This window comes from Aotus nancymaae, unplaced genomic scaffold (assembly GCF_030222135.1).
Source record: "Aotus nancymaae isolate 86718 unplaced genomic scaffold, 86718_ANA_hifiasm-v0.15.2.pri h1tg000095l, whole genome shotgun sequence".
Lineage (NCBI taxonomy): Eukaryota > Metazoa > Chordata > Mammalia > Primates > Aotidae > Aotus > Aotus nancymaae.
Window position 1 is genome coordinate 4204076 of NW_026988510.1, and position 60948 is coordinate 4265023.

Consider the following 60948-nt stretch of genomic DNA (forward strand, 5'->3'; position numbering starts at 1 on the left):
CAAGGAGCTTGCAGGGCTCTGCTCCAGCTGTCTGGCCCTCAATTTGAAGGCTGGGGTCCCATCCCAAATGGACACAGTGCTGGTCAAAATGGCAATGAAGGAGGGAGCCAGTCTGCAAAGGAGCCGGTCCACCTTCGCACATGGGCCTGCGCCTCTGCTGCCCAGGGACCCCGCCATGGGCCTTCAAGCCTCTCCCGTCCTACCCTCTCCTGCCCACATTCTGTTCTCTCAGGAGTCCACCCTTTGCAGCCACAGCTTGTTGAGGCCAATCGCTGCTGACTCCCGGGGGTGCGACGGGCCAGGCCGGTCCGTCCCGAGAAGTGTCCCTGGCAGGGAGGGGCCCTCAGCACCCACCCAGCTGCAGCAGGCCCTGTGGAAGGCGCTTCCTGCCCCTTCGCCTCCCGCTGAGGCGTCCATGGGCTTGTGGTTGCCTCGGCCCAATCTGGACTCCGAGTTGCTCAACCAGCCATGCTTTTCCTGTTCCCCTTTTCCCAGGCGGGTGCAGCTCCTGCCGGTGTGGTCCTGGCCTCTGCGGGCTCACCGCAGGGAAGCACGGCCCCATGCATGGCGGCCCCCAGGGCTGTTTCCACGTCTCTGATTGCTTTTTCCCTCCTGGGTTGCTAAACAGTTGATGAAGAAACCCCTTTCATTTGCTTTTTTATTTTGAGGAAGGAGCCCAGGCTGTCTGTCTGGGAAAACGCTATAATGGTCCTAAGGACAAGCCCCCAGCAGACCCAAGAGCCGCTGGAAGCACCTCTCCTGCCTGTCCCTGGGTGATGCTGCCCAAGTGGGGGTGTGCAGTCATAACCGCTGGTGTTTAAGGCGACTTCCTGTTGACCCGAGGAGTGAGTGCTAGCCCATCCCACCCTCCCAGAAGTCCTCCAAAGGGGTGTCGCTGTGACCCTGGGTGTGCTGACAAGGTAACTGTGCTGGACTCAGGGAGGTGGATGGCACCCCTTCCCCACGCAGGACCACCAAGCACCGTGCCAGGTGTCCACAGGTGTCCACGTACCTCCCAGGCCACACAGTCGTGGGGGAATCCTTTGGTGAGTGGAGACTCACTCCTGAATTCACCCTTTTCAGAAGGAAATGTCAAGGGTCAGAGAAAAACACCTACAACAAAAAACACCTGGACCAGGAGACTCCCTTCCGGGGGGAGGGCAGGGCAAGATCAAGACGGGGTCCTGGGCACCCAGGAGACTCCCTTCCGGGGGAGGGCAGGGCAAGATTAAGACGGGGTCCTGGGCACCCAGGAGACTCCCTTCCGGGGGGAGGGCAGGGCAAGATCAAGACGGGGTCCTGGGTAGTGTGGTCCACAGGGGTTCACTGTGTCACTCTTGATACAATTCTGAGTGTTTGAAATCTTTTATAACAATTTAAGCAAAGAACTTTACCATTATATAATAATCATGTAATTTTAAAGCAAAAAATGGTCCAGTTTTCCCCCCTGGCACTGAGGAAATGCAAGGAGGAATGTTAGCTGTGTGGCTGGTGTTCTATGTGTGGAAGACACTGGGCTCCACCATTTATCCCAGAACACACGTTCAGGACTCCAGCACCCAACACGCAGCGTGAAGGCGAGGCGAGGCCCACCCTAACGCGTCACGTGGAATTGGAATCGTGGGTTGACGGAGAGACCCACCACAGCCCTTCCAGCCTCCGAAGGCCGTCTGACCCCACCCCCAGCCACAGCCTGTGCAGGTCACTCCTGAGGACCGTCCCTCCCCTCCACCAGCCGTGTAAAAGCAGCAGCCCTGACTCGAGGAACGAGAAAGAAAACCGGGCGCTGCTCAGACACCTGAAACAAACACTGACTTGGCTTTTGCTACCCTGAGTTCCACAAGGATCTTTATTACGTGAACATCTGAAAGATCCGTTCTCTGGAAATGGACAAAATACATGATTCACTCACAGCACAAACAGCCCAGCATCCCACTGCTGCAGTCTGCAACTGTCTATCACTATTTTTATTTCAAAAACTTCACGGAGGGTTTCATGGCCAGTGACCAACGGTCACCTCCACGAGCAGATGGGACGGCGGCAGCAGCTCTGCAGGGAGAGAGTGTGGGAGAGCCTGGACTTGGCATGATAACTTGAGGTCCCTGGAGGTCCCCATGCCCTTGCCTACCCCCAGCCCTCTTCTGTGCATCTGGTGTGGGGTGGGGGCTGGATTCTGAATTTTAAAATACTGAGATTGCTTCAAGTTGAAAACACTTTTACAGGACAGGGAACTATGCTTTACAACTTACTTTTTTTGAGACAGAGTCTCAATCTGTTGCCCAGGCTGGAGTGCGTTGGCACTATCTGGGCTTGTTGCAACCACCTCCCAGGTTCAACAGATTCTCTTGCCTCAGTCACCCAAGGAGCTGGGATTGCAGGCATGCACCACCACACCTGGCTAATTTTTTTATTTTTAGAGATAGGCATTCACTACATTGTCCAGGCTGGTTTTGAACTTCTGGGCTCAAGTGATCCACCCTCCTCGGCCTCCGGAAGTGCTGGGATGACAGGCATGAGCCACCGTGCCCAGCCTGCTATACATCTTTACAGGTCACCTCTGTGAGCCTGAGGTCTTTCTGTCCATGACACGGGTGGGTGGACTGGATCAGTGCAGAAAAGGTCACCTCACAGATCCAAGGTGTCCACGGGTCTTTGGTCCCAAGTAACAGAAACCTGCCCAGGCTGATGAAGCAAGGAAAAGAGAGATGCATGGACCCACAGAACCAGGAAGCCCCAAAGCGGATCCACTGCGAAGGGTGCAGAGACTCAGCAGTGTGTGTACACATGTGTGCCCGTGTGTGCATGTGTGTGCATGTGTGTGGTGTGCATGTGTGTGTGCTTTTCATGGGCATGCATGCATGTGTACATGTGTGTATGCGTGTATGCATGTTTGTGCATGTGTGTGCTTTGTTAATGTGTGTGCATCGTTAATGTGTGTGCATCCATGTGTGTGTGCATGTTTGTGCACATGTGTGTGTGCTTTGTTCATGGGTGTGCGTGTGCGTGCGTGTATGTGTGTATGTATGCATGTTTGTGCACGTGTGTGCTTTGTTCATGTGTGCATGCATGTGCGTGTGTGTGCTTTTTCATGGGTGTGCATGCATGTGTGTGCTTTGTTTATTTGTGTGCATGTGTGTGTGTTCGTGTATGCATGTTTGTGCACATACTGTATGTGTGCTCTGTTCATGTGTGTGCATGCATGTTTATGCACGTGTGCATGCTTTGTGCATGAGCGTGTGAAGCCCATGACCCAGTGAGGCCTCTGGACACAGGCCTCCTAGGGAGTTAGTTGTGCTGCCTGGAGCAAACCCCTGCAGGAGAAGTTTTCTGTGTTTGCTTCAGAGAACGAAAACATCTCAGATAAAGTGAGGCCCCTTCATTCTCACGATCCTCCTCCCCACCCTCCTTTCCCAAGGTTGGTAGGGATCCCACAGGCCTGTATTTCCTCTGCTACAGCGGAAGGTGCTGTAGGAACCGTCTGTTGCCACCTTCTGTCTATCATTTGTCCAGAGAGGCTTCGTATGGCGCAGACCCTCAGCAGCCTCTCTCCTCACGCCCTGCATGTTTCCAAGATCCTCCTGGCTGACGGAGGTACATCTGCTGCTCCCAGATCCACTGCGGGATGCCACTCTCAGGTGTAGCCCTGTCGCAGCTGGTTTCTTCTTTCCCCCCTCGATAAATGCTCGGGCAGGGACCTCCACCCACAGCCGCGCCTGGCATGGCCAGACAGCCTCCGCAGCATGGTCACACCCGTTCTCTCTCCTCCTACCTGCATTTGAGACTGGGGGACATATTTCTACTCAAAACAGGGTGGGCAGGGGACCTGCAGTGACGAATGATGGAGAAGAGGAAGGATCCCACACCGGAGCAGGAGCTGCGGGCACGGACCCCCCATACTTGCACTGGCGTGGGGATGCCTGGGAGGAAAAGCCAGGCCAGCAACAGCCCGTCCCATCCGGTCTCCCAGCCCGGGAAGGCTCAATTCTTCCAGTGCAGGCTTCCAAGGACTTTTTAAACATTTTTAAAAGTAAAATTTAGCCTGAGATTCCTGGCACCTTGAAGGCCCATGAAAGAGATCCATGTGCCTGACAGCCTGGGTGCAGGGGATTCTGTGATCTTGCCCGTGCTTCTGGGAGACGGTTGTCAGCTCTTGTTGGGTTTGCAGGAGCTGGGAACTCTGAAAGTCAGGATCCGTGTATTAGGTCAGGGCTCTTTCTATTATGAATGACAAAAAATAATAATAAAATAAAATAATAAAAATAAATAAATCCAACCTAAACTGGCTTGAGTGAGAAAGGAGAACAAATAGAAACGATTGGCTCACATAAGCAAAAGGTCCAGGAGTACCAGGGCTTGCCAACCACACCAGAAAACAGGGTCTCAAAGGCTTCATTGCCAGGCGAGCGTCCTCCACCTGGGGTCCTCCAAGCAGCTCCGCACACCACGCAGCAGAAACTGCTGTCCCTCAGTCCCTCCAGCAGAAGCCCTGGAGTCCAGTAAACCCATGTGGGTCATGTACCCGTTCATGAACAATCGCTCTCACAGAAAACTGGGATGAGCAGGTGGGCTCCGGCTGGGTGCCACGCCCACCCCTGGCCTGGGGGATGCTGAGTCACCTGCCCCCACGTGGCTGGGCATAGGAAATGCGAGTCCCCACCAGAAACGCACACGATTCTCTGTAGGAGAGGGTACGGAGCAGGACGGGGCATTGGACATCCCTTGTATTCTGGAACCGGCACACTCTGAGCCTCAGGCTAAACTCCTGGGTTGTTTGCTGTGGCCGGTCCGGACGAGGCCTGGTGACCCTGGTGCCCTGTCTGCAGGCATATGCTGGGGGGGTGGCAGTGCCATCTGTCGTGGGCTGGATTGGGTCCCCCCACCCCAGAAGTATGTTAAAGTTCTGGAAGTCCTAACCTTATGGATACGCCCTTACTGGGAAATAGGGTGTTTGCAGATGTCATCAAGTTAAGATGAAGTCATGCTGGACTGGGGGATCCTAAATCCAATGACAGCTGTCCTTAGAAGAAACAGCAGAGACGGATTTGCAGGCACCAGGGAGACGTCCTGGAGACAACACAGGCAGAGACGGGGGTGATGTGGCTGAAACAAAGCAGCGCCAGGAAGCACCAGAAGCTGGAAGAGGCCAGGCAGCCCCCCGGAGCCCACAGAGAGCATGCCCTGACAATGCCTTGAAAAGGGGCCCCCAGGACCATGGGGAACACATCTCTGTTTTTCTAGCCCCCTAGTGTGGGGCTGTTTGTCACAACAGCCGCAGGACACTGTCACACCCACTGTCCAGTCGTGCCGTTGGCTCTGACACCCCAATGCAGGTGCACGGTCACCCTGGCTCATACCCCTCAGCCCCAGACCACCGGCTCCTCCACACCCATGACGATCCCAACCTGGGGTTTTCCAAAAAGGCCACGAGGAGGTTTGAGGAAGTCGTGGCCCCAATGGCTGGGAAAGTCCTCTGGGCAGCCTCATGACTCTGCTTCCCAGGTGACCCCAGAGAGTCTAAAGACGTGTCCTCCCCCAAATCCCCAGGAGGCTCCTGATCAAAGGGAAAACCCCAGGGACCCCCCTCCAGCCCAGCACACCCACTGCTTGTGTGGGATGCCTGGGCAGAACCAGAAGCCTACACAGCCATCAGCCAGGAAGCCCAGACATAGAATGACTGCCTGGGTCCCCTGCTGGCGAAAGCCTCTGACCACACATGGTCACCTGCAGTTGGCACTCTCTGGTATCTGGACATGCCTTGTCTCAGCACCCAATGGAGAAGCCAAGCCACAGCCATTTCTGGCCAAGTTGGCCTCAAGGGCTCGCACCCCCTGAGCTCAACTCTTATCTGAAGTCTGTGCTATCAGCCAGGCTACGATGGCTCAAGGCTGAATGCCCAGGCTCTGGAAGTAGACAGACCTGAGTCTGAATCCTGGTTCTATCAGGATTGACTGTTTTCCAAAGGCATACAGTCCTTGGAAGTTGTTCAGCCTTTCTTGGTGTCTCCATCTGGAACAGAAAACCATACTTCCTATCTCTTAGGATTGTAGGAAGAGCTGAGATGATGTACAGCATAGGTGTTAGCATGATCGTATGAGTACAAGGCATTCATTCAGTAAGTGTTGACTGATTGCCTAATATGTGCCAGACAATATCCTAGGAGCTACGGTTACCAGAGAAACAGACACCATTGTCTTTAAGCTCATGAAGATGGCAGAGATGATGGTGACGGTGGCGATGCTGATGGTGATGATAATGCTGATGGCAGTGATGAGACGATGGTCATGATGGTGACTATGGAGATGGTGATGACGATGGTGACTATGGCGACGGTAATGATGGCGATGGTGACTATGGCGATGGTGATGATGGTGGTATTGATGGTGATGATGAAGATGAAGCTAAGACTACTCTCTAGACCACAGGATCCTCCTGAACAGGAACTGTATCTCACATTTTCTGTCCCCCTCAGCCTGTAGCACAGTGCCTTGCACATAGTAGGTGCTCAAGAAACGTGTGTTGATGGACTTATCCTTCTTGAAGTTGCTTTCAGGAAAGGAGAACCCTGTGCCCAGAGTAGCTCCAGCTGGCCTGCATGCAAAGTTCTTTGAATTTGTGTATTTTAAGATTGACTCGGGCTTTTTATTTCATTCCACTGTATATCCATGTTTGTTTTACTTATAAACAACAAGAACTTTTTTCCAAAACTTTGAGTGAAAATGATGCCCCACGAAAACATGGCTTGTTTATATCTGTGGCTTTTGAGACACTAACCACCCCCACACACTCACTGACCCTCCCACCCCTAACCCCCGCAGGCCGCCACCGCGTGTGTCTGGAGGTTCATGGAGCCCGGGGCCAGATGCACAAACCCAGGCTGCTAAGCTGCTCTGGAAAAAACACTTCTCTCTCCCAGTGGTGCTGGGGTGCAGCGAGCCTTTGAAAGCAGTGGTCTCTTCCGCCAGCTCAAGTGTCTCTCTGCAATCTGAAGAGACAAGGCCTGGATTCTTAGAGCCAAAAGCATGTCCAAGTAAGAAGGCCCTGAAAAGGTCTCTGGAAACTTGGCTTGCCCTTTAAAACCGGGTGTTTCCAGCATAGGGGCCACATAACGGGGATGAACAGCCGCTGGGTGGCTTGGATGCCGCAGTGTGGGTTCTGGTATCACCTCCGCCAGACGGTCGGCAAGGAGCCAGCACCTCAGTGAGCCAGCACTATGTGCAGCCAGCACCCTGGGGTCTGCTCTGGAATCCTCGCAATTCCCAGGTGCCAGAAGTTCTCTGATTAGGCCCCTTCCCAATGGTAGAAGCGAGCAGGAAGTGGGGCAGCCCAGAGCTCCGTGCAGAGCTGGGCCAACTGCAGCCCCTCACTGCCTGCCCGGCAGCGCCCAGCCTCTCTGCCAATGCCCTGAGTTTCTCTTTCCCGACTGCCAAAGTGAGGCCTTTCTTTACTCGACTGCTGAGATGCGTTCCGCTCTGTTACACACACTCATCTTCAGAAGAGTGGGAGTGGAAAGCGTGGCACGGATCATTAGATAACAACACGTGCTCAGAAGTAAATTGAAATTTACTGCGCAGGTGAGAATGCTCTGGCTGGGCCCAGAGGATGGACGCCCCGTCCTTCCCCTGGCAGAAGCATGGCAGAGACGAGGAGACAGGTGCGGGGAAAGCCCACCCATCTCATTTTCTCCTTCTTAAGTCGGGAGGGAGCCCTACAGCCCGACCACGTGGATTGTGCCTCTCACACCAAGGAAGCTTGGTCTGCCTCCGAGGGTGCACGGTGCCAAGAAGCCTGTAAGGCCGGTGCGTCTTTGGGAGATGTGACTTGTGGAATTTATGGAAATACTTTTATTTCTGTGTTAAACACAGCAGTGTCGTGGAGCAAAATGGGAAATTTCCATGAATTTTCGAGATCAAGCACAAGACTTTTAAACGAATTTGACCTGCGTGGTAGGACAATCGGGTCACTGCCCGGTATCCAGAGGGCGCAGACTCCCCCTCCTGCTTCTCAGCAGGTGCTTTCAGAAGAGCGGTTAATGAGGGGAAGCGGAGCAGCCGCCGGGGCTCCAGGACAAGCGCTGGGCCCTGGCGCCACCTGGTGCTCACGCGGGATATGACCGTCAGCTCAGCGCCGCGGGCCGGGAAGGTGGCCCAGATCCCAATGCGGACAGGTGGGTAGAGTCCTGGGGGAGGGGCTGCTGTGTGGAGGGCAGCCTTGCCTTACGGACCTTCCGCTCTGCGACCCCTGCCAGCCTTTTTCAGAAGATGGGCCCCACCCCTTTCTGAACGGGTTCCTTTGGCCTCAAGGTGCTCACCTGTGGGCCTGTTAAGCTCAGATCCCTTCCGCTGGAGATTCTGATTCGGTAGCTCTGGGTTGGGGCCAAGAGATTTGTGTTTTCAACCAGTTTCCCAAGTGACTTTCTTGATCAGGCAACGTGGGATACGGGGTTGAACCTGCATTAGAATCACCTGAAGAAACTGGAAACTCTAGATGCATCTGGCGTGAGCGCCTTGAAACAGTTGCCCAGGTGATTCGAATGTGCAGCCTGCACTGACAAACACTGGCGTGAAGGCCTTGGGCCAAGAGGCTGCTTTGTTTTGTGACAAAGTCTTGCTCTGTCACCCAGGCAGCAGTGCAGCAGCGCAATCTCGGCTCACTGCAACCTCGCCTCCGGGGTTCAACGGTTCTCCTGCCTCAGCCTCCTGAGTAGCTGGGATTACAGGCACCCACCACCACGCCCTGCTAATTTTTGTGTTTTTAGAAGAGATGGGTTTTTGCCATGTTGGCCAGGCTGGTCTCAAACTCCTGACCTCAAGAGTTCCTCCCACCTCGGCCTCCCAAAGTGCTGGGATTATAGATGTGAGCCACCGCACCAGCCTGGGAGTGGGATTCCTAGAATGCATCCCAAAATGAGGTGCTGGCCACAGCACAGGTCTAGGAGTGGCTCACCAGGTGATCGGACAGTTGGAGACTAGTGGACGTCTGAGTTTGCTCTTTCGTGTTGACCTTTGGTTGGGGTTGGAGTGGTGGCAAAGGGGCAAAAGCTGAGGAAGCTGTTTGAAAAGACCCTTAGAGGCTGCCGCAGGCCTGCGGTTTGCACGTGCTTGTTGATTCAGTAAATACCATGTGCTCGGTGCTCTCAAGGTACCCCACCGGATTGGACTGAATGAATTCTGGTGTAGGCTGATGAAATTCATATCCCAGCTCTACCTTTATTGGCTCTCTGGCCTTGTGGAAGTCACTTAACCTTTCTGTGCTTCTGACCCTTAACTTGTAAAATGGGGATAATAACCCCAGGGGCTCTGGTGAGGAGATGATGCGTGCAAGGCAGCGTGTCGGGGCTCACACCAGGTCCGGCGAGTCAGCGACCCTGTACTTAACCCTGTGCCAGGTGACTTCAACAATAAAGTCCTGGCTGGGTGCGGTGGCTCCGGTCTGTCATCCGATCACTTTGGGAGACTGAGGCAGGCAGATCACCTGAGGTTACAAGTTCCAGACCAGCCTGACCAACTTGGAGAAACCCCATCTCTACTAAAAATACAAAATTAGTCGGGCCTAGTGGCAGACTGAGGCAGGAGAATTGCTTGAACCTGGGAGGTGGAGTTGCACTCCAGCCTGGGCAACAAGAGTGAAACTCTGTCTCAAAAAAAAAAGAAAGAAAGAAAGAAATGAAGTCCTGGTGCACTGTGAGTTAGGGCCAAGCAATGCCAGATGCTACATGCAACTGAAGCTGGGGAAAGACACATTTTTCCAGCATTGTAAGCCTGCAGCAGACCCTTATAAACAGTGTGCTTGCTTTCAGGGGCTGTGCCAAGTCAGCGTCTGTGCAAAGAATTCTTGGTGGTGAAATTATGCTTCCAGCCTGTAGAGCTGTCACCTGCTGTAAGACATTCCTGCTGGCAACGACCCTGCAGAAGACAGAGCCTGCAGCTAGAAGAGAAGGAATCACAGCAGCCGCCCGGTGAGTAATGCCATGCTGCAAGTCCCCTGCCTGTAGGCAAAGTGCTGCTGCAAGAAGAGATGCAGCTGGGCATGGTGGCTCATGCCTGTAATCCCAGCACCTCGGGAGGCCGAGGCGGGCTGATCTCTTGAGGTGGGGAGTTTGAGACCAGCCTGGCCAACATGGTAAAACCCTGTCTCTACTAAAAATACAAAAATTAGCCAGGCATGGTGGCGCATACCTGTAATTGTAGCTACTGAGGAGGCTGAGGCAGGAGAATCGCTTGAACCTGGGAGGTGGAGGTTGCAGTGAGCCGAGATCATGCCACTGCACTCCAGCCTGGGCAACAGAATGAGACTGTCTCAAAAAGAGAGAGGGCAGGGGAGAGAGATGCGTGTCTCAGAAAAAAAAAAGAGAGAGAGAGAAAGAAGAGAATCGTGTGTCCCTGCCTTGCTCTCTGGGCTGGAGGAAGCTTCAAGGAGAAGGAAGTTCACTGAGCCGCGGGACCAGTTTCTGGACATCCCCGCTCTACAAACGGGACGGTTTCGTCTCTGTGCGCCCTCTGCTGTCCAAAGCTGAGAATGCAGCCCAGAGAAATGCAAGTCTAACTCCAGATGCAGGTCCCAGTGCCTCCCATCACTGAGGTTTAAGATGCCTGCAAGCTGGAAACAACGCTTTAAAAGGCGTCTGAGGCCAGGCGTGGTGGCTCACACCTATAATCCCAACACTTTGGGAGGCCGAGGCAGGTGGGTCACCTAAAGGTCAGGAGTTAAGACCAGACTGGCCAACATGGTGAAACCCTGTCTCTACTTTAAAAAATACAAAAATTAGCCAGACGTGGTGGTGGGCACCTGTAATCCCAGCTACCCGGGAGGCTGAGGCAGGAGAATCACTTGAACCAAGGAGGCAGAGGTTGCAGTGCACCAAGATCACACCATTGCACTCCACCCTGGCAGACAAGAGTGAGACTGAGTCTTTAAAAAAAAAAAAAAAAGGCATCTGAGCCCCAGCTCTGGGGCAGAAACTGGGGATCAGAGGTGATAAAGGACACAAACACAAATGAACCTCCCCTGGTGACACTCCCTTTCGGAGAGCACAGTGTGACTCTCTGTGGGACCCAGGGATCTCTTAGGCTCAGAGCCCCGCCTGACACCTGACAGCCACGGAACTGCACTCAGGTCATGAGGACACTCCTCAGCATCCTAGACCTTGCTGCAGGCTGCTCTCCACCTGGGCTGGGACTTCTCAAAGAAACAGGAACCACACCAGCTTGACAGTGGAAACATAAAATGGTGTAGAACACTTTGGAAAACAGTTCAGAAATTTCTCCAAAAAATTACATATAAAACTTCTATATGGGCCAGGCACAGTGGCTCAGCCTGTAATCCGAGCACTTTGGGAGGGCGAAGCAGGCAGATCACCTGAGGCCAGGAGTTTGAGACCAGCCTGGCCAATATGGTAAAACCACATCTCTACTGAAAATACAAAAAAAAAAAATGACGCCGGGCCCGGTGGCGGTGGCTCACGCCTGTAATCCCAGCACTTTGGGAGGCCGAGGTGGGTGGATCACGAGGTCAAGAGATCGAGACCATCCTGATCAACATGGTGAAACCCCGTCTCTACTAAAAATACAAAAAATTAGCTGGGCATGGTGGCACGTGCCTGTAATCCCAGCTACTCAGGAGGCTGAGGCAGGAGAATTGCCTGAACCCAGGAGGCGGAGGTTGCGGTGAGCCGAGATCGCGCCATTGCACTCCAGCCTGGGTAACAAGAGCGAAACTCTTGTCTCAAAAAAAAAAAAAAAAAAAAAAAATGGCCTGGCACAGTGGCTCACACCTGTAATCCCAGCACTTTGGGAGGCTGAGGCAGGAGAATTGCTTGAACCTGGGAGGTGGAGGTTGTGGTGAGCCGAGATCGCTCCAAAGAACTGAAGGTAGGGACTCCCGCAGATACCTGCATTCCTGTGTTCCTAGCAGCGTGATTTGCCAAAAGGCAGAAACAACCCAACTCCCATTGACAGATAAATGGATAAACGAAATGTAGTATATTTTGTGATACAAAAATATGGTGTGTCTGTTCAATGCAGTGTTATTTAGCCTTAAAAAGGAAGGAAATTCGGATACATGCTACAACACGGATGAATCCGGAAGACAACATGCTAGATGAAATAAGCCAGGCACAACAAAAGGCCACTCACTGTGTGGATCCACTCATCTGTGGTCCCTAGAACAGGCAAATTCGTACAGACGGAAAGCAGAATGGGATGGGTGGGGTAATGGGGAGTGAGTGAGTGGTGGGGACAGAGTTTCAGTTTGGAAGATGAAAACATTCTGGAAAAAGTGGCGATAGTTGCACGCAATGGAATGGGGATGTCCACGGTGCCTGAGAGCTGTGTGCTTCAAAACGGCTACCCGGACACCTTCAGTAGGAAACAAGACAGAACAGCTTCTTAAAGGTAAACATGGCCAGGCGCGGGGGCTCACGCCTATAATATCAGCACTTTGGGAGGCTGAGGTGGGCAGATCACTTGAGGTCAGAAGTTCGAGACCTTCCTAGCCAACATGGTGAAACCCACCTCCACTTAAAAAAAGAATACAAAACTTAGCCAGGTGTGGTGGCACATACCTGTAATCACAGCTACTTAGGAGGCTGAGGCACATGAAATCGCTTGAACCTGGGAGGCAGAGGCTGCAGTGAGCTGAGATCATACCACTGCACTCCAGCCTGGGTGACAGAGTGAGACTCCATCTCAAAAAAAGAAAAGAAAAAAAAAAAGGGCACAGCTGACACTTTTAGGAACAGAAATGGACCATGTCGAAGACAAATCATCCAGCAAGTTTGTGTTCAGTAACCCAAACATCAAAGGAACTCATGACCATGGAGAAAGCTGTGATATTTGAAACCTCAGGACTCCTCTGACCGTGAGCTCCAGGAACACTCACAGAAGCCCTGGGGCTCGCTGAAGAAATCATGTGATTGCTGCATGTTTCATGCATGCTGCCTTGTCAGGAAAATTAAGCGATGCATTTTGAAAATGAAAAAAAAAAGGTTAAAATGGCAAATTCTATTTTATGTGTGTTCTGCCGCAATTTGAAAAATGGATGTTTTTTACAAAATAATGTACTGCATCTGGTGGGATGGAGCACCATCTCTTCAGAGTGTTGGCGCTCACTGGCCTGTCATAGAGTGTTGGGATGACCATTTCACCTGGGCAGCTGCTTCTGGTGAGGACAAGGGCAAGGGCAAGGCCAGTGGCAACCTTACCACCGAGGGATGAGCTCTAACCCTTAACTCTCTGACTGTGAAAGGAGCTTCTTGAGCAGAGCGATGTGTGGGATGTCCAGACAGCAAATGAGGCATGCAGGGTGCAGTTGCAGAAAAGGCAACTCCATTTCCGGAATATGGGTCTATTCTTGGGGGACAAATCTCTGCCCCTCCCCTGAAGGAGGAGGTCTAATGTCACCCACCTGCCACCGAGTGGCTGCCTGGTGCCTCCTCATTGAGCTGCCGTGTCAGGGCTGGGGTTTGCAGATTAGGCCCTCAACAGCAGTCCCTGGCAGGAGCCCTGGGGAGAGGAAGCTGTAGGGAGGCAGTTCATTGCATGGCAAGAGTGACGCCCTCTGGGAGCAAAACTGGCACGATGACTGGTGCTGGCCTCCTGCGCACTAAGCTGTTCTGCATGCGGGAAGGTCTTTAAACAACGTCGTCGGCACTCATAACCCCTCCCAAAGATGCTCATCTAACCTCCCCAGTGGCCACAAGTTTTGGCAAGAAAGTCTCATGATCAGCTGCCCATGTCTTCACCTTAAACACCTGCCCTGTACAGGTTACTTTCTGGAAGGCAGGTATGGGGATCCACTGTCTCATTGCCGTCCATTCCTAAGTCCCTATTTCTGTTCCTAAGTTCCTATTATTTCTGCACCTGGCCCACACCTGTACTCTCAACACTTTGAGAGGCTGAGGTGTGAGGATTGCTTGAAGCCAGGAGCTCAAGACCAGCCTGAGCAGCACAGCCAGACACTGTCTGCACACAAAAAATTTAAAGATTGGCCAGGCGTGGTGGCACACGCCTGTACTCCCAGCTACTCAGGGAGCTGAGGCAGGAAGATTGCCTGAGCCCAGGATGTCGAGGCTGAGTTAGCTATGATTGCACCACTGCACTCCAGCCTGACAGACAGAGCGAGATCCTGTCTCTAAAAACGTAATTATTATAATTAATTAATTATTTCTGAGAAACTGACTTTGTCAGCCTCTTTCTTTGGGCTCCCTCAGCCTTTGGGGGTGGGTCTGCACAGACCTGCTCCCCGCAGAATAACAACTCTTGTCGCCCGGGCCACGCAGTGCCTCCGTCCCTGTGCCGTGGTTCCTTCTCCACAGCCCCAGCTTGTGTCCCCTGCTCTTGTTCCAAGCCCTGCTCATGCTCTCCTGCTGCTTTGCCTGTCCCTCCACCCGGGATTTCAATCCATTACGGTGCAGATTCTTTATTGCAGCCCGAACTCACTTTCCCACACTTCTGGAAGGAGGCGGGGCTCGGGATACTTTTCTACTCACAAGAGCTCCCACAGGGGTTGTTTTCATTTGAGGTTCAAAAGCGTGGACCTGGCCTCTGGGATTTCGGGCTCTCTTCACTTTCCCCACAAGAATCTGCATCTTGCCTGTCCTTTCTTTGCCCGTCCTGGTCGGTCCCCTTCCACTCCCAGCAGTTTCTCTGCAGCGTGGGTCCCTGTCCCAGACAGCAGCCCAGGAGGGTGGGTGTAGAGAGCACTCCAGCCCCTTTGGGACCCACTGAGGAGCCCTGCAATCATCTGTTTCTGCATGGGGTGGCCTCCTAGCTTCATGGGAGGGTCACCGTGCTTCCCAGGGAGTGCCCTGCTGCTGTATCCCAGGCCCACCCGTGTCCCCCAGGTTCATCTGCTGTCCCTTTGCTTCCCTTTGCGTCCTGCTGCACCAAGTCAGATGCTGTGCCTGGCTGTGGCACAGGTGACTTGTCCCCACCCATTTGCATTCTGCAGATCATGGGGGGTTTGTGGGACATCTCCTCGCCTCATATTGTCCATTTGGTTTATGGTTTTTCTATCTAGTTACTCCATCTTTACATGGGGATTAAGGGAAATTCACACACTCTGCCACCATCTTCCCTGAACCCCCTCCCCTCTGTGCTTTAAACCAATTGGCCACCATTGTTTTTACTGCAGTTTTCAGCCAGTGCTTGAGCAACTTTGCCTTCATGGTTTTCAGCTCCTTTGCTTGCCATTTCTCCTGGCATCTCACTCCTCTTTGAGTTCAATTTTCTTCTTGCTGGGCCACATCCTTTAGCACTCTTCTCCACAAGGGCTTGGTAGTGGTAGACACTCCATCTTTGCCTGGAAATATCTTTATTTTTTCTCTCCTCTTGGTTAAGAGCTTAGCTGGTACTATCAATCTAGAGGAATGCACTGCTCCCTTATCTTCCAGCTCCTAGGATGGCTTTTAATATGTCTGCTGTTGTCTTGCCCTATATAGGTAATCCTTTTTTTTTAAGCGGTCTTTTTTTAATGAGACAGGGTCTTGCTATATTGCCCAGACTGGTCTCAAAACTGCTGGCCTTGGCTGGGCACAGTGGCTCACACCTGTAATCCCAGCACTGTAGGAGGCCGAGGTGGGTGGATCACCTTAGGTCAGGAGTACAAGACCAGCCTGGCCAACATGGCAAAACCCTCTCTCTACTAAAAATACAAAAATTAGCTGGGTGTGGTAGTGTGCACCTGTAATCTCAGCTACTCGGGTGGCTAAGGCAGGAAAATCGCTTGAACCCAGAAGGTGGAGGCTGCAGCGAGCCAAGATCACACCACTGCACTCCAGCCGGGGCAAGAGAGTGAGACTTCATCTCAAAAAAAAAAAACTGCTGGCCTCAAGCAATCCTCCCACCTCAGCCTCACAAGTAGCTGGGATTGCAGGCACAAGCCACCATGCCTGGCCATGAATTTTTACATTCTGGAGGGTAGAAAACTGCCAGCTGGGAAGGAGGTAAGCAGAGTTAAGAAGGAAGACGAGTCACAAAGAGGGACAAGGTATCTGAAATTGCAACGGGCTCTCCAAGTTTAGGCTGAGGGACGGGGTCTCTCATGGCCACACGTGGAGATGCAGTGTCTGGACGGGTCAGGAGCCTCATCTCTGAGGCATCTCCCCTTGAGGCCTGGGCCTGGGGAGACAGGGGCTCCTCCGGCCTCCAGTGAGCTAAGCTCAAAGGGCTGGCTTGGCTCAAAGTCCTGCTCCAATTTCACGCCTTGATACAGAGCCTCAATAGTCTCCCAGAGCACCCTGGGAGGGGCGGTCTAGGGGTGAAATGAGACCCCACACATCACCCAGAAAAGAGCTTGGTCTTCCTCCTCCTGTGTCCCGCAGTCCATGTGCCCTGGCATCTGAGCGCTCCTGCCTTGCCCCCACCCTGCCTTCCCCCACAGTGGTTCTGCCTGGTGGTCGCCTCGCTGTCCTTTGAACACACCCAGCCCCCTTGCGCCTCCCGAAGTGTGCCTGCTATGGCTGCTCGGTGCTGCGTCCACCTGCCCCTCAGGTTTCAGCATGAGTGTCTCATCTCATCTTCACGTCTCAGCTGAAATGTCCTCTTCAGTGACAGCTGCCCGACCAACCCCACCCATAGCCCTCTCTACCTGCACGCCTTCCCTCAGCCCTGCTGGATCCTCTCCTTCTCTGTGCCTTTGTTTCACTTGCTGTCTGCCTCCCTGTGAGCCTGGGAAGGTGAAGGCCTGGTGTCATCGAGTCAGCATCACATCACCATGGCATGTGGGTCGTGACTCATGAAGGATTGTGGGCTGAACCCAGCCATGAACCCCTGTGGCCTCCCAAATTCCCACCAAAATGGCAGTTAAGGGATTTTTATTTTTTTCAGCATGAGGACAAGGAGATCAGGGCGGACAGCCATGTTTTGGAAACTGAATCCAATGGCCAAATGGCAGTTCTCTTAGTAAGGTCACTAAGCGGTAGGAGGGAAAGGCCAGGAAGAGCCTGACTGTTCTCAAACGGACTCACTCGGAGCCACTCCAGGCTAAAAGCAGAGGGCTTGTGCAGCAGGCCCAATCCCACAGGCAGACACCTCTGCCTCCATCCTGGGGTGACAGCTCCTTCCTCCCTGCCTGTCCTGAGGAAGATGCAGGTGGTGATGAGCCTGACCTGCTGCCTGGCCCAGGGCAGGTGGCTGTGGCTCCACCAGTGCTCGCTCAAGGGTCAGCAGAGCCAGGCAAAGGGTGGGGGCCCAGGCCAAGCATTTCAGCGCCGCTCCCCACCCCCAGGAGCCCACCCTCAGGGAAGGAGCTGAAAATGGCATCCCCCAGATGCCAGTTGTGGGCTTTTGTAGTTAGGCCATCAAGAGACTCACACTAGTCCCCACGGCAAGACTTCACAGGCACCACCACCATCCCCCGATCCCACTCTCCCAGGCAGCTCAGCTGGCCCTTGGAGAACATGGGATCAAGGGCGTTTCCATGGCCCTGGAAGAGACGCTTGATTGGGGTGTATTTGACCTGCTCTTGGTTTTGAACTTAGCCCAAACTTTCCAGCCAGCCAAGGTCCTTGTCCTGTGCACTTCCTCTCGACAAGCTGTAAGGGCCCCATTTCCCTTCCTGGCTACAGCTGGGCTTCTCCGAGCCATTCTCTCCCCTGGCCTCATTCCCACCCACCAGTGCTGGCAGGACAACCCTCTCTGCCAGCCGTCACTGCTACTCCTGGCACACATGCTACATTCAGAGACTTGTTCTCTTCTCCAAACAGGGTCTCCAGTTTGGGAACTGGTGCTTGGATGGGACAGGTAACAAGATGAGTCCTGGAGGGAGTGTGCCAGGGACCAGGATAATGCTGGTAAGACCGCCTTATTTGACATTGGCTTTGTGACTACATTTTAGATCAAAGAGCTGTGAGTAGCCAGGGAGCTGAGTAGGCTACAAACAGGCCAAGGCAGATGGGGCCAGCACCCACAACTTGGTCAGAGCTGAGTGGGGCTGTCCACCCCAACCAACATGTCAGCTGCAGGAAGGGAGGGACAGCCCCAGAAGAAAAGTGGTTCATAGGTTGGGCGCAGTGGCTCACGCCTGTAGTCCTAGAACTTGGAGAGGCCGAGGCGGGCGGGTCACCTGAGGTCAGGAGTTCAAGACCAGCCGGGCAACATGGCAAAACCCAGTCGCTACTAAAAAATACAAAAATTTATTGGGCATGGTGGCTCCCACCTGTAATCCCAGCTACTCAGGAGGCTGAGGCAGGAGAATCACTTGAACTGGGGAGGTGGAGGTTGCAGTGAGCCGAGATTAAACCACTGCACTCCAGCCTGGGCGACAAACGTGAGACTCCTCACCAAAAAAAAAAAAAAATTGGTATGTGGTAACTTTCGCCGGTGTGCCTACTATAATGGGAATTTACTCATATAAAGATCTCTTGCCAAAAACTCAAATTCCCCACATCAAGGGATTCTATATTTTCAGTTTGTATATGTCTCCTTATCCAATTTAAGACACTTGATTTTTGCCATTTCATTTGTACCCAAAATATATTTACTCCAGACCCCTGGCAGAAACCTACTGCTTTACTTGGCTTTCATTCAGGCATCATGAAAGACCCGATGACAAGGGTTTCAGGTAAACTGGTCATTTATTAGCAGTGGTACTGTTTGGCATAACAGGTTTCCAGTACAGAGGCATGGGGTCGCATGGAGGTGACAGAGCCTGGCTCGGCACAGGACAGCATCTCTCACTTCTTCCACTCCTTCTTGTCGTAGTCCCACTTGGAGGCGAGGCCATCGACAGGGTTCACCTTCAGGTCCAGCATCCTCTTGGTCTGCATGGCCACCCACTCTTTGTCAAAGGTGTGCGGGAGGGGGCCGTACACTGCAGGGCGAGACGAGGTTATGGGCAAGACTGTCCCAGCAGCTTGTTTCTAAGCCAATCCCTTCCAGGTGAAATCCTCCCGACACTGCAGCCACCAGGTCAGCAGAGCCGCCTGCCACTCAATACCCACTCACACACACAGTTTCTATTTCTGACCATTGACAACCACGGGGATTTAAAATTATCCCTCTGTTTGTAAAAAGTTAGCGATGGAGTAAGCTAAAAGCAGAAGGTCCTCTAAAGGCGATGGACAACAAGGTCTAACGAACAGCCCATGGTCAACTGGGAGATCAGACTCAGGTCTGTTACTAACCCACGTCCGCACTCAAACCAGAAGTACGAGAATATACCTATTCAGAATGCAAAAACACCTGCTCTGCCTGAACAGAAAGAACCAGGAAGAGCCGTTACAGTGAGTGCGCAACCCAGCAATGCCTAAACAGAAACTATCAGGTCGGAAGCCCCCAAATTCCAGCTGTTGAGATGTGGTCCTCACAACAGTTGACATGTCATTAAATGACAGAGTCCCCTTCTTGCTCGAACCTCCACAAAGTCATCTTTTAATAACTGGTGAGCGTATAACCGCAACTGAAAATGTGGTATGCTGTACGAAGTAGTTACAGTATTTCACCACCAAACAAGTCTGTCCCACTATGAATAATCAGATGCTGGCTTATCAACTAACCCCCGACGACTTCAATTCTGCAGGTCGCCAAGGCCTGGAAACCAGTCCTGAGATGAACTCTGGAATGGAGTCCCTATCTCATGGCCTCAAGGTGGGGGGTCCCCCCACAGCCCACCATTGGGTACTGCAGGCTGGAGCCCCAGTCCAGGCGCCCCATGCCTTCCACCGTCTCTACTCACCATAGCGCTTCTCCAAGATGATAAGAATTGCTGTGAAGCCGATGAAGAACATGGCAGCACCCACAACCGTCTTCCACTCATTGGAGCCCCTGTTCATCTCAGCAAAGCTCTCCTTGAACTGAATACGATACACTGGGAGCAAAGAGGACAGCCATTTACAGGCACAAAGAAGTGGGTCAGCAGCTCCCTCCTCTGCAAGGCTCAACCACTTCTCCCCAAAACCACACTTGTGAAGGAGAAACCCAGAGGTGAAGGACACAGCAGCCTGGGCCACGTCATGTTCACATGCGTGCGTCACACATGTGGCTGCACAGGCATGTGACAGGCAAAGGAGGGAAGAGAATGCATGGAGTTTGCTTTAGGTGGAAATTAAAACTGCGAAATTATTTCTGATTTGAGTGACAATGTTAGGGTCTATTTGATCGTTATTTTCATGCCCCTCTCATACCGAACAGTAAGCATTTTGCTGAGTTTCCTTCAATAATTTCCAGTAAACAATGTCCTAGCCAGCAGATATGCCGAGAGGCTAAATCCACCCAGCACAGAGAAGGGGGCCTAGCAAAAGAAGTCAGCTGGCAGAGCACGCAAACTGGGGCCCAGGGACAGTGACCCAGAAACCCGGCAGAGCAGCCCCACTGTGCAAGACTGCTCTCTAGATAGTCAGCCCAGAAGTGAGCAGAGGCTCCCGCACACACACACTTCCGAGAGCTGCTGGGCTTGCCTGTGGGTCCCTTCAATACCCACACTCGACTTTCTCATCCATGGAGAGGCTGCTCCAGGAGGCCTTCTCCTTCTCCTTCAAGGCCTTCTGGCTGGCCGACAGGTGCCTGACATGGGCCACGTCGGGCAAGGGATAGTCACGCCGATCCACATAACTTGGGAGCGCATAGTCTTCGCTCTTCACAACACTTCCTGAAAAACACATTGGATAAATCTTTAAATCCATGTAGTTGAGAGTCACAAACAAGGTGATACTTCTGAAAACCGAAACAAACACATGTGTGCACACCTTGAAACCCTCAGTCATCTCAGGGGGTCACAGCCACTGTTTCAAACAGGTGCAGGACTGTGTTGGAGGGTGAACAGAAGCACTTTTCATCACTGCAAACAAAAACCCACCAGGGGCAACTGCTAATGAACCCTGGGACCAAGGTGGCCGGGGGCAGCTCTTCCTACATTAACAGTTATCCCCTGCCCTGAACAGAAGACTGGACAAAATGAAGGCCCAACTGCAAGGGACTCAAACTACGAGGAAGAACAAAAACAGTAAAACACTCAAAGCGTTTCAAGTTCAGAAACAAAGACACGTGAAAAGATAACCACAACAGCACTGTTCAGGGAAAACCTGTGTCCAACCAGGACGGAGTGAGAAATCGTGCTAGCTCTGTGAAACGAGGATCATGGAGCCACTCATTCAAAGAGTATTTACCAAGCACCCTCTACAGGCAAGGCAGGGCTCTAGGTATCTGGGCTCATCTGTGAACAAATCAAACATTCCTGCCCAGTGGCACTTAACATTCTAAGAGTGGCAAACAAACAATAAACAAAATGTGCAAATCACATGTTTAGAAAAAAGTACTCTGGAGAAAGAAGAGAACAGGAGGGCACTGGCAATGTGTGGATGGCAGGAACCAAGAGGCAAGGTCCACAGGACAAGGCAGACCTAGAGCCCGAATGCAATGGCAGCGTGCACTCAGGAGCCACAGAACGAGGACAATGCTGTGTGCCTCCTTATGGGAATCATGCACACATACTCACACACACATAACTCACACACACACTGACAAAGCAAGCCCCAAACTGTTACACATAGGAGGCAGGGAGAACGTGGGGATTTCTGCTCTATCTGCTTGTGATTTTAGTGCCTTCCAACCAGCAGGTATCACGAGGAAAGAAGTTCAGAAAGCAGACAGCTAAGGAGTATCTTGGTTGTAGTGAGAGGCTTCCCCTGTTAAAACCTGTTTCTCAATTCTGTCCTATACCTGCAAGAACTCTGTTAGATACTGATCTGGAGGCCTTATGCCCTGCAACAATGCTTCCCCTCCATTAGCTCAGTCCCAGTGATTCCCATCTCCCAAATCATCTTCACGGTAAATCACATTAAGCTTCAAGCAAAGTCACATAGAGTTCTCTAGATGTTTATCTTAGCCATGCAAATGACTAGTGTACTTACAAACTTATACTTGACCTCATCCCAAAAATGAGGTGGGATTTAAGGGACATGAGGTGGAAATGGCCAGAATCACTTTCTAATTTTAAAGCCCTGATTCTATGAAGTGATGTGTAAACTAAAAAGAACAGTTGTATACTGAATATTTTTATGAAGTTTAGCACCCCCCAAGTTTCTAAAATTTAAAACACTCAGTTTACACATGAGAGTTATTAAAAATAGATGTAAATATGGGTGATGAGAACGTTCTAGAATCAAACATTCGTTGAGGTACTAATGACAAAACTCAATGAATATACAAAAACACTGAAGCATACACTTTAAATGGGTGACTTGTTACATGAACTACATCTCGTAAAGCTGTCGTAAATGCCATGACAGGAAGACTGAGGGAAGAAATGCTGTTGCAATGATGTAGACCCTCAAAACCTTGAAGCAGGTAAACCTTCAAATTGCATCTTCCAGAATAAGAATAGCCAATTCCTGGTTTCAGGGGTTCTTCAGAGCTTCAGGCCTGGTCCCCCAAGGAATGAAGGGAAAGGCAATGGTTAATATACCAAATATTTCTTTTAAAAATAGAGAAAAACAAGACTCCAGATTCTAATCAATGTCTGGCACTGCTTCCACATGGATGGGTTTCTGCTGAGCCTCCGCTGGGGAGATCTGGTACATCTGGGCGCCCCTCACTCAGATGCGTCACCATGCAAATATCCCAACGGACTTCAGTGATGGCTGATGGTATTCCAGACTGCTTTAATATCTTCTGCTGAGAACAGATTCGTGTATTATTCATGTATGACTTATATAAGTTAAAATTTAATAGGCAAGACTTGTCTAAGAGCCTGCAGTTCGTCCTCACCTGCCTCCCAGGTGCTGGAGATACAGCAATGAGTAAGACAGCTAGGTCCCTGGCCTCAAAAGGCTTACACTCTAAGAGGCTGAGACAGCGATACTCAAATAGACACGCATTCAGGAGGCATCCAGCAAGGTGAGGTGACAGGGAGCTTCCTGAGAAAGGGTGGTCAGGAGAGGCTGTTCTAAAAGCACATTTGTTTGTTTGCTTGTTTTTCCCTCCTCATCTGTCTGAAGTAAAAGCACATTTGTATTGAGGGTGAATGACTGGACAGGAGCGACCATCCACAACTCAGAGCTCCACTGGAGGAATGGAATAAGACCGGGGGCTGGGGCAGGCAGCAAGTGGGGAGGGGCAGTTCTGATGGCAATTTTTGGTTTTTGAGTACATTATGAAGTAATGAGATTGGAAAGGCAGGCAAGACCAGCTCTAACCAGGCAGGGCATAGACTTTACTGAAGCAATGAAAAGACCATGGAGATTCTCCACCAGAAGCCCTTCCTGAACCCCGCGTAGGGCTAAATGCTTCTACCCAGAGCCATCTCTTAGTAAAACACTGCCTTCATCCATCTGTCCCTCCTCAGGTTGCAAACAGCCTCATGGAAAGAGTGTGTATTTCATATTCTTTTCATTCTCGGTGCCTAACAGTGCCCCGTACAAAGTAGATAGATGGCAGATACATGCAAAACTAAATGTGCTGTATGCCAGACACAGAACTAAGCTCTACATATACTTCAGGTGAGGAAACAGATTCCTAAGCTTCAGTCCTTGATAGAAATGAGATGAAAACCCAGCTCAGGCTAAGTCCAAGCTCTTTCTTTCCATTGCTGCTATAAACAGATGTGATGCAAATGGCTGGAAGTTGTGGGGGTGAGGTGGGGAGGGAGGTCATTAAGGTCAATTCTAGTGCAGAAGATCTTTTGAAAGAGGTAGATTTTGAAGCTTAGAAAAGTGGAAAGGAAGAGAAGGATAAGAGGGGACACAGCAGTATAACCAGAGATCCAGAAGAGATTCAATCTGATCCATAAACATTACTTCATCTAGAACCAAGCCTGTGAGAATATCTGTATCTCTGCCGAAGACCCCCAAGAGCAGAATTAAGGTCTTTCAAACTCCAGCACAGGGCCTTATACACAGCAGGAGCAAAATGAAATTAGCTCAGCCTATTTAAAAGTGAGAAAAGTCACACTTACCGTGTGCTCGTACACACACCGAGGTGGAAATTGCTCGCTTGCCAACTAGGCTAAATACCCTGGTAGCCAACATTCTGAAAGATAAAAATGTACACCTTCTCTACGAATAACAGCAAACAGCAAGGAATGAGTCTTCTTTTTTGCCCCAGAGCATTTTGGACCTAAATTCTTTTGTTTGCTTCTCCCCAACACAAATGATCCATTCTTTATTACTGACTCATCACAAAATAACCTAGGATGAGGTTTTTCGTAGTAGCTGGCATGCTTTTAAGGAGCTTCATTACAAATTAACTGCCGTAACATATAGGTGCTTCAGGCAATTAACACAACCTTGGTCTTCTTAAAAAACAAGGAGGCTGGGTGTGGTGGCTCACAACTGTAATCCCAGCACTTTGGGAGGCAGAGGCAGGAGGATCACCCGAGGTAAGGAGTTTATGAGAGCAGCCTGACCAACATGGTGAAACCCCGCCTCTACTAAAAATACAAAAATTAGCTTGGCATGATGGTGCATACCTATAATCCCAGCTACTCGGGAGGCTGAGGCAGGAGAATTGCTTGAGCCCAGGAGGCGGAGGTTGCAGTGAGCCGAGATTGTGCCATTGCACTCCAGCCTGGGCGTCGCAGCGGGACTCTGTCTTAAGACAAAAAAAAAAAAAAAGGGAGAGGCCAGGCACGGTGGATCACACCTGTCATCCCAGCACTTTGGAAGGCCAAGGCAGACGGATCACCTAAGGTCAGGAGTTCGAGACCAGCCTGGGCAATATGGCGAAAACCTGTCTCTACTAAAAATACAAAAATTAGCTGAGCATGGTGGTGGGCAGTTGTAATCCCAGCTACTTGGGAAGCTGAGAAAATCGCTTGAACCCGGGAGGTGGAGGTTACAGTGAGCCGAGACCATGCCATTGCTCTCCACCTTGGGTGATAAGAGCGAGACCCCGTCTCAAAAAAAAAAAAAAAAAAGGAGAAAAAATATTAACAAGGTGACTGAAAAAGCTAGAAAGCATCAAAGCACTGTGCTGCCGTGACAAGTTCCTTTCTTCAGGGGTTGGTGGGAGGAGGTATATAGACTAGAAGAGGAAATTGGAGAAGGCTGCCAATACACCCGGCTCTACTTCCAATCCCTGAAGAGAGCGGATAACCTAGTAGACCCCCGCCTCTCCAGGGCCCTCCTCGATTCAGGCCCATCTACCTTACACGGCCCCTTTTAAATCGACCCTTCGGAGGACTGGGGAGAGTGATTTGGGAAAATACCATCCTCGGGGCAGAATAAACAAGCATGACGTCAGGGCTGAACGCTCGCGTCCAGGTTCTCTCCTCGGGCCTAGCCCTGGCGTGGGCAAACTGCTACCTTCCAGCTGGGAAGCCCAGCGCCGCCCGGGAGCCCTGCAAAACCCGGGAGAGGTTGCAGGGACCGTTTGAAGGCGCAAGAGCGGAGGCTGCAGGCACAGAACGCGGGCCCGCCTCCCCGCAGCCGGAGCCCTCGGCCAGCGGGCGCTCCAAGGTCAGAGCCCGAGGTCAGCTCGCAAACGCGGCGCGGCCGGGGAAGCCGGACCGGGCGCTTCGTGGCGGCCCAAAGGCCGCCGCGCAGCGGCCCCCAGAGCCTGGAGCCCCCGCGGGCCGGCCTCAATGTCACCCGGCTCGGAGCCCATCCCGTGCCTCCTGCCGGCACCGGGCGGCCGGGCTGCAGACGTGCAGACTCGAAGGCTCCCGGCCCCCGACCCGGCCTGGCCTGGCCTGGCGGCGCGGCACCAATCACACACCAGCCGTCTCACCTGCCGTCGCTGCCCGCCGCGACTGCCCTCTACGCCCGGTGTCCCGCGACCGGAAGAGAGCAAGGCCGCGCCGCGGAGCACCACGGGATCGAGGAAGACTCCGCCCGCACCCGGCCGCGCGGAGGTTTCAGTGGAGCTGAAAGAGGGGAGCGCCGCGAACGTCGTAAAATGCCGGGCTGGGTTGCTTTCCGGCAGGCACTGGAGAGGCCGCTTTCCGGCGGCGCCGGGCGAGAAGCGCAAGTGTAGTCCAAGGCTGCGGCTTCCCAGGGGCGCGAGTCGCTTTTCGAGGAGTCGAGGCCCTAGAGGGGCCGGGCCTCTCGGCCGGGACTGAGTGGCCCCACCAGCCCGCGGCCGCGCTATCAGTTGTCGCCGCCTCGTCCCGCTTCTTTGCTGAGGCGCCGCGCAGCCAGGCAGCAGGTCCAGGCCTCAGCCGCGTGCCCAGGGGCCTCCGGGGCCCTCCCGGGTCAGCATGCCCGGGGTGAAGCTGACGACCCAGGCCTACTGCAAGATGGTGCTGCACGGCGCCAAGTACCCGCACTGCGCTGTCAACGGGCTGCTGGTGGCGGAGAAGCAGAAGCCGCGTAAGGAGCACCTCCCCCTGGGCGGCCCAGGCGCGCACCACACCCTCTTCGTGGACTGCATCCCCCTCTTCCACGGCACCCTGGCCCTCGCCCCCATGCTGGAGGTGGCCCTCACCCTGGTAAGCGCTTAAAGGGCCCTTCCCCGCCCTTGCAGGCAGCCTGGCCTCCCCTCAGTCATCAGAGAGGAAGCTGGCACAGCGGCCGCCCTCCAGCAGGATCCTAGGACCCGCTCCCTAGGGTCGCCGTGGCCAGGAATGGGGTCATCCACGGTGGCGCTTGGGTCTTGGTGCTGAATAAATAGCGTCTCGTAGTAGCGTCGTGGATGCTTTCAGAAGCGCCTTAAGGCGACTAGTTAGACATTAGTTTCCTGAAATCAGTAGCCTTTGTAGAAACAAGTCATCGTTAACTTGGTGAGGATTCGACAGTTTCGATTGAGGATTTCGAGTTGCAGAAAGTCTTCACGTTGTTGGGACGCTGAACGCATAGCGTTTGGTTCTTCGCACCTTCACAGAGGCGTTTCCTTTCCTGGCAAAGTGTAAATGCTGTGGTTCTTGGCTGTCGGTCCTCGAGCACCCCAGAGCTCAGACACTTTTAGAAAGGTAGTGTAGGGCGGGCGCGGTGGCTCACGCCTGTAATCCCAGCACTTTGGGAGGCCGAGGCGGGTGGATCACGAGGTCAACAGATCGAGACCATCCTGGTCAACATGGTGAAACCCCGTCTCTACTAAAAATACAAAAAATTAGCTGGGCATGGTGTCGCGTGCCTGTAATCCCAGCTACTCAGGAGGCTGAGGCAGGGAGAATTGCCTGAACCCAGGAGGCGGAGGTTGCGGTGAGCCGGGATTGCGCCATTGCACTCCAGCCTGGGTAACAAGAGCGAAACTCCATCTCAAAAAAAAAAAGAAAGAAAGAAAGGTAGTGTAGCATTGGCGTCTCAGGCCTCGCTCCCCTTGAATGTGCCTGAGCTTTGTGTAAGGAGAATTTGTTCCCGTTAGAGATCAGCAACTTATCTAGAATGTTTCCAGGGCTTTTAAAAAGTTAAAGAATTTGTGTGAAATTAAACAGCAGGAGCAGACGATCTGTATCCAACACGCTTTTATGTTTCTGCTTGCAGTGACCGCTTTATTGAAGTACAGTGGGGAAAAAAAAAGCGTAGCATGCAGGTAAACTAGTTGGTAATTGAATTTTAGGCAGCAGCTTTTCAGTGGCAGTGATGATGAAGGGAAAAAGACCATCTATAAATTCCATCAAGTTGTTAAAACCTGAAGGAGAAGTGAACTGTAGCCTCATACCTGCATACCTGAGCTGAGTTGCTGTTTTTCATTTAAGAGTAAACTGCGATGCTAAAAAATAGTCGCTAATTCATGCAAGAAGTAGCTAAGCTTGAGAAGCTTTAAGTAAAATTTCTTTGTCTGTGCTCCCCCCACCAAGTGAAAGGAAGCCATTTCATAATCTGCCATTTCATAACTTAACCTAATTATGACACTCAAGTCAGTTCTGGGCAAGCAAGAAGTATTTTTTGGCAAACAGTCCTGGCCAAAGGTTACTGGGCACATCTTTGAGTGCCTGTTAAAGTTAAACTTCGTATCATTTCCAGGTAGGATTCAGATGATTCTAATACTTAGATGATATTTATAAAATCAGCTGTTTTAACTCTAGAAGAAATGTGCTGTCAGTACTGCAACGCCACTGGGGAGTGTGTGTATATGTTTTAATCCAGGTCTTTCCAACTATCTTTTCTTTTTTTTTTGAGATAGAGTTTCACTGTTGTCGCCCAGGCTGAAGTGCAATGGCATAATCTCGGCTCACTGCAACCTCTGCCGCTCGGGTTCAGGTGATTCTTCTGCCTGAGCCTCCCGAGTAGCTGGGATTACAGGCGCCCACTCAGCACCCGGCTAATTTTTGTATTTTTAATAGAGACGTGTTTTTACCACGTTGGCCAGGCTGATCTTGAACTCCTGACCTCAAGTAATCCACCCACCTTGGCCTCCCAAACTGCTGGGATTACAGGTGTGAGCCACTGCACCTGGCCTTTCCAACCATCTTAATTGTTCTGTTCAAGAGAATTACTGGGCTCTGTGAAATGCTTTGACCTGCAGGGAGCTAGATTCATCAGCAGCATTTATGCAGGATTATTCACTTCTCCAGTAAATGTTTTTGAGTATCTGTTTTGTGTCAGGCCTGTGCTGGGGAGGGATATGGCTGTGGATGAAACGCAGTACCTGTTTACCACTTGAAGGTGCAGCAAGCCAGCGAGCACAGTACCTAAACCTGACAGGCAGGGCTCAGTAAAAACTGGCAAGGGATTCGCGAGAAGTCAGCCAGCCTAGGCTTGGGCCATCAGGGCAGTCCGGTTGCCCAGAGAAGCGGGGTGGGGGGATGTTTGAAGAGAGCAAGAGGGTGGAGTGTAAAGGGGCAGCGGGCAGAGAGAGTTGAGCAGTGGACAAATTGCTTTATAGTGACCTTGTAGATCATGCAGAGGCATTCGGGCACCATCCTGAGGACAGAGGGAAGCCACTGGAGGAGAGTGGCATGGTCAGATCTGTGTCTTCGAGTGATGGCCCCAACCTGCAGCAGAGAGGATGCTGGAGACAGGAGTACACCCAAGACTAGAGGCAGGGAGGTGGCAAAACTGAGCGCAGCGTGTGTGCGTAGAAGGGGACAGACCAGGGAGAGCAGGAGGAGAATCCAGAGGTCTTGGTGACTCATTGTGCACGGACCTAGGAGAAGGAAGTGAGGGTGACGCCTGGTTTGCTGACTTGTGTTCTGGGAGGACAGTGCGGGGGTGCCATTTGAGGGAAGACGCAGAGAAGCAGGTCTGGAGGAGAGGTGATTACTTCTATTTGGGATATGCTAAGTTTGAGATGTTCAAATGAAGAAGTCCTAGTGTTGAAAGGTGAAGAACGGGTCTGGGTACAGAGGCTGGTGGTGCGCCAGGGACTTCTGAAGCCATGAGAGTTTGTCCTATCTATCACTTGGGGACTGTGCAGGGAAAAACTCCATCCACATGCTTCCTCTGCTCTCACCACAGCAATCAACACAGAAGAAGCCTTCTGTGATCTAACGTGTAGGAGTTTTCCCCATACACCGAGCAGCGGACACCAGCTAGGTGTCCCCACATTGTGTTCTGACACTACCTACATGGAGATAGTGTCAGATCCCACAGGTAGAGGGCTCCGTGGCAAGTCCAGGCCTCTGGAACTTCTGACTCACCAGCTTCAGGTTGGGATTTCCATGGCCTCCTGTTTGGATTTGATTAATTTGCTGGAGCAACTCACAGAGCTCAGGGAAACCCTTATGTTATGGGTTTATTATGAAGGACACTGGAAAGGTTACAGACGAAGAGACACATAGGGCAAGGTATGGGGAAAGGGGCATGGAAGCTCCCGTGTTCAGCTGCCAGGAAGCTCACCGAACCCTGTCCTCTTGGGTTTTATGGAAGCTTCATGATATCAGCATTTTTTCCCCCAGGATCTAGGGGGGGCCCTCTCCTGGCCTGAGGGTCTTAAGACCCACTGTCAGCAAGGGGGAGGGGGGAATAATAGAGTGGAAGGAGGGCAGGAGAAGGTGAGACCACAGCGCCCCTGAGGCTCACGCACCTGGCATCCTAACAAGACTAACCAGGGCTGTGAGGAGCCGGGAACGGGGAGGAAGACCGGTAACTCTTACCACACCCCAGGAACGTGGCCTGGGGGACACTCTTGCTTTTGTGGGGTGAGTGGAGGAGGAGTTACAGAGCAACTGAGGATCAGCCCAGGGGTAGGAGAAGAAGGTGTGACTGCTAGCCAGGTAAAATCCTGTCAGAAACTTCCGGGAGCTTCTTAAAGAACTTGAACCTCACTTGGAATGTCAGCTATCACTTATTCTAAGCATTCTTAAGTAACCTTGACAGAGTTAAACACTTGTGTTCCTATGATGGGATATGAATGCAGTACTTGAGGGAATTAAACCCAGGACCTATAAACAACTGCATTTGAGTCGCCCGTACATGAATTTTCCCCAGGGGAGCAGGGCTGCCTCCCAAACCACGAACTTGGCAGGGAAGATGCCCAGAAGGGACCTTGCCTGCCTCCTACCTGAGCGTGAAAGGGCACCGCAGGGGGCCGCTCTGACCTTGCTCCCTCACCTAGCTCCTAGTTACACTCTGCACTGTAGACACCCAGCTTCAGCACCTCCCCCGGCCACAAGTCCCTGCCCAGCAAGTTAGGGCCACACTAGGCTCCCTGCAGTAATTACTCTTCAGCAGTGAAAACAAGCAGCCCAGGTTTTGTCCCTGCCAAGCAGTAGTTGTTCGTACTGACTTTTTTTTTTTTTTTTCCTAGAGACAGAGTCTCACTCTGTCGCCCAGGCTGGAGTACAGTGGTGTGATCTCAGCTCACTGCAACCTCTGCCTCCCAGGTTCAAGCATTTCTCCTGCCTCAGCCTCCCAAGTAGCTGCAACTACAGGTGTACGCCACCACGCCCGGCTAATTTCTTTTGTATTTTAGTAGAGACGGGGTTTCACCATGTTTCCCAGGCTGTTCTTGATCTCTTGACCTCAGGCAGTCCGCCTGCCTCAGCCTCCCAAAGTGCTAGGATTACAGGCGTGAGCCATCGAGGCTGGCCCTGTCTTTTCTTTTGTTGGCAAAAACTCATTGCCTCAGCAGTTGACAGATATGTAAAAGGCACCAGTCCAGTGCATGTGGAATAACTTTCAGAGGAAAATTTGCAGCTGGAGTCCATCCAAAAATTTTGTACTTCAATTAAGCTATTTAAATTTCTATTTAACTTTTGACTTACTGACTTTCTAACCTGAATGCAATGAAAAATCTCAGTGTTTACTGCCATAGTTTATCAGGTTCTCACCTACAGAAGATGCAATTTTAACAAAGCATCGGCTGGGCGCAGTAGCTTACACCTGGAATCCTAGCACTATGAGAGGCCAAGGCAGGTGGATCACAAGGTCTAGAGTTCAAGACCAGCCTGGCCAACATGGTGAAACCCCATCTCTACTAAAAAATACAAAAATTAGCTGGGCATGGTGGCCCACGCCTATAGTCCCAGCTACTTGGGAGCCTGAAGTGGAAGAATTGCTTGAACCCAGGAGTCGGAGGTTGCAGTGAGCCGAGATTGTGCCACTGCACTCCAGCCTGGGCGACAGAGCGAGACTCCATCTTAAAAAAAAAAAAAGCATCTAAATCCATGCTTCTGTGTAAGTGAGGCCTTATTCTCATGGCTCTGTTCTATTCAGAGAGCTTTGCATTAGAATTATTTTTGATAAGTGGGAAAGACCATAGGCTGTGCATCAAAGGGCAACATTAGATTCCTTTGAACGGCTTTTCGTTATTTTCCATTACAAAAAATCCTTGCATTTCTGCGTGCTTTTTTTTTTTAAGTACTTAACGCCTATTAACTTATTTATCCTTATAACCCTTTGACGTAGATAGTGAAGGAATTATTTCTAATAGCAGCAACCCATGAAATGCTAGTAGGAAAATTAGCTTGAACCTGTTTCTCTGATCCCTTTTTGTCCTTTTTCCCCGGTTGATTTGTGGAGCAGCTTTCTGTGCGTTCTGTTCAGGTGACTTGCTTGCCTGCCGATTAGCCTAATCACCATGATTTCAGGCCAGAGTTCTTGCTGCGGCCTCCATGTGGGGCTGCCCTGTTCTCCTCTCATCGGCTGCCCTTGAGCTCTCCCATGCCCCCTCCTCCCTCCTGGCCTTTGTTCCTCTCCAGAATATTCATGTGCTACCCTGGGCATGGGGAGAGGGCTGCTCTGGTTCCCCCTTTGAATTCTTCCCCCGAACTTCATCTTCCATCTCTGTCCTGTTGACTTCCCAAGCTTTTTCATGGTTCCCACTCCTCCTCATTTCATAGAACAATCAGCAGCTGACTTGAGACGGAGCGTTCCTTCAAATAGCAATCCCTCTACTTCTCAACTGCAAGGCCTACTTTGTGCTACAGACAGGAAGGCTCAGCAGGTTACCCTCAGCTTGTTGGTAAGTGGCAAGTTGCAGTCCCTGCCTCGCCTTCTGTACAGTTACTGTACAGTGACAGGGGCGTTGGGGGATAGTGCGGGAGTTAGCAAGGCTGCTGCAGGAAGTTAGTGCCTCTGGGCAGAGCCCCGTTGGGAGTGAATGGGACGGCCCCAGCCCTTCTATTAGTTCTCTCCCATGTCTGGAACAGAAGGAGCTGAAAAGGGCGTTGAACAGAGGTTGGGAGACTCCTGCCAAAGTAAATGAAACTGCATGAGCAGATGCAGAATGTGGAAGCTGTCTGTATTTATTGTCAGTTTGACTGCATTGACAACAGCCTCCACAGAGTTTTTGCCTGAACTTTTATTTTCATCTTAATTTTTCACAAGGTGCACATCAGAGTGTGGGGTGTCACACAGCAAAACAGGGACATGGAAATAGATCTGTTGGGGACAGAGGTTGAGTGGCTTCTTAGCCCTTGCCTTGCCTCACTTCGCTTCGGAGGAAGCTAGTTGCATTGACTGTAGATGCCACTTAAATCCTCAAATGATCCTCCCACCTCAGCCTCCCAAGTATCTGGGACTACAGGTGTGTGCCACCCTGTCTGACTGATTTTTAATTTTTTTGTAAAGACAAGGTTTCACCATGTTGCCCAGGCTGATCTTGGACTCCCGGTTTTTCATACAGGAGCCATTTGGGCTGAGGGCAAGATCCTGCAGCCACTGGAGACCTGGCTGCCCCACCCACACCCACACTCCCAGCACGCCTCATCCTCTTCCACCAGCTCACTCCACTCTCACCTGACATCTAGTTCCAAATTCCAGACCATCAGAGGAAGCTGCCCTTCTTGTTAGAACTTGTCCACCCTGCCTCTGTGTGCTGAGGCCTGGCCAAGTCTCCGTTCCTCCCTTCGAGTTCTCCATTCCCTAGTTGATGAACTGGCTATATGTGCCCCTCACAGGCATACATAGAGCTAACTTGGTTATTCTTGTTTGTGTCATTCTGAAGCCAGACTGGCGCTTCTGTGACCTGATTCACTTTAAGGGCAGGGCAGCCTCTTCAAAGAGGTTTGCTGGAAGTTTCAGGTCTTGACGTTTTTCTGCTGGAATTTGGTTGGGCTCTTGGAGTTTTTCTTACAGGAATTTGTCCCTTAACAGGCAAAATCTAAATTGAGAGGTACATAGTGTTTGTCACAGGAATCATCTTTTGTACCAGGTGCTTTCTGTACTATGAGAGCAGGTACAAGGTGACACCATATGTGTTTACTGGGCTACAAGTCCTGACCAGGTGGCTCCATCAGCCCAGGAAAGGTGGAGGAGCCAGCTGAGACTCTGCTGGGGGTCTTTAGGAAGTTGTCTGTAGCTAAATAAAAATAAAATATGTCCTGTGCTTTTCCTAGAAAACGTTGTATGGTGTGGTCAACTGAGTAGTAACCCCCCAGATAATGTCAACGTCCTAATCCCCAGGCCTTCCATAGCAAAAGGGACTTTGCAGATGTGATTAAGAGCTTGGGGTGGAGAGATTATCCTGGATTATCTGGGTGTGCCTCATGTAATCACAAAGGCCTTTGTAAAAGGGAGGCAGGAAGGTCAGAGTGAGAAGTGAAGGATGATGGAAGCAGAGGTCAGAGTGATGTGGCCATGAGCCAAGGAATGCGGGCAGCCTCTAGACGCTGAAAAAGGTAAGGAAAAGGATTCTCCCCTAGAGCATCCTGAAGAAGCACGGCTCTGCTGACCCTTGTAGACTTCTGACCTATAAGATAAAAAAATTTTGGCTGGCATCATCCTTAGCAAACTAACACAGGAACAGGAAACCAACAAAACACCGCACGTTCTCATAAATGGGAGCTGAACAATGAGAACACACAGACACAGGGAAGGGAACAGCACACACAGTGCCTATCAGAACGGGGGAGCGAGGGGAGGGAGAGCATCGGGACAAACAGCTAATGCTCGTGGAGCTTAAAACCTGGGTAATGGGTTGATAGGTGCAGCAAACTGCCAAAGCACGTGAATGCGTCTGTAACAACCTGTGTGTTCTGCACGTGTCCCAGAGCTTTAAAACTTAACACATGCTTTAATCAAGTACAGTTTATTTCAGAAATGGAAGAAATTAGGGAATTAGAAGTTACAAAATCCAAAAATATATACATTAAAAATTCTAAGAAAAACAATCATGATAATCTCAATGGATGGCGAAAAAAGCCCTCAATAAAATTTATTACTTTCCTTAAAAAAAAAAAAATGTTTTGTCTGGGCATGGTGGCTTGCACCTGTAATGTTAGCACTTTGGGAGCCAAGGCTGGAGGGTTGCTTGAACCCAGGAGTCCAAGATCAGCCTGGGCACTATGGTGAAACCTTGTCTTTACAAAAAATTTAAAAATTAGCCAGACAGGGTGGCACACACCTGTAGTCCTAGCTACTGGGGAGGCTGAGGTGGCAGGATCACTTGAGCCGAGGAGTTCAAGGCTTCAGTGAACTGTGATCTCACCACTGCACTATAGCCTGGACAGTGGAGCGAGACTGTCTCAAAAAAAAAAAAAGTGTTTTTTTCAGCCACTAATTATGTGTGACTTGTCACAAGGGCAATAGGAAACTGAGACAGTGGCCAATCTATGAAAATAAGGGCAGCCTGCACTGGAGAGCATGGATAGGGACGCCTCAAGGGAGGACACACTCAGGAGGCCGGCTCAGGATGGCAGATGAAGGCTGGGAGCATGGTGTGAAAGGATCAGCTAATCAGGGAACTTGACCAGATTTAGAGCTGGGCCCTTTGAGAGCGGATAGAGATGTTTGTTGTAAGCAGCAATAGAAAGCTTCTGGAATCTGTTCCATTCAGGGGTGATAGAAACAGAATATGAGTTGTTTGGGAGCTGTTTTCAGCAAAGTCACAGTGATAGCACCATTATAGATATTTTAGGGACATAATCCTGATCTTTTAGGTGGATAACCAGAATGTCTAGTTGGTTCACTGAGCCCTAGTTTTGACCCAATATGGGAATTCATGAGCTCTTAGGCGGCCCGAAATGTCCTAATCCTGTGCAAGCTAGGGACCCTCGGACTGTAACTGTCTTGTCTGCTTTTGGTCACGAAGGAGACTCAGAGGCCCAAACCAGAATTCAAAAAAAAGAGCAGTAGGATTGTGTTTAAAAAACATACACACATTTTTAGCCAGTTAATTCACTGCAAAAAAAAAAAGGTACCAATTTTGTTTCCTCTTGTGCAGACTGAGAATAGACTTTATTGCAGTGTATTAAAAATCCTTATGACAAAACAGAATAGCCTTTTGTTGTTTTTAATAACAGCCTTAGACCTGCAGGAAGCTACATCTGATAAGAAACATGGTATCATAAAAGCAATGCCAAAATGTCAATGGTCCACCTCTATGCTCCCATTTCAGAGCACACCGTAGAGAATTCAGGACATAGGCATATGTGCAGGCATACGCATATGTGCACCTTCCTAACTTTGTGCCTCTTTACCCAACACCCCAGCTGAAGGGGATGTCATGATGTGGTGCTCAGAATGCTGAAAGGGGGTATTAAAAGACTTGCTTTGGCCAGGTGCAGTGGCTCATGCCTATAATCCCAGCACTTTGGGAGGCCGAGGCAGGCGGATCACCTGAGGTCAGGAGTTTGAGACTAGCCTGACCCACATGGTAAAACTCTGTCTTAAAAAAAAAAAAGACTTGCTTTGAAAGGTACTGAGATTCCCCTTCATGCTTTACTCTTACCTGGTTGTGCAAACTTAGAACCTCTCTAAGCTTTGTTTCCTTAACTATGAAGGATTGATTTAAATAATTTTAAGGATTTCTCAAGCCCCAGAAAGCCCCACTTATTTATAAGAGAAGGTGGGTAAAGATGATCTCCCCTCTGACTCTCCACAGCACTGGACTGTTAGTACCTGTAGACAAAAGGGCCTCCCGCTGGGACTGAGGAAGACGCCATTCCTTATGTTCGAAGTCTGCCCTTCCTGACCATTTTTTCCTGAGTCCTAGCCTTTCTTCTGGGGAGCAGGGTATAGGATTAAGATTCTGTCCTGTCTTGTCCCAGCATGTGGGGTGGGGTCTCTATGCTTGATATTTTTTGTGACTTTATATTTAAGGGAGAATCATTTATCTTTTCCTGGTTTTTGTTTCTCTTTCAGATTGATTCTTGGTGCAAAGACCATAGCTATGTGATTGCTGGTTATTACCAAGCTAATGAGCGAGTAAAGGATGCCAGGTAGGTGGATGCGGAACCCTCTGCAGGCGAGAAAGTGTGCGCATGATGGGCAGAGCCCGTCTCTCTTGTGCTTTTCAACCAGATACGAAACCTGTGGGCCCCACGCCCCTTCCCTCTGTGCTTGTTTCTAGTATTTGAGGTGAACTGTGGTGTGGATAATTCTAAACAGAAATTCCAAACATTTCTCTTAACTTTGGGTTTCTGTTTTGTGTCTTCTTTATTTTGCTTGAAGAGAATTCATACAATGAAGGTGACATTCGGGGCTCCAGTTTCTGTCCCTGCTCAGCTCTGCCTTGCCTCCCCTTCCCAGACCAGGGACGGTGTCGGGTGGAGCACTGGGACGGAGTGCTGCTCTATTTGCTGGTAGATAGAACAGCCTTTAGGTTAGGGTCAATACTCTGATGAAAATGTGGTATTTGCTGCCCCCTTTATACTGGCCCCAACTTCCTTTTATCAGGATCCTTCCCCCACTGAGGCTCTCACTAATAACAAAGCTGAGAATTTTTTGTGTGTCTGTGTCATCTTGGCCCCAACAGAAAAGGAGATGACACACTCAGGTTGGGATAATCTGAGAAGGGCTTAATAAACAGGCTGTTGACAAAGACGTGGGCTGTAGAGAAGAACGCACAGGGGTCATAGAGTAGCCATGGCTGGCGACAACAGCCCTGGTCGTCCCTCGGCTCAAAGGGCAGGGAGGAAGGAGCTGGTTAAAGAAGTCCATCTTGAGAACAGTGTCCTTGGGCAGGTGGCCACAGCCAGCTTGACGTGGCCTCCCATCGGGAGGGGTGGCCCACAGCAGTCACTACATCATGTCCCTCTTCCATTTTCCTTTGGCTGAACCCAGCCAGAAGCCAGAGGGGCAGCTAGAAAGTGTCCACACAGTACATCACGGGGGTATGTGTCAGGCTGCCCTGACGTGGCTTGCTCACGTTGTCAGATAGAGCCGACCCTCCAGTGTCTGGGGAGATGAGGGTGCAGTGAAGGGTCCTGGCGTTAGGTCCACTTGCTCAGTAAAGATGAGAAGGTGAGCTTGAGCACTCTGGAAATAATACAGTGAGCTGGTGGCAGCATTGCTGTCACCGATGAGGCACCATCGCACTTGAGAAATACATTTCTTTTACCCTTGGAGGGCTGGGTCCAGGCACAGAACCTGAGGGAGACCGATGTCCTAGGAGATGCTGGGCTCAAAGCAAGTCCTTCGAAGCGCCTGCCGGGTGGTTGGGAGCGCATGGGAGCCCCGTGCATGCTGGCTCCTCTGCTGCTTCCTCTGGGCCCATGGGCCTGCCCTCCTCAGCTCATCTCTTCTGACTCTCACTTCTGGGACGCCCTCTATTTGATACCACCTGCCTCCCTTTGTCGATGACTCGGTGTCTTCTGTCCCTCGCTGAGCAAGAGCCTGCCCACAGGGCCACATCCATCTTAGTCTTTGTTAAATGAAAGACTAGGCGTGGGCTGCCGCAGGGGCTGAGCTGTGTGCTGAGGAAAGCGCAGCACTCTGTGCCTTGCCCTCACGTGGCTAAGTTGAACATGAAGGGCGATGCAGGACAGCCACCCCTGCAAGGGGCTTGGTGGCAGGGGCCCGGGGACTTACACCCTGTGGAATGATCCAAGAAGCCCCAGGGCATGGTGTCCTGTAAAGCAGGCCCTCGAGAGTGGGCAGGGTCTTGTCAAGCGCAGACATGGAGACTAGGAGATCAGCATTCCCGGCTGTGGGACAGCAGACACGCGTGGGGATGGGGTAGGGGCAGGGGCTGGAGCCGTGCCCACATGGAGGGAGATGCTAGGAGGTGAGGCTGCACAAGTAGGTTGGGCCACACCTGAGGGCTCCTCCGTGCTCAGAAGCGTTTTGAACTTCACCTTGCGAGCAGTGGGGAGCATCCTCGGCAGGAAGGTGGTCCTAAACCAAGCAGCGTCTCCCAAGGCTGCTCCTGCAGAAGACAGGAGACTGGGCAAGTGGGAATGGCACCAGGTTGCCAAATGAATGCAGGGGCCTCCCTTTCCTTAACCCCCCACCCACAAATTCATGCCTGGCACGGTCGCCCCACACGGACCCGCACAGGCTCTCCTGTCCTCCTCTCTGCGTGCGCCTCATCTGGCTCCCAGCCCTCATGTTCTTGCCTCTGCTGACCTCATTACAGTCCAGCCTGGAGTTATCCTACTTAGACACAGTTTTCCTGCTCTCCATACCTTCTTCTAGATTGTCTTCCCTGTTCTCACCTAGTCCACGTCCTTCTGCGTCCTCCAGGAGATGTTGCAGTCCTTCATGAATACTGACTTTTAAATGCATCCTGAGCAGCCATTTGTCAGATCTGTAGAGAGGGTAAACCTCAGCTAGGGGTCTGCCACCCTGGAATAGGCAGTCCACCCCTGGTGTGCCCCCGTTGTCTTGAGGAGTAAGCCTCAGGTAGCTAATGCTGTCCTAGCCCTGGGCTCTATTGGGTCATTTTATTTAAGCCTCACAGCATTGCACAAGTGAAGAAACTCCAGCCAGAGAAAGTGGCTTCACAGAGGCCACACAGCTTAGGAGCTCAGGAGCTAGGATCTTGCCAACTTCTGACTTAAGTACAGTTTTGCTTCTGTCTGGAAAACTTCACCTCTCTTCAGCCAGACCTAGCTGAAAACTTGTTCTTCTTATTCTAGAACTATCGCCTGATTCACAGCGTCTTACAGTATGATTTGGAGGCAGGTAGACCTAGATTCAAATCGTAGGTGACTTTTAACCTCCTTGGGCCTCCGTGGCCTTGTCTGTGAGATGGAGCTGAGCTCATGCCTCAGAGAGTAACCATGAAGACAGAATGAAATGGCGCACAGTGTGTTTGGCCTTGTGCTTGCTTTACCGTAATGGCTGGTATTGTTACTAGTGCTGCAATTACTTTCTCAATCATACTGTTCTACTGTGGTGTTTATACCTTTTATGAATTTCCTAAACTTTAGGTCATTCCATCAAGTTTTATTCTATGATTCATTGTTCCTGGTGTTTTGCTTCGTCGCTAGCATTTTATATGGGCAGGTTTCAGTGCCTGGCCCAGGCCTGAGGCAGACGCTCAGGAAGAAGCTTTTAGATACACAGTCTAATATTGCACCTCCATGCTGGCCTGCCATGGTGCTGGTGGGAGGGTTGAGCAGAGTGGTCTGCCTTCGGGGTGCCGGCAGTTTTGGCTGGCAGCTGGCTCTCCTGGGAACAAGGAGTTACCGACTAGCAGGACACAAAGCATGGCAGTCTTCGTTAGGGAATGAAGTGGCTCAGTACTGGAGATTTAGTGTCTAAGACAGGAATGCAAAGTTGGCAGCTTTTTCAAATACTTGGACGTTCATTAATTACAAATTTGTTTTAGGGGGGTGGGGACGGAGTCTTGCTGTCACCCAGGCTGGAGTACAGTGGCACGGTCTTGGTTCACTGCTACCTCTGCCTCCCAGATTCAAGCAATTCTGTCTCAGCCTCCCAAGTAGCTAGGATTACAAGAACCTACCACCACACCCAGCTAGTTTCTGTATTTTTAGTAGAGACGGGGTTTCGCCATGTCAGCTAGGCTGGTCTTGATCTCCTGACCTCAAGTGATCCACCTGTCTCAGCCTCCCAAACTGTTGGGATTACAGACGTAAGCCACCACACCCAGCCAACTACAATTTTTTACACTTCTTTTAAAATAATAAATTTTAAGCCATGGTGGATCACACCTGTAATCCCAGCACTTTCAGAGGCCAAGGCGGGAGAATCATTTCCACAAAAAAATACGAAAATTAACTGGACATGGTGGCGCACGCCTGTGGTCACAGCTACTGGGGAGGTTGGGGCAGGAAGATTACTTGAGCCTGTGCAGTTGAGACTGCAGTGAGCCATGGTCTTGCCACTGTACTCCAACCTGGGCAAAGGAGCAAGACCCCATCTCAAAAATTGGCAAATAGATAGGTAAATGCTAAGAGTTCTTGAGCATCTAAAATGGTAGTTTTTCTTAAGTATTTCTTCACCCTCTTCCCAATAAAAATCACCAAGCACATGTAGCATTAAAAGTATGAGGGAAAGGACTTTGCAAGCTCCTTGTAGCAAGCGGCCCTGCCTTCTGCTTTCCGAGTTCCTCAGCAAATGCAGGAGCAGGCATAGGTGTACATGGGCACCCTGAGGAATGTGTACCTGCTCCTCACCATGTGCTGTCAGTGCCATGGGGACCTGGCACTCACCGACTCCTGATCGATACAGTGAAGCACTGCCTTGTCTCTGCACTGGGAGCTGCCATCATGCTGCTTTCTTAAATACAGTTTGCTTCCACCTGGAAACCTTCCCCTTCCCTCTTAAGTCATATTTTTCTTAACACTGCAGACTTACAATCAGTACATCACTTTGTCAATTTTGAAAATAAAAATAGAAACATAATTTGTTTTCATAAAAAGTAAATCACAAGGGAAGGATTGTAATTGTATACAGTGTGTGTTGTTGATTAACTCAAAAAAATTCATGTATTTTTGTGGCTGTTAAATATGGATGGCTCTCGGTTCCTGCCTCAAAAAGCTGAAACTCTTAATTTTGCAGGGCAGATAGGATGCACAAAAGGAAAGCTGCACGTTACACAGGCTCCTTGTTGGAGCCTCTTAGAAATGAATCCTCAGAACTCCAGTGGGGCGGGGGTTGGGGGTGGCTCATCCAGGGCGATTTGGCAGGGGTTTGTGGCAAGGGTGGCATGTCTTCTGGGCACTGGAAGAGGGGAAGCAATTCAGTAAGGAGAGCTTGGTCTGGAGGGCAGACAGGGAACAGTGTGAGTGGAACAAGAAAGGCATGTGAGGGAGAAAACATAGGCAGATTTATTGAAATTAAAGACACAGCATTGCTCCTGCGAATAAGCACGGTAGTTCAGTTCACCATGAGGAAGGCCCGACTGCCAGCTGAGGATGGCAGCCTTCGTTTTGCAGGCAGTGGTGAGCAATGGTCTGTGGGGCTGTGAGCACCAGGGGGACGCGATGGAAGTTCTGTTTTAGGAAAATTCAGTTAAGGAAAATTTTCAGGTTACATCGGATAAGAAGAGCCTAAGCTTAGCTTGGTGGCATGTGGCTGTGGTCCCAGCTCCTTGTGAGGCTGAGCAAGGAGGATTGATTGAGACCAGGAGTTTGAGGCCGTGATCATGCCTGTGAATAGTCACCATGCTCCAGCCTGAGTGATAGAGTGAGACTCTGTCTCTCTCTTTTTTTTTTTTTTTTGACACGGAGTCTCACTCTGTCAGCCAGCCTGGAGTGCAATGGCGCAATCTCAGCTGACCACAACCTCCACCTCCTGGGTTCAAGCGATTCTCCTGCCTCAGCCTCCTGAGTAGCTGGGACTGCAGGTGTGCACCACCACGTCCGGCCAATTTTTGTATTTCTAGTTAGAGACAGGGTTTCACCATGTTGGCCAGGCTGGTCTCAAACTCCTGACCTCAAGTGATCCACCCACCTCAGCCTCCGAGAGTGCTGGGATTACAGGCCTGAGCCACTGCACCCAGCTGACCCTGTCTCTTTAAAAGCAGAACAAGCGAGTCTAGAAATTGTGAGACCCTTTAGGGAGCAGTTCCAGAAGCCCCTGACTAAGGTGCAAGTCTGAAGGAAATGAATGGCAGGGAGAATGCAGGAGGGAAGGGCAGAGAAAGGACCTGTGGTCTACAGGGTGGGGAAGAACAAAGGGAAAGGCGGCCTCAGGTTGGAGAGGCTGGAAACAGAATGCGTTGGCCTGCCTGAGCTTGGTAGGTTCCCACAGGGAGGCTTTTAAGGGGCTAGCGATCTTTGGACCATCAAGCAGTGCTCAGGAGACTTCCAAAGTGCTGCTCTGCAGGCAATGGGTAGACGGCAGATTGCGCAGAGCTGTGGGGAGGACATGGAGCAAGACTAGCAGCCTATTAAAGAAGTTCAGGAAACAGGCTTGGAAGGGAGGAAGGAAGTTGGACAGCGGCTAGAGGGAACCAGTTAAATGCTTTTGTTTTTCCCTGAAAATAAAGACTTACACAGATTTGAAGGCAGAACTTGGGCCAGAGCACAGAAAGAATATACATAAGGCCCCCAAGGAGAAGGCCCCTTCCGGCCATAGGTTAGAAGCACTGTGTTTGGAGACGTGGAGCAGGAATGGTGTAGGAGCCGCTCTGTGATTCACTCCATTAACTTCAGGTAGAAAGGTGTCACTCATAAGGGTTCGGTGGAGGCAGCGCCAGAGCCAGGCATTGAAGCTCATGAGCATGGAGAAGATGTTCAAGGCTGAGGATTCCTAAAGCGGGATGGACTGCCAGCTGCCCTGAGGTCGCTCTTGTTGCAGTGGACAGGTTGCTTTGCTAGCGTGCAGATGGAGAAGGCGGGCCCAGGAGGCTTGGAGTTTGGCCCCGGGCTGGCAGGCACACAGCAGCGCAGTTTATCTGCCTGCTTCAGGCCACTCTCCGCTGGATTCCTGGGAGCCTTCATAAGGAGATGCCCTCTCAAGATCCCTATCACCAGGGCTTTCTGGTTGGAGGGAGGCAAAGGCCTGTTTGCATGGTATGCCCAGTTGCCCAGCAGCTTTCCCTGTCCTTGCTGGCCACACCCATCACAGTGCAGCTGTAGTCACCAAGAGCCACTTGAAATGGGCGAAACGTATTTACCTGGCGGGAGAACCCCCATGATCACAAAGCTGACCTTTCCACGGCAAGGCTCATCCATTGCACTCCAGATGAGCTGACTCCTGTGGTTTCTTCATATGTGGGGAACTGCACTCACTCTCCTCTGCAATAAAAATACGTAAGTAGGCTGGGCACAGTGGCCCATGCCTATATGCACTTTGGGAGGCCAAGGCAGTAGGATTGCTTGAGGCCAGGAGTTCAAGACCAGCCTGGGCAACATAACAAGACTTCGTCTCTACCAAAAAAATAAAATTGACTAAGTGTGGTGGCATCTGCCTGTAGTCCCAGCTACTCAGGAGGCTGAAGTGGTATTGCTTGAGCCCAGGAATTCAGGGTTACAGTGGGCTGTGATTGGGCACTCCAGCTTGGGCAATGGAGCAAGACCCTGTCTCTACCAAAAAATTCAATAATAAGTAAACAGGCGAAATGAGCACCTGCAGCACGTTGGCTTTGCCAGTCTCTCTGTCATTGCTTGTTCAGTCTTGGTGGTGTGACTGTGCCTTTTGTAAACAGTGTTGAATGGCATTGACTGGAAGGTGGTGGCCTGACTGTGTTTCTTTGGCAGTCCAAATCAGGTTGCAGAGAAGGTGGCCTCCAGAATCGCCGAGGGCTTCAGTGACACTGCGCTCATCATGGTAAGTGGCTTCTGTGCTCCTGGCGAGGCCCCGCGCCTCCTCTGGCCCACCTGGAGCTTGCTCTGCAGCGGTTTCCTTCCCGCTAACCCCTTCACTCATTTATCCGCTTGAGACCATTGCCAACTCTTGCAGTTTCTCCCAGCTGCAGACCTAGGGCTGTCAAATCCCAGGCCGTGGCTCGTGTGCTCCCGCATCACCACACAAGTGGGAGTGGGGTCCCCTGCCAGCTGCGCCACCACTTGGGAACCTGTTAGAAATCCGAATTCCAGGCACCCACCCCAGATGCCACTGAATCAGAAATGTGGGGGGCAGGGCCCAGCAGTCCATGTTAACACACCTGCCAGATGATTCTGATGCGAACACGCCAAATGTGAGAAGCACTGGATTAGAACAGCCAGCACAGCCTCTGGGGCGCAGGGAAGGAAGGCGCTTGCGTGTGAGCCGATGACCTCGAGGGCCTTGCTGAACAGCCTTGATTCAGACAGAATCCTAGGATGAGGGAAGAAGTCACGTTTGGAAGCTTCGCTTTTGTGAAAAACCAATGAAGGACTTGCCGTTTTCCTGCATAACACAACAGTTTTTCTCAGGCCAGGCCCTCGTGCCACACCACAGACCGGCTCTGTGGGAAGAGTTCTGCCTAGCCAGCGTGGGTGCTGCTGCAGGGAGAGCTGAGGAGGCGCCTGCCGCTACTCTTCAGCTAGCATTCTGTTCACTCTCGTGTCCTTTGCCTTGTGCTCAGGTGGACAACACCAAGTTTACGATGGACTGCGTAGCGCCTACGATCCACGTGTACGAGCACCATGAGAACAGATGGCGGTGCAGAGACCCACACCAGTGAGTGCCGCCGCTCTCGCCTGCCCCGCCCGTGTTTTCAGTTAGCGTTTTCTCCAGAGGCGTGAATCCAAGCATATTCCCTGACACCTGTAGGCCCCAGTGCTCCAGCGCTTCCAGGCAGTAGAGGGAACTTCCCTCCCCGGGCCCTAGGGCAGAGACACTCTTCCCAGGCCTTTGCTTTGATGCATCTGTGGCCACTCAGAAAGCTTCAGTCATCTGCCTCCAACTTTTTCAGAATTCCATGTGAAGGGCATCCCTTCCATGTATTAACCATGTTTTCTGTGCTCTACCTACGTCTTCATGCGGTTACAGTGCCCATGGCTCTCAGTACCCTGCATCCTCCCTCCTCATACCACTGTGCATGTGGCTGGCCTTCTCTTGATGCTGTTTACAAGCCGCCCGTTTTCACTGTTAGATGCTGACTTCTTCATGTTTGACCCGTAGTGACTACTGTGAAGACTGGCCAGAGGCACAGAGGATCTCAGCATCGCTCCTGGACAGCCGGTCCTACGAGACGCTCGTGGATTTCGACAACCACCTGGATGACATTCGGAATGACTGGACAAACCCAGAGATCAATAAAGCTGTTCTGCACCTGTGCTAGGCAGGCGTCGCTGTCACTGGGCTCTGGGCACTTCCACTACGTCGAAGAAGAAAACCTATTTTTAAATGTAAATAAAATATCTTGTATCTTGTGTGGAAAGCTGACCATTTTAAGAAGTGGCATGTGCCTTGAAAGGGGGCAGAGTGTTGAGTCGGTCATGTTGATAACACACAGTCTCTAGAAGAGGTGCAGACATCCCGTCTGACTGTCCCTGTGGACTCTTTCTCTGTTGTATGTTGCTATAATCCTCCAAATCAAAGCTCTTTCTGCTTGTGCAAGATTGTTCCTATTAAACAGTTTTAACTAACCTTTTATAATCTGGAGAGAATACTTTTTAAGGCTTATCTTTTTTAGAAAAAAAAAAAAAAAAGCCCACGTCTTATACGTCAATGAGTGTGTTTGTGAGTTTTTATCCTGTTTGAATTTTGATGTCGTCCAGGCATCTGGGATCAGGGTAGACCCGTGGAGTGCTGGTGCTGAGCTGTTGGAGAAGCTCTGCGTGGGTGTTTCTGTGGTAGGCTGGGCTGTGAACAGCACTGCGCGTGGAGTCGGCTCACAGAGCCACTGCAGCTCTGCACAACGGGAGTGACACCACTGATGCCAGAGAAGCCTTTATCGTTAGGGGCAAAAGCAAACATCTCTGGGAACAGGAGCTCGGTGCGGTGCTCCCCAGTTACCCAGAAAGCTCACGTGCCTGCAGGCCCAGGAGAGGGGAATGATCATTTCTTTTGTATTAGGAAAAACAATATGTGGACTTCCTGAGCTGTACAGAGTAGCGTCTGTGCTTTCATACTTACAACACTTGGTCGAGTTTTCTAACCAAATCGTAGAAAATTGAGAGGGAATCGTTATGGTACCTTTACCTTTTTCCTTTCTATGTGAATTATTTTGTACAAAGTTCAGAGAGTGGTACCTTTCCTGTCTTTTCTTGGACTACATGGAGGAATTTGTAATGATGGGTGTGGCGTATTGAAAGGGTTTGTGATACAGCAGTCACTATTTTAACACAAAGGAAAGAATTCAGACGTCGCTACAATAAATGTGCGTTATTTAATCCACCAAATTCTCTCTTCCCCTTTCTTCTAATACCTCTTACTCTTGATTTTTTAAGCTGGCGTTCTTTCACGTGGGGAGCACAGGAAAGAGTGAGGTGCCTGAGCACCCCCTTCTCTCCCCCGCCCTTAGGTGCCACAGCGTCAACAGCTGGAGCAAGGTAGGCAGTATTGTTCAGAATGGGCTTGGGTTTGTTTCATAAAGGGAGAAGAATCGCCTCCAGCATTTGCTCATAAGAAGCTGTTTTGTCCTGAGACTGAAACAGGAGCATAGGCCACCTAACAATGAGAAGTCCGGGGAGCTGGCAGAGCTGCTTGGAATGCAGGTGTGGTGAAGGTTAGTTTAAAAATACACCCTTCCTAAAGCCCTGCAAGGTTGTTTTCCCTCTGTGTCACCTCCCTGTAGAATTATTTTCCTTGGTTCTCTTGCTTCCCAGGAGGGTACGCTGTTCTCCATTTTGGATTTATGCCAAAGCTTAAACTACATACCTGTTCCCTGTCTGTGGCTGAGTCAGGCTTAAATTTTCTAAAGAAAGTATATGAGATACCCTGAAGCAAAGGATATATTTGTGAATAAGCCAAAGCAGATCTCCAAAGTGCAGATACCTGCTCCTGTATTCCTTGGGAAAATAGCAGAAGCCTCTGCGGAGCCCCTAGACCCTATGCTGACACCTCTCTCTCGGTCTCCACATACTGTGCTATGTGGCCTCTGCTGCCTCCCTCTTACCATCCCCCCAGAACATAGAGCCTGGCCCTGAGCTTAGGTTCTGCCTTGCCCCACCCAGGATGAAAGAACAAGCCTGTTGCAGAGCCACCTGAAACTTTACACTCTGCCTTTTTGTGGAAAGGAATTGGAGGAGCAACACAGTATGTTTGTATGTTGAAAATTTGCCTGACAAAATGAAGCCAGGTCCAGCAGCGTCTACCTGGAGTTCCGACTACTCAGGAGGCTGAGCAGGAGGTTGCTTTGAGCCCAGGATTTTGAGCCCAGCTTCAACAACTAGCAAGACCTTGTCTCTTAAAAAGCAGATATATCTGAGAGGAGTTGCACCTACGTTCACGAACATTTAGAGACACCTCCCTTTAGAGCCAGCCATCTGCTTCCAGTCATTCTGGTGGTCATTTTCGTCTTTCATAGCATCCATCCATTCAGTAAGATACATACATTATTAGTTTATATGAAAATGTCATTTTCTATTTCTAATCAGGGTTACCTTTAAGAACCGAGGATAGTAAACATGAAAGATAGGCAGTAACTGCATAAATACTTTAAAAAGCACTGCACTTACTGCAGAAAAAGCTTTGCTAACTCAAATGAAATTGGATTCCTTTAGAATAGAAAACTAAGAAATCTTAGTAATTTAGATGTTCAAGTCAATTTTCCATGGATCTGGTGTTGGTAAGTCTCCTAGACGTAAAAAGTCTGTGTATAATTAGCTCTGGTTTATTTTGTTTTTAGACAGGGTGTCATTCTGTCACCCAGGCTGGAGTGCAGTGGCAGGATCGTAGCTCATTGCAACCTTGAACTCCTGGGCTCATGTGATCCTCCGCTCTGTCCTGATATTACTTGAATAGCTTATTTTTCTGACGGTTGTCTTGAAAAATTTGTTGTTTTTGCACATTGTGTTTCTCAGCTTTTCACACCTGCCTTTTGTTGTTTTGCATTCGCAAGTTGGCGTTTCCAAAACCTTTTTAGCGTTAACACTTCTCTTGCGCAGTAGCTACTTTATGGCAACCTGGTAAATGGCAGCAGAAAAATAGCCTTGAGCAGCAAACTGTATACCCCATAGACATTTTTAGCAATTGCAGTGAAGAGAGCTGAACTTAAAAATAGACTTCCGCTTTAGTAATTGACATTTCTTGAGGCTTCCCATCAACTCTTAGTGCCTCTTAGGCATTGGACTTTTGTTTTTTTCGGTTCAATAAAAAGCCTAGTAGGAATTGTTAGGGTTGCCCTTGCCAAGTGCTCAGGTATGTGGTGTCTTAATCTGACTTCATTTCCATACATCTCAGAAGCCAGGAGATAATGTAAATATTTTTATCCTCACAGAGTTGACTTGTTACTCCTTAAAATGTTCACAGTATCCTTGAATGGGACATAATACCTTATCGAGTTTGCTATTTCTAATCACCGGCTGGGCGCAGTAGCTCACACCAGTAATCCCAGCACTTGGGGAGGCCGAGGCTGGTAGATCATCTGAGGTCAGGAGACCTGCCTGACTAACATGATGAAACCCCATCTCTACTAAAAATACAAAAGTTAGCCAGGTGTGGTGGTGTGCGCCTATAGTCCAAGCTACTTGGGAGACTGAGACAGGAGAATCGCTTGAACCCAAGGGAGGTTGCAGTGAGTCGAGATCACACCACTGCACTCCAGCCTGGGCAACAGAGCAAGATTCTGTCTCAAAAAAAAAAAAAAAAAAAAAAAAATCTCGTTCTTCTGAGGAGACTTTTTTCCCCTTAGGATTAACTTCTTAGAGAGGACGTTGCAGGTTTCTGAAGTGCTGCCATTGGAGAAGTGATCTGAAGACTTCTGTGGAATATGAGATCTAGCCCAGCTTTAGAACAGCCGAGAATCGTGTTCTTGTCTTTTGCTTTCAAAGCCGAGTGGCAGGCACCCGCACAGCGGCCACTTGAGTTTGACTAGAGGAGCCCTTCGGCTCCCACTTGCTGTGTTACTTTGTAAAGCCGAGTAGCATCCTGTATTTAGTGCTGACTGAAAAAGTTCTAGATTCCATCAGTACACCTAAAGAATTGCAGTTCAGAATACTCATGACATCCTATGGGTCAGGCGCCTGCCCTCTCGGCCCCCGGTGGCAGCCACCCCAAAGTTCCACCAAGCACCCTGGGTGCTTCCCCTCACTGAGGAGTTCAGTGAAACCTCAGAGGTGGGCCAGAATTTAGTAGCCTCCAGGTTCTCTTCTCTGCATGCCCTTCAGTACTAAGAATACAGACTCTTCTTCATGGTAGGACTTTCTCAAAAAGAATCTTGTTCTTCGTTCCAGCAGTGCCTGCTCCCCATTCTTTTTTCTTTTTCTTTTTTTTTTTTTTTTTTTTTAAGACAGAGTCTCTGTATCACCCAGGCTGGAGTGCAGTGGTACAATCTCAGCTCACTGCAACCTCTACCTGCCAGGTTCAAGCGATCCTCACATCTCAGCCACCCAAGTAGCTGGAATTACAGCCGCCCACTATCACACCTGGCTAATTTTTATATTTTTGGTAGAGACGGGGTTTCACCATGTTGACTGTGTTGGTCTTGAACTTCTAACCTCAAGTGATCCATCCGCCTCGGCCTCCCAAAGTGTTGGGATTACAGATGTGAGCCACCATGGCCACCATTCTTAAGATAACCGAACAGAGCAGTGACAGCCCCTGTGGTTTCCACCAGCAGAGGGAGCTAGTGTGATGCGGGTTAGAGTCCTGCTCCCAAAGCCTCCTGGGGCATGGGTGTGAATCCCAGCTCTACCAGTTTCTAGTTCTGCAGCCTTGGGCAAGTTACCTCCTAGTGATAACACCTGCTTGCATGGGGTTAAGGGAGACCCAGAGAAAAGAACACTTTTGCTAATACTTAGCAGAAGATTAGAGCCACAATGAAAAAAGTTCTTAGCTGGTTTGTTGTTGTTTAGTAAATATAGAACATTCTGTGGTCCAGATTGACCTGAGAGGTACTTATTCATAGCAAACCTTCAGTGAACATTTATTGAATAAGTGAATCAAACCATTCATTCCCAAATTCGAGCAGTTTACATTGGCCTTCCCAGCAACCCTGTGATGTTTCCACTTGACAGACAGGCAGGGAAACCAAGACCCAGGCTGCGGACAGCACATGGAGCAGACGCCATCTCTTCCTCAGCTTCTCATAATCCCCCCATCCCCATTCTTGCCCACCCTCCACCCCGGTTTTAATAACGTTTTCTTACTTTCTACAAAATCGATGTATGTTCATGGTAGAAAATCAAAGAGAAATGGCTGAGTGCAGTGGCTCTCGCCTGTAATCCCAGCACTTTGGGAGGCCAAGGTGGGCATATCACGAGGTCAGGAGTTCGAGACCAGCCTGGCCAACAAAATGAAACCCCGTCTCTACTAAAAATGCAAAAACTTAGCCTGGTGTGGTGGTGGGTGCCTGTAGTCCCAGCTACTCAGGAGACTGAGGCAGGAGAATTGTTTGAACCTGGAAGCCGGAGGTTGCAGTGAGCCAAGATCACCCCATTGCACTCCAGCCCAGGTAACAGTGCAAGACTCTGTCTCAAAAAAAAAAAAGTAAAAGGGGCCAGGCATGATGACTCATCCTTGAAATCCTAGCACTTTGGGAGACCAAGATAGAAGGATCACTTTAGGCCAAGTTCAAGACTACCCTGGACAACATATCGAAACCCCATCTCTACAAAAAATATTTAAAATTAGTCAGAAGTGGTGGGGCACACTGTAGTTTCAGCTACTCAGAAGGCTGAAGTAGGAAGATTGCTTGAGCCTGAGAGTCTGAGGCTGCAGTGAGCCATGATCACACCATAGTACTCCAGCATTCAACCTGAGTGATAGAGGAAGACCCCCCCTCTCTCTCTCTGTCTCTCTCTCTTTTTACTTTAGGTAACAGAGTCTTGCTAGTTTTTACTTTAGGTAACAGGGTCTTGCTAGTTTGAGAGAAGGGCTCAAGCGTCCTTCTCTCTTAGCCTCCCAAATCCCTGGGATTACCTGAGCAGCCACAGCCAGCACCCCGTTTCTTTTTTTGTTTTGTGTTTTGAGGCAGACTCCGGCTTTGTTGCCCAGGCTGGAGTGCAGTGGCATGATCTCGGTTCAGTGCAGGCTCCCCCTCCCAGGTTCAAGCAATTCTGCCAGAGCCTCCAGAGTAGCTGGGACTACAGGAGCACACTGCCATGCCCAGCTAATTTTTGTATTTTTAGTAGAGATGGGGTTTCACCACGGTGGCCAGGATAGTCTTGATCTCCTGACCTCGTGATCCGCCCACCTCGGCCTCCCAAAGTGCTGGGAATACTGGCATGAACCACCACGCACCTGGCCAGCACCCCATTTCTTAAAGAAAAAAAAAAGACGTAAGTACCAGTAAAATATTAGAAAGTTTGTGCAGATTCCTGGGCTCAGGTCCAAAGAATCCAGATTCATTGAGATTTGGGGCTTAAAGCCTGCATTTTTAGCTGGTGGATTCAGGCCATGCTATAAATACCCCTGATCTTTAACCAAAACCTGCATTTTACTATGAAGAATTTCATTTTATTATTATTATTATTGAGACAAACTTGCTCTGTCGCCCTGGCTGGAGTGCAGTGGCACAATCATGGCTCACTAAAGCCTCGGCCTTCCAGGCTTAAGCCATCCTCCCACCTCAGCCTCCCAAGTAGCTGGGACCGCAGGTGCATGCCATCACACCGGTTAATTTTTATACAGACAAGGTCTTGCTTTGTTGCTTAGGCTGGTCTGGAACTCTTGGCGTCAAGCAATCCTCCCACCTCAGCCTCCCAAAATGCTGGAATACAGATAGGAACTACCCAACCACGCCTAAGAATTTCAGATATGCAGAAATAAAGCAATTTGCCCAATGGCACAAGCTCAGCCAGGAACTGAAGATTTGGGCCATACGGTTGAACCCTATGAAACTGCTCATTGGGTAGATCAAAACCTCAAACGTCAACAATTTCATAGGGGTTGACCTAACAGAATTCAGGCCTCCTGAATGAACCCTGTTATCTGTCTCCACGGGAGGCCATCTGATTTTCTTCTCTTTTAAAATGTATTGCACAAAGAATGCCTGAATGTGATCTTGCTTAAGAACATTGGAGCAATATGAAGCAGAGTGTGAACCATCTCAGCCCTGGAGCCAGGACAGCAAGAAAGGACAGGGCTTTACACTGCTTTCTGTCTCCCAGAGCGTCCTACACATAGAAGACCTAGTTGTTTCTTGGGGGTTTTTTTGCTTTTGTTTTTGAGACAGAGTCTTGCTCTGTCACCTAGGCAGGAGTGCAGTGGTGCAATCTCAGCTCACTATAATCTCGTCTCCTGGGTTCAAGCACTTCTGCTGCCTCAGCCTCCCAAGTAGCTGGGACTACAGGTAGGTGCCACCACACCCAGCTAATTTTTTGTATTTTTAGTAGAGATGGGGTTTCACCATGTTAGCCAGGATGGTCTTGATCTCCTAACCTCATGATCTGCCCGCCTCGGCCTCCCAGGTGTGAGCCACTGCACCCAGTGTTTCGGTTTTTTTTGTTTGTTTGTTTTTTGAGATGAAGTTTCCCTCTTGTCACCCAGGCTGGTATGCAATGGCATGATCTCAGCTCCCTCCAACCTCTGTCTCCTGGGTTCCAGTGATTCTCCTGTCTTTGCCTCCCAAGTAGCTGGGATTACAGGCACCCATCACACCCAGCTAATTTCTGTATTTTTAGTAGAGACAAGGGGGGTTTCACTATGTTGGCCAGGCTGGTCTCGAACTCCTGGCCTCAGGTGATCTGCCCGCCTCGGCCTCCCAAAGTGCTGAGATTACCGGCCTGAGCCACCGTGCTCAGCATATTTGTTATTTTTACTTAATTTTTGAGAAGTTGAGTCTCTATAATCTGTCATGTACTTCCCGCTTCCATCAGGCAACTCTGTGGCAAGACCTCTGTCAGCGGCCTCTCTGGTCTCTGGGGCCCTGTGCTAGTCCCTGTGTATGCAGGACATGGCCCCAGAGACATGGTATTGACCCCTGTTTCTTTCAAAATAGCTCTACCTTTGTCACCAGGATAATGACTTGTTGGGTTGTTTTTTTTTTTTTTCAAACAAAAAAAGGTACAAACTAAAAAAGCAAAATCACCTAAAATCCCCTCATTTGCTGAATATCCTTCTAATCATCTCTCTCCTAAATGTTGGGATTCTTTATTTCTGGCTTCTGAAGTCTTGAATTTAAATTTGTTGATAGAGATGTATGGTGGAACACTTTCCCTGGCAAGACTGTAATTCATATTTTCAGTATTATGTAAACACTTCATTTCCAGAACCGCTATTTCCCTACTATGTGAATATCCCAAATTCTGTTTGTGTCCTCCTCTTAGATGGATTGGCAGAGAGCGTTTTTGAAAATAAAACGTACAGCTGGGCGTGGTGGCTCACGCCTGTAATCCCAGCACTTTTGGAGGCCGAGGCGGGTGGATCACCTGAGGTCAGGAGTCCGAGACCAGCCTAGCCACTATGGCAAAACCCCATCCCTACTAAAAGTACAAAAATTAGCCAGGTGTCGTGGTGGGCACCTGTAATCCTAGCTACTCAGGAAGCTGAGGCAGGAGAATAGCTTGAACCCAGAAGGCAGAGGTTGCAGTGAGCCAAGATTGTGCCACTGCACTCCAACCTGGGAGACAAGAGCGAGACTCTGTCTCAAAAATAAAATAAAACTTACTTATTGACGTTTAAGAGGTACCCAGAAAAGGACACAAATCACAAGTGTATAGCTCAGTGAACGTTCACAAGGTGAACAAAAGAACCGGCTCCTGAAGCACCACCAAGCTCAAAAAACAGGATCTAAGACGCCCCGGCACCCAGGAGCCCTGGTGTCCACACCTGGACTGGTTCTGCCTGGCTCTCAGCCTATGTAAATGGGAGCAGACAGTATGTATTCTTACTATGTGTGTGAGATTCACCCGTGACGTGTTATGTAGCAATCTTTTCTTCCTCTTCACTGCTGTGTGTTACTTTGTTGGATCAGTGTACCCTCATTTATCCATTTCTATGTTGATAGATATTTGGGTTATTTCCAGATTTTGGCTGGTACAGATAATGCTGCAGTTAACATTCCTGCACATGCCTTGCCACACACCTGTGTATGCTTTTCTTTCAGGATATGTAGACGTGGACTTGCTAGGGGTGTGTGTGTTCACGTTTCAAGGTATGTGGCCAGTTTTACAAAGTGATTGTACCAGTTGAACCTCCCACCCACAGTGTCTAAGCGTTCCCATTTCCTCCAATCTTCAGGATTCTGTGTTGTTAGTATTTTTTTTTTTTTTTTTTAAACAGGGTCTCACTCTGCTGCCCAGGCAGGAGTGCAATGGTGCAGTCATGGCTCACTGCAACCTTGACTTCCTGGCTCAAGCAGTCCTTCCACCTGAGCCTCCTGAGTAGCTGGGACTACAGGTGTGTGCTACCACACCCAGCTAATTTTTCTGTAGAGACAGAGTTTTGCCCTGTTGCCCAGGCTGGTCTCAAACTCCTGGGCTCAAGTGATCCACCTGGCATGGCTCCCAGAGTGCTGGGATTACAGGCGTAAGCCACCGTGCCCGGCCATCCGTCTTTCTGATTTTAGACATTTTGGGGGTAGGGAGCAGTATCTCACAGATTGTTGGTCTAAATATGAAAAGAAAAACAATACAGCTTTTAGACAGTAACAGGAGGATCTATTCATGACCTTAGGCTTGGCAAAGTTTTAAACAGGACACATAAATGAGAAGCGGTGCTACATTAAAATTAAGAATTTTGTTCATTAGAAAACACAGGATGGTGAAAAGGTAAATCACACAGTGGGAGATATTTGTAACACGATTATCCAACGAAAGACTTCTTTCCAGAGCCGGGTGCCATGCCACATACCTGTAGTCCCAGCTAATTGGGAGGCTGAGGCGGGAGGATCGTTAGAACCGAGGAGTTTGAGGTTGCAGTGACCTATGATCACACCACTGCACTCCAGCCTGGGTGAGAGAGTAAGACCCCATCTCGAAAAAAAAAAGCTTCTTTCCAGATTAGGCACATCCCCAGTAAACATATGAAAATGTGTCTCACTAATGTCATCAAAGAGAAGCAAAGTGAAAACATGAGTCTGTTTTTGTTTTTGTTTTTTTGAGACAGGGTCTCACTCTTTGGCCTAGCCTGGAGTGCTCAAGTGATCCTCCCACGTCGACCTCCCCGAGTGCTGGGATTCCAGACTTAGACGATGGCACCCAGCCATGAGTCTGTTTTCTTTCCTTTTTTGTTTTTTTCTGACAGTCTCCCTCTGTTGCCCAGGCTGGGGGGTAGTGGTGCAATCTCGGCTCACTGCAACCTCTGCCTCCCAAGTTGAAGCAATTCTTGTGCCTCAGCCTCCCAAGTGGCTGGGATTACAGGCACACACCATCATACCCGCCTAATTTTTGTATTTTTAGCAGAGACAGGGTTTCACCATGTTGGCCAGGCTGGTTTCCAACTACTGACCTCAAATGATCTGCCCGCCTTGGCCTCCTGAAGTGCTGGGATTACAGGCGTGGGCCACTGTACCCACCCATGAGTCTCTTTTGCTTTTTTTGTTGTTGGGTTTTTTTTGTTTTGTTTTGTTTTTGAGAAGGAATCTCACTCTGTCACCCAAGCTTGAATGCAGTGGCACAATCTCAGCTCACTGCAACCTCCACCTCTCATGTCAAGGAATTCTCCTGCCTCAGCCTCCCAAACAGCTGGGATTACCAGCGAGCACCACCACGCACAGCTAATTTTTTTGTATTTTTGTAGAGATTGGGTTTCACCATGTTGGCCAGGCTGGTTTCGAACTCCTGACCTCAAGTGATCTGCCCACCTCAGCCTCCTGAAGTGCTGGGATTACAAGTGTGGGCCATTGCACCTGGCCATGAGTCTGTTTTTTAATAGGAAGAAAATGTTTAGGAGCAGAATCCTCTTTATGTGCACAATTCAAGTGCCCTGGTTACCCCAAGGACAATTTCACATGTGTGACTGAGCATCAGGTGCCTTCAAACAGCAGCCTCCATTACCGCCTTCAGTCCTAGGTCCGAATATTCTTGAAACTCTTGGCTTCAGTACTGTGAAACACACGCTCTGAATGAAGAGACCTCCCAAACAGGCTTTGTGTGAGCGACATGGCTGTTTATTCACCCGGGTGCGGGTGGGCCGAGTCAGAAAAGAGTCAGCAGAGGGCGGTGGGACAGGAGTTGGTTTTATAGATTTGGGGTGGGCGGTGGAAAGTTACAGAAGTTACAGTTCAGGGTGGTTTCACAAGCTGGGAGAGGGTCGTAGGGTCTGGAATCCCAAGGTTGACCAAGGTCAGTTACAAAGTCCAGTTGGCTTATTAGTTGAGGCAGGAAGTAGACGCCACAGGGGTTGATCATTCTTCCTCTTTTTGTGGTCTTCCAGTTACTTCCGATTTTCCAGGAAGCCATCTGGAGTGTCCGTGGCCATCTGGAGCCATCCGTGGTGCGGTCAGTCGGCCTAAAAGACCTATTTCAGCCATGGATTTCTGCTGCACTATTGACTTTCCTCTGGGGGGCTTTTAAGAAAGGCTACTGCAGTCCCAACCTGGATGTTGTCATTGTCACCTACTGCCGCCACCAGCCTGGCCTCCCATCAGTCCTGCCCTGGAGCACAGAGCAAGACCTCCCAGAATGCAATTGTTCTGTTAATCACCTATGATGCCTGGAATTCTCTCAGTGCCAGCTTTCTGAGGAGCTCAAAACCATTTGCAGATCCTGCTGGTAAAATGGCTGCCCTGAGGTCAGCTGAGCTCTGTGCTAAATTACTTTTGCAATATGAGACAGTTTTCCAAACTGTGCCTGAGAATCCCAGAGACTCAGAACTCTGCACCCACTGGAGGCCCTGGGCGGAAGGTGCTGTTCAAACAGACATTCTGGGACTCCCCTGTCAGGGTGGCGGTCGCCATAGTTACGGGGATGTGCTTCACGGCAGGTAGACGCATCTGCACACGCAGCCACTCCACCTTCACACCTGGGCAGAGGGAAACAGGCAGGACTGGGTCTGGGCAGGCGAGTAGGCTGGAAGTAGAGAAAGAAAGAAAGGATGCGTTTTCATTGGGGGACCCCTGGAGCAAAGCAGGTGGGGAAAAGTCCAGGACCCAGAGAAAGTGACAGCTTACCTGGGTATCTCCCCAACTTCAGCAAGGGGTCCCTTGGCTCACTTCCCATGTGCACTTCCCAAGCAGCCCATCCTGGCACAGTCCTGGATGTCCTGAAGAGCCCATGTCTTCCCTGGGCCTCCAGCAGTGTTGGGCACAGCTGCTCTGAGCTGCCCCACCCAGACTCTGCCTTCGCAGGTCTTAACCACACTGACTCACTGTCCTTCCGTTACTCAGCCTTTTTGGGTGCCGTGTTTGGGATAATGGAAAACACAAAAAGTAGCCTGGGGGCTGCAGGCGGTGTTGAGACTGTAACAGGGTAGAGGGCAGACCGCAGATGGGAAGGAACCTGAGTGCCTGGAGGGGTGGGGAGGTATCCTGGGGAGGATGGAGCCCCAAGCAAGAAGGGTCGCAGGTGGGGCTCCCAATTGCGTGTCAAGGTGGCAGGGGTGTGACATCCTGTGGGAATTTGGGCAGAGAAGGTTAGGTGGGACAGGAGAGGCAACTGAAACAGCAGGAAGCCCTTCCTGCCCCTAGCCACTGCCCCCTGTACCATGGTTCTACACAGCATCACTCCCTCTGTGCCTCCTGGGGCAGCTCCTGGGAATGGACGAAGTCTGGCAGTGGGTACAGGAACACTCGCCACAGTGGGCAGCCCCGGGGTCCAGGGCTACGGGCGACACATCTCATTCCATTGCCCACTAGCTACAGGAGGCCGCTAGCACATAAGGCCCTTCATACAGACTCCCTCTGTCCGGAACAGGCTGATCCACAGAGACAGAAAGCAGACCAGAGATCGACTGGGGCTGGAGCAGATGAGGGCGGCAGAGGGCGATGGCCAGATGTCGGGGTTTGCTTTAGGGGCGATCGAAATGGTCCAGATTTAGATAGTAATGATGGCTGCACAATTCTGAATACACTAAAAATTACTGTATACTGAAAAAGAGTAGATTTCATGGTACATGAACTTTATATCTTTTTTGGTGGGGGGTGCAGTTTGAGACAGAATCTCACTCTGTTACCCAGGCTAGAGTGGTGTGGTGTGATCTCAGCTCACTTCAACCTCCACCTCCTGGGTTCAGGCGATTCTCCCGCCTCAGCCTCTAGAGTAGCTGGGATTACAGGCACGTGCCACCATGCCCAGCTAATTTTTGTGTTTTTAGTAGAGATGGGATTTCATCATATTGGCCAGGCTGGTCTTGAACTCCTGAACTCAAGTGATCCACCCACCTCAGCCTCCCAAAGTGCTGAGATTACAGGCATAATCCCACCATGCCTGGCCATGAACTTTATCTTAATTTTAAAATAAGGTGGAGCACGGTGGTTCACACTTGTAATCCCAGAACTTGTGGAGGCCAAGGCTGACAGATCACTTGAGGTCAGGAACTTTAGACCAGCCTGGGCAGAATGGCAAAACCCCATCTCTACTAAAAATACAAAAATTAGATGGGTGTGGTGATGTGCATCTGTAGTCCCAACTACTCAGAGACTGAGGTGGGAGAATCACTTGAGCCCGGGCGGTCGAGGGTGCCACGAGCCATGATTGCGCCACTGCACTCCGGCCTGTGTGACAGAGCAAGACCCTGTCTCTAAATAAATAAATAAATAGTGGAGCATCAGGAACGGAAATCTGGGAAGGGGGCATAGGGAAGGGGGAGCCCTCCTGGGCCACCTGAAACCCCAGTATGGGGACCACCACCAGCCGCCACCTCTCTCCCACCCCCATGTTGAGGGTCCCCAGCTGGGTATGGGGGGACCACATTCTGCTTTTTCTCCCTGAGGTCCAGCCTCAAAGAGCCAAGGCCACACACAGCTGGTTCTCATGGGGAGACTGGAAACTCGCCTCTAAGCCTCTCAGGTTTACAAGGAAGTGAAACCAGCATCAGATCCAACCTCTCCAATAAATCCAGTGCAGCGATCAGCTCCTGCCCAACCCCCGCCACACAGGGAACTCACTGGGTCTTGAGCAGCTCAGCCCCACTACAGACTGCCAGAAATTCCCCCCTTTTCGGTATGGAAACCATTTCCTGAATCTCCCATACTGACCCCAGTGCCACCCCTAGGGTCCCCCAAGATTCCCACCCGTGCCTTCCCCGGGACACGCTTCCAGAGCTGGGCTCCTCTTCCCCGGGAACGTGCTGCTGTCAGTCTTCCTCCTAGGTGGAGGCTTGGTTCCCCCACCACGTGGGCGTCTCTCTTCTGCGTGGGCTCCAGTTGGTCCATTCCTCTAACCTCAGGCAGACACTGGGATATGGAAAAAGGGATTAAAGCTTCTGACAGCCACCGGGGCAACGGCGAGGCCTGAGCTTAAGGATAATTTCCCTTCTCTGCAAAGGCCAGGCATTTAGTCCGAATGGGCAGAGTCTGGAAAGAGTGGGCCAGGAAGAGTTGGGGAGCAGCCACAGCCCAGATGGCCCAGAAGAGCGAGCGACTGTCCCCAACCTGAGTGAGATCCCTGAGGCACAAGGCAGACTCGGATCTCTTATCCCCAGAGGTAGGAGGGAAGGTGGGTGGGAGCCTGGGAGGGAGCTCCTGGCAGAGCTGGGGGCAAAGCAGCCTGGTCTTCTGCCCTGCCCCAGCTCCCTGGGAGGTGTGGGGAAGAGCTTCCTCCTCTTTGCCCTCACTCTTCACCTCCTCTCAATACTTAATGCCACCGTCTGGGTGCCCACTGTGTGCCAAGCACTTTCTGTACCCCTTCTCGGTGAATTTTGAAAGATGTTTATCTTGAGTTTCTCATAGCAGAAGTCATATGTACTCTAGTTTGTTTGCAATGTAAAGATGACAAAAATCTATACAGAGAAAGCAGTGGCTCTGTTGCAGTTTCCCTCCCACCTCCACCTCCGCCCCCACCCCCACCCTCACCCCCACCCTCACCCCCACTCGGGCACGTTGGAGTGTGAGTCATTCCAACTGAAATTAAATGAGATACTGAAATTAAATGGCATGTAGAGAAGAGAGTTCATTTTCTTCTCACCGTTGGCTGGCAGCGCCTAGAGGGAAGATTGTGTTCATTTGATGCACAATTCATTTGCTGGTGGAGGAGAATTCGCTGCCGGGAGAGAATTTCTGAGCATCCAGCTTTTCTCTGTGGAGCTGCAGGGGAGCTGTAACCACCCTCTATCCTCAGCTGAGGTAGCCAGGGACTCCTGGGGAGGCGAGCGGGCTCTCCCAGCTCCCAGGACAACTGAAGGGCAGATGCTAGGACTCAGGCTTCCCCCTTCTGTGCAGATGCCACCCTATCAAATATATATATATATATTTTGAGACAGAGTTTTGCTCTTGTTGCCCAGGCTGCAGTGCAATGGCTCGATCTTAGCTCACCACAACCTCCACCTCCTGGGTTCAAGTGATTCTCCCGTCTGTCTCTGGAGTATCTGGGATTACAGGCATGCACCACCGCACGTGGCTAATTTTTGTATTTTTAGTAGAGACAGGGTTTCACCATATTGGCCAGGCTGGTCTCTCGAACCCCTGACCTTGTGATCTGCCCACCTTGGCCTCCCAAAGTGCTGGGATTACAGGCGTGAGCCACCGAGCCTGGCGTCAAGTATTTTTATAGCTGGAAGATGGAAAGATGGGGCGATTGGTTGTGAGGTCCTCAGCAACCTTTATAAGTAGATGCACCCTGGTATGCTGGGCGTGCCCTTCCAGAGAGACTGGGCCACGTTGGGAGAGGGCCCAGCCCTGAGGCTCGGCTGTGAGCCATCAGCAACCGGCGCGGGTCCCACCTGCCTCTCGAGGAGTTAGCCCGGCGTCAAGCGCCAGTGGGTAATCTGGCGCCTGTAGACTAAAAACAATTTTCATCTCTGGAAAAGGAAAGAAATGAGCATCACTTAGAGGCAGTATACAGAAGGGGGTAAAAATGCAAATTTGGAACCTGACTGAGCTCAAATCCTGGCAGCACCACTTGCCTAGCTGGTGACTCGGCAACTTCCTCAACCGCCCTGTGCCTCAGCGTCCTGGCTGTAAAACGGGACCGTAATGAGTGTCTACCTTT

The 60948-nt window shown here is 50.6% G+C and overlaps 2 protein-coding genes across 4 annotated transcripts; one reads left to right on the plus strand and one right to left on the minus strand.

Annotated features, from left to right (window-relative positions):
- Positions 1–18552: 18552 nt before the first annotated feature.
- LOC105726588 (cytochrome c oxidase subunit 4 isoform 1, mitochondrial) lies at positions 18553–25752 on the minus strand. Of its 2 annotated transcripts, none has more exons than XM_012466096.2 (5): positions 25659–25752; positions 23887–23960; positions 20416–20583; positions 19672–19803; positions 18553–18807 (listed from the first exon to the last, which is right to left on the minus strand). In XM_012466096.2, exons 2-5 carry the CDS (start codon positions 23957–23959, stop codon positions 18671–18673), a joined length of 510 nt encoding a protein of 169 aa, XP_012321519.1. In that variant the 5' UTR covers position 23960; positions 25659–25752; the 3' UTR covers positions 18553–18670. The 2 variants fall into 2 exon arrangements, with proteins under 2 accessions (XP_012321519.1, XP_012321520.1); XM_012466097.3 differs by having other exon boundaries at positions 23887–23981; positions 25659–25719.
- A 115-nt stretch (positions 25753–25867) lies between these two features.
- On the plus strand, positions 25868–45485 carry EMC8 (ER membrane protein complex subunit 8). 2 transcript variants are annotated; one of them, XM_012466098.2, is made up of 5 exons: positions 25868–26358; positions 36338–36414; positions 43588–43657; positions 44397–44491; positions 44936–45485. In XM_012466098.2, exons 1-5 carry the CDS (start codon positions 26128–26130, stop codon positions 45093–45095), a joined length of 633 nt encoding a protein of 210 aa, XP_012321521.1. In that variant the 5' UTR covers positions 25868–26127; the 3' UTR covers positions 45096–45485. The 2 variants fall into 2 exon arrangements, with proteins under 2 accessions (XP_012321521.1, XP_012321522.1); XM_012466099.3 differs by lacking the exon at positions 25868–26358 and adding an exon at positions 31415–32216.
- Positions 45486–60948: the final 15463 nt, after the last annotated feature.

Bases quoted from the DNA above. Each gene is read 5' to 3' on its own strand.
- LOC105726588 (XM_012466096.2), bottom strand. From the start codon at position 23,959: ATGTTGGCTACCAGGGTATTTAGCCTAGTTGGCAAGCGAGCAATTTCC. The intron at 19,804-20,415 runs GTGGGTATTGAA...CTTTGCTCCCAG, and splicing joins CATGGATGAGAAAGTCGAGT to TGTATCGTATTCAGTTCAAG. The intron at 18,808-19,671 runs GTGAGTAGAGAC...CTCGCCCTGCAG, and splicing joins CATCTTGGAGAAGCGCTATG to TGTACGGCCCCCTCCCGCAC.
- EMC8 (XM_012466098.2), top strand. From the start codon at position 26,128: ATGCCCGGGGTGAAGCTGACGACCCAGGCCTACTGCAAGATGGTGCTG. The intron at 26,359-36,337 runs GTAAGCGCTTAA...TTTCTCTTTCAG, and splicing joins TGGAGGTGGCCCTCACCCTG to ATTGATTCTTGGTGCAAAGA. The intron at 43,658-44,396 runs GTAAGTGGCTTC...CCTTGTGCTCAG, and splicing joins GTGACACTGCGCTCATCATG to GTGGACAACACCAAGTTTAC.